This window comes from Anomaloglossus baeobatrachus, chromosome 6, assembly GCF_048569485.1.
Source record: "Anomaloglossus baeobatrachus isolate aAnoBae1 chromosome 6, aAnoBae1.hap1, whole genome shotgun sequence".
NCBI lineage: Eukaryota > Metazoa > Chordata > Amphibia > Anura > Aromobatidae > Anomaloglossus > Anomaloglossus baeobatrachus.
In genome coordinates this window covers 169,706,329-169,778,417 of record NC_134358.1, presented here as the reverse complement: position 1 = coordinate 169,778,417, position 72,089 = coordinate 169,706,329, and positions in this window count along the sequence as shown.

Below are 72,089 nucleotides of genomic sequence, written 5' to 3'. Positions count from 1 at the left end.
CACCACTCAACTGTCTTCGGCTCACTCTTCCCTCCTCTCCTGTTCTTGCCTACGTCACCTAGCAACCAGGCTCTCTACCACACCCCTCGAGTGGAGATGGAGGCTTCGCCCCCTCCTGGGATCCCCAGGGGTCCTCTCAAAGGTAAATGTGTGAGACCTGATCACTATGCGCCTGTGTAGTCACACCTCGGTCAGCCTTCTGGATTACCTGTTTTGTACTGTCCCCAGCATGGGTGCAGTACTCAGTGGTGCCTGACCAGGTCAGGGGCGCCACATTCCCCCTTAGTTATCACCAGCACGTCCTCGGGCTGCAAGACAACATTTTAAAATGCGTAAAACAGTAAAACATGGTAAAACGTTTTAAAACCATCAGGTACCATACATCACCACCCTCCACCCACAAGTCCGTTAACCCACCCTAAACCCTCTCAGGCGGCAGGTCACCGGTTTCTTTTGGTAACCAGGTCTGGGCCATCAGCTTCCCCAGACCTTTCTTCCCATCTGCCTCTCCCGTTGGCCGCGCCTTCAGCCACTTCTGGCAGGATGTAGAGGCGGCTTTCATGGTCTGGTGGTTTCAGGGTATACCTGGCCTGGTGGAGCCGCGCCTTCAGCCTCTTCTGGCAGGATGTAGAGGCGGCTTTCATGGTCTGGTGGTTTCAGTGTATACCTGGCCTGGTGGAGCCGCGCCTTCAGCCTCTTCTGGCAGGATGTAGAGGCGGCCTCCACAGTTGGTGCTAACCAGGTACCCTCTTTGTGGTGGAGAGTCAGGCCCCATAAACAGGCGTGCTCCCTGGTAGTGGTTGTACCTCTGGGGTAACTATAAACACTGCGAGAGTTTGTGGCTATAGCCAGTTCATAGCCTTAAGGTTCATGGGTTAAAGTGTAAAAGGGTTTCTCACATAAGTTCATGTGGGCACATGCTTGAACTTGTAAACGTTGCAAAACTGTACTTTAACTTGCTGTACTTCTTACTTTACTTTACATGGACTTTGCTCCTTCTTCCTCCTCACCAGGGCTTGGGCCTGTAGGGCTGTGGCACCTGTCGTCATCATCTGTAGTGGTTTCATCAATGAGTTCTTTGTATTTTCTTTCCTCTTCTTCTGTGTCTGTTTCTTTTTCTCTTTCTTTATCTTGTAGTGTTGAGATAGCAGGTTTACTGCAGGGATTTCTGGGACATGGTGTAACATCTAGTGCGTACCATCCGCGTTCTCCTTGGTGCTTTGTTAATTCTACTGAGTCTCCTATCTGTAGGTTTCTTCCTGGATGTCCTCTAGGTAAATGTGCTCTCACATCTCTTCTGTTCACAAAGATGCCCTCTTTTACACCAGGTGCTACTATAAAGCCATATCCAGACCTTAGATTGAAGTCTTCTACAACTCCTCGACAAAGTGGGCCTCTGACCTGCGATTTGGCCCTTCTCAAGTACCGCTTTTCCTCTAAGTCTCTGGCCGTGACCTCGTCCTTCTCCTCGGGAGACTGCTGTGCAGGTGGATCCCTTATCCTGCTGCGGCGCCGTGTCCTGCGGGCTGGGTCCTGCCTGGCTGCTATCTCACCGCTCAGGCTCCCAGGTGAGGTATCTGGACAAATCTTCCTCAGCGGAGGATGTCGGGCTCTCTTCATCCCAGCGGGAGTACGGCAGCATCTCTGGCTCTTGGACTGGTGCTGCATCCACTGCTGATGGCTCTGGGGTCAGCTTCTCAGCTTCCTGGCCTCCCCTCCCCCTTAGTTCTTCTGGGCACTTCTCTTGTGGCAGCGCTAGGGATGGATTTTCATCAGCAGGCCAGGGCGGGGGACCCTTTGACATGAATGTTGTAGGAGTTTTCCTGTGAGTATGCGGAGGGAGCAGATACCGGTCCACCATCTCCTTTGGGAAGTGTGCCTCTAGATCAGCCTTCAGCTTCCAGTATTCGGGGTCCTCCCCCAGCAGGGACTTCCTAGCAGGGACTTCCTTGGGCTGGGGAGCGGTGTCTGCTCTGGCCTTGCAGGCCGGGGTAAATAATTGTACAGTCTTGTCTTGGCGGGCCGAGCCTGGCGTGGCAGCGGCCTGGACTTGGCGGGCTGGGCTGGGCGTCGCTGCGGCGGCCTGGACTTGGCGGGCCGAGCAGGGCATCGCTGCGGCGGCCTGGACTTGGCGGGCCGAGCAGGGCATCGCTGCGGCGGCCTGGATTGGCGTCGCAGCTGCGATGGGATCTGTGCGGGCCGGGCTGGGCGCTTCTGCGGCCTGGATTGGCGTCGCAGCTGCGATGGGATCTGTGCGGGCCGGGCTGGGCGCTTCTGCGGCCTGGATTGGCGTCGCAGCTGCAGCCGGTCCTTGGCGGGCCGCACCTGCGGCGTGGAGGAGGGTCGCAGTGGCAGCCGGATCTTTGCGGGCCGGGCTGGGCATCGTTGCGGCGGCCTGGGCTCGGCGGGCCGTGCCTGGCGTGGCGGCGGCCTGGGTTGGAGTCGCTGCAGGGACCGGATCTTGGCGGGCCGGGCAGGGCATCGCTGCGGCGGCCTGAATTTGTGTCGCAGCTGCGATGGGATCGGTGCAGGCCGGGCTGGGCATCGCCCCTGCGGCCTGGATTGGCGTCGCAGCTGCAGCCGGTCCTTGGCGGGCCGCACCTGCGGCGTGGAGGAGGGTCGCGGTGGCAGCCGGATCTTTGCGGGCCGGGCTGGGCATCGTTGCGGCGGCCTGGGCTCGGCGGGCCGTACCTGGCGTGGCTGCGGCCTGATTCAGCGTCGCCGTGCCGGGCATCTCTCCAGGGACCGCGGGCATGGCAGCAGGGGTCGGGGCACTCGCGCTGACAGGGGCAACACAGGACTCACCCATCGGTAACATCATCGGGGTCTGAGTCGTCGCCGCTCGGTCTGGCACTCGTCGTGCGGTTCCCCTCTCATAGGCCTGAACCGCTGCAGCCATCTCCAGAAGCTCCGTGCGTCCCTCGCTGATCTGCCATACGACCCTGGCCTCCAGTTGGTCGCAAAACTGGGCAAGTTCCCGATACCACCAGGCAGCGGAGCCTGGCTCTGGGTCTCTGCGTTCAGACGCCATTTCCTCTGCGTCTCCTTCTTCTAGTAGCAGGCTTCTGGCTCCCTTTCTGTCCCGACGTCTCTGAACGCCTCCGCTCTCATCACTTGCGAGGCCAGGACCCTTCAGGGGATCTCTGGGTAGCCACACCTCTTCGTGGGCGGTAACTTCTCCCAGCGCGGGCTGCTGTTGTTTTTCAGCGCGCTTTTCATGGTGGCAATATGGCGGCGCTTCCAATTTTCCAAGCGGACCGCCCAGGCACATGGTCACCTGTCTGAACAGGTCTAGTCCTTATCCTGTTCGTGACGCCAGATGTGTGGGGCCCCGAGGTTCGGTGTCGGTGCAGCGGTGCATTACCTTCAGGGACTCCACGCGGCTGGATCTTGTCACAGGTAGGAAATCCTCTATTTTGATTGTCGTGACGCCACTCTCAGAATTGCGGTCAGTGGAGACCGCCACTGCAGGTTAGGGGTGCCTGGGGCTGATAGTAGGTGCAGTCAGTTGTAATAGCCTCCTGAGAGTGAGGCATGCCCCAGGGTCCCGTGTAGGTGTGTGGAACTACAAGTCGCAGAATGACTCACACGCACAAGCAGGATGTCTTTCAGGGATTTTACTCACTGATGGTGGCAGGGTGAGTAACCCGGGCGTAACTGGGATGAACCAGGCTGGAACCAGGTGTCCTTCAGGCTGACTTATGAGGGTGGCTACCAACTCGCCTTCCTTAGCCCGTTGTGTTTTGGGGTAACCCCTGCTTGAAGCCCTGCTGGGGTCGCCCAGGGAAGTTGCTGGTGCCTCTCTCCCCTTCTTTTTGGCCCGTTTGCTTGTAGCCTGGACCAGGTCACTCCGGCTGCTTGCCTCCTGTGAGCTATGGGCCCTCACTTTGGCTACGTGGCTGCGGACTCTGTGGTGTTGTCTTGGGGGTGTAAAGTGCCCCCTCATGCAGGTTTGGCAAAGGACAGGTGGATCTATCCCTGCACTGGGACCTGTTACCCGTTTGGGCCTGGTATCTCCCTGACAGTCTCCTTACTTTCCACTCCGTTGCTCTCTCTTTAGCCGTGTGTGGATTTCGGGCAGCACTACCAGGTGACCATTCTCCCCCGTCGGTAGTCACTGCGCGTACGTTGTCAGAATTGTGTAGAGCTACAGGGTCTGCTTCTGCCCTCCCTGAACTTCACCACTCAACTGTCTTCGGCTCACTCTTCCCTCCTCTCCTGTTCTTGCCTACGTCACCTAGCAACCAGGCTCTCTACCACACCCCTCGAGTGGAGATGGAGGCTTCGCCCCCTCCTGGGATCCCCAGGGGTCCTCTCAAAGGTAAATGTGTGAGACCTGATCACTATGCGCCTGTGTAGTCACACCTCGGTCAGCCTTCTGGATTACCTGTTTTGTACTGTCCCCAGCATGGGTGCAGTACTCAGTGGTGCCTGACCAGGTCAGGGGCGCCACATATAGAATTATGAGAATTGAATACAAAATGGAGGTCGCATCCTTTATTGTTCTCATTAAAACTGGAAGTCATGATACTTCTATTAATAAAATCTAAATAGATAAGCGTCAAGGTTTAAAGGGGTTCAGTCGTTCTCATACTCACATTTCAGGCAAAAAAAATTAAATGAACATTATTTTTAACTTCCGTGCGATTTTAAAATATATAACTATTTTAGAGGATGGAAATTCGTATTCGCTGTTGTCTGGCATCCCAGTAAGCTATCCCAATCATGTTTCAAGCAGTCTGTACTGTCATCAGTAATTTATGTATTGCTGTTTCCTTATGTATTGCTGCAATTTTAAATCCATTTAGTTTGTATTCGCAAAAGTGAGGAATGGTCTTCCGAAGTTTTCCAGCAGCAATTACTAAATTCCTCAAGTTTACCCTATATTGTGATATACAGTGGTACCTCGCTTATCGAGTAACCCACTTAACGAGAATTTCGCTTAACAAGCAAAGCTTTCTATAAATTTGTTACCCGCTTTATGAGAAAGCTTTTCTGTACGAGCGAAATCCTCACCGCCACACACTTTCGATTCCATACATCCACCGTGCTCTAACCCGCACTTGTAGTCCACACAAACACACACATGTATGCACATACACACACAAACACACACGCACGCGCATACATACAGTATTATGCTCACCTTACCTTCCGTTCCACCGCCGGCCTCATGGTTCTTGTGGTTCCCGGGTACATCGTGACGTCCTCGTGGCGAACTACAAGATCCAGGAGGCCGGCGATGTAACGGAAGGTAAGGTGAGCATATAATATGTGTACCTTCCGTTTCATCGCCGGTCTCTTGGGTTCTGTAGTGCGCCGCGCCGTGCCGCTCCGCTCCACTCCACTCCACTCCAGGCATCCAGGCATCAGCATCCATAGCGACGAAGCAGGAACTTCTTGGTTCCTGTCACCGCTACTCAAAGGCAGCGCGCTGGCCAATCAGAGGCAAGTGGCTCTGCCTTTGACGTCAGCGCTCTGGCAGGAAGTTCCGCCCTCGTCGTTATGGTTACCCGATACACGGCCCGCACCGGAGAACAGCAAGTCCCAGGAGACCGGCGATGGAACGTAAGGTAAGATGAGCATATAATATGTGCGTGTGCATGTGTGTTTGTGTGTGTTTGTGTGTGTTTGTACATGTTTGTGTGCGTTTGTGCATGTGTGGAATGATAGAATGGGGGACCAGGATGGGACATTTAACACATTGTGGAACGAATTGTCAGCATTGCAATGATTTCCTATGGGAAATCTTGCTCTGCTGAACGTGTACCTTGATTAACAAGCACACTCCCAGAATAGATTGTTCTTGTTAAGCAAGGTTCCACTGTATAGCTATTAAGTGTTTAGACGGCTCTGTTCAAACAAGGAGAAAAAGGTGTCCATATTGCTATGAAAAGAAAACATTTTTTGTAGATATATTTAAAACAGGATTGTATTTCAGAAAACGAAAACTGGTAGCGATAAGCAGACCGATAGAAGTTTGGATTTGCTGGACTTTTTTTAAAAGTTTGGTTTGGGACACAGACTTGACACGAACATCACCTAGACCCCGAATTCCATGTAAGTCAATTGGGACACAAACCTTTTGTCCATAAAATGGCTTTAAAGTGTCCATAGTAAGGGCTATGGGCGGTAGGGTGACCGCAAAAAATCGATGTCTGAATTTTGTCCATCCGGACCCCACAAAATGATTCCCCTTTCCAGATATTGAGATAGCCAAAATTTGAGCTCGATCAAACGACGTTAACCCGTGCCGCTCGTCGCTCAAGGTTTGAAAAAATCCAAATTTGTGGCCCAAAAGCTGACATATGGAGCCATAACTCCAGAACGGTAAATAATAAAAACATGCTTAATATCTCAAAAGAAAGCTAATGTTGTTCTTCAAAATTTATATTTGATACATAATTGTTGTTATTTTAAGTCAAACTGAGTTACAACAGCTTTTAGCCCCAAGAACGTGACCTGGTACCACTAGGAACATACTTCGTATATTTTGTTATTAAGTGCTCTCAGATGGTCCTTGATCTTCTGCAGCTTCTTCATGGATGTCCATTTCCTCCAAGCTCTCAAGTTCCTGGTAGATGCTGTCCTCTTCAGTATCTTCTTCTTTTCCTTCTTCGAGCTTGTCTTCATCATCCGTCTCTAAGAAGCAACAAAAGAAAGAAAAAAAACAAGACTATAAAAATTTGTCGTTTTAGCAGAATAGTAATAATACACAGGTACTAAATTACCTACTTCTAGTTATCAATAGGTATTATTTTAAGAATATAAACTCAATCATAAAGATGCCAAATGATGCTCTCATGTACAATTTTCTTTCAATTATAATGAAACTATTTACTTATTTGTTTATCTACTTTTTAGAATATTAATAATAAAATAAACTCACCAATATCAAAAGTTTCTTCTTGGATTTGTCGGTTCATTTTTGCAAGTTCCTTTTGCGCCTTGATTTCTTCAGCTCGAGACAACTTGAGATCCACTCCAGCCATGGAACCTGGGCGGCCCTTCTGCCTCTGTTTCACGAGAAACGCCTTATCTTCTTCCGATTTCATCAGAGCCAAGGCATCTTGTTGAGCAATATCAAAGAGATCATTCAACTTTTCAACAAAATGTTTAAATTTGTTCTTGGCCGTTTCCGATATTTTCTTCCGGTCTTTTTGAAGACTTCTCCACTTGGCGTCAAGTTTTTCCAGCTTAGTAATTGCATCTTGTTCATGTTTAGTCGGGATTCGAGCTTTCCCCCAAAAAATGAACACTTCTCGTATGGTCAGTTTTGCTGATTCTCTTACAGTTAATTTCACAGTACGTAAATTATAACATAAAGCACATAAGACTTGACGATTTGAGGGTAGTTTACAACCGTTGATCTGGTGAATGGGATAGCCCACAAGAAATATTTTATCCTTGTTCCGGCTTTGTACACCTGATGTGAATGCCATTTCAGAGTCCAATAGGTAAATAACAGTTAACTAGAAAAACGAAACAAAATATATTACAAACTTTAATTTCAATAAAATATTTTCAAATATCTTTTAAAATAATGCTATAATAGCTATAAAAACAATAACACACACACTTGGAAAATTTAAAAAAAAAAAACGTTAAAATATCTTCACTGGATAATTGTTCGATCTAACCAGCTCAAAGGCACTTTAGAAACTAAACTAAATAAATAAAAGGTCAGTTGTACACTGAAGTAAAATCACCATCCCTAAAATAGAAATTATATGCACCCTGTGTGTAACATATAAATTTTGAAGAACAACATTAGCTTTCTTTTGAGATATTAAGCATGTTTTTATTATTTACCGTTCTGGAGTTATGGCTCCATATGTCAGCTTTTTGGCCAAAAAATTGGATTTTTTCAAACTTTGAGCAACGAGCGGCACAGGTTAACGTCGTTTGATCGAACTCAAATTTTGGCTATCTCAATATATGGAAAGGGGAATCGTTTTGTGGGGTCCAGACGAACAAGATTCCGAAATCCCCCCCCATGAGATCCGGTCACCCTACTATGGGGCTTTAAAAGGAGTAAAATGGTGGTAAGAGAAGGACATTTTCCCTGAAAACAAATATGGATAGGGAATATTTTTTTTTAAAAAATGACGTAGGGTCCCCCTTTTTTTGGTAAGCAGCACAGATAAAGCAGACATCTGGGAGCTTGCATTATCCGTCTGGGAGGGTCCTGGGTTATTTGGCCCTTCCAATCCTAGAAATAGCAGCCTGCAGCCAACCCAGAAGTGGCACATCCATTATAGGGGCCTATTCTGGGACTTTGCCCAGCTCTTCCCGAATACCCTGGTGTGATGTCAGTCAGGGTAATACTTTTGGGGTTGATAACAGTTTTGGAGTCTAAAAATAGTTTAAAAAAATGGCATTGGGTCCCCTTTATTTTTCATAACCAGCCAACATAAAGCAGATAGCTGAGATCTGCAGCACAAAGCTGTCTGCTTTACCTGCCTCATTATCAAAAATAGGGAGGACCCCAAGTCATTTTTGTTTATTTTGTATTCATTTTGTTGACAGTAGCGTACAGGCATCTTCACCATGCCGAAAAACATGTCAATTGGCTGCATTACTAAGTTATAACTTACAGCAAGATGGAATTGCAGCTGTATAATTCTCAGGCTAAAAGACTACTACTACTCCAGCAGAATACAGCTAAACCCCCACTAGGTGGAGGCATCACAGGTGCAGGAGGGGCCAATCACACTCACTTCCAAATATGGAGGAGGTGATGGCTGGATGGTAAAACTGCACACTAATGGCTTGCATAGAGCACTGTTCACACTAGCAGACGCACAGTCACAAACCCGCAGCCTATTAGGTGATGCCCATACTATTAGATCAGGCGGACTGCCAAGCCGTACCCCCACTGCGCTCTACATAGGGACAGAAACTCTAATAGCAAGGCCTAACAAAAAGGGGCCTGGCTGTATCCTGTACAAAAAAAATATGAGCTTTTTTGTTAGCGTTATGGCCATAAGACGTAAGCCTACAACCCTCGTCACGGGAACCTCATGCTTGTAGGTCCCTACACTATATATAATATAAAAAAGCAAAAAAGAATATCATTACTTGTAGGGACCTACAAGCATGAGGTTCCCGAGTTTCTGTCCCTATGTAGAGCGCAGTGGGGATACAGCTTGGCAGCCCGCCTGATCTAATAGTATGGGCGTCACTTAATAGGCTGCGGGTTTGTGACTGTGCGTCTGCTAGTGTGAACAGTGCTCTATGCAAGCCATTAGTGTGCAGTTTTACCATCCAGCCATCACCTCCTCCATATTTGGAAGTGAGTGTGATTGGCTCCTCCTGCACCTGTGATGCCTCCACCTAGTGGGGGTTTAGCTGTATCCTGCTGGAGTAGCAGTAGTCTTTTGGCCTGAGCATTATACAGCTGCAATTCCATTTTGCTGTAAGTAATGATATTCTTTTATGCTTTTTTATATTCCTAAGTTGTAGTATACTTTAACTCTTGAGTTATCATAGTTCTTGTCCTGAAGAAGAATTTTTATACTTTGAAATGCATAGACTCAATAAACTACTTGGATTATACCTACCTGGCTTGTCCTGTTAACATCCTGTGCATCTTGTCTATCAGCAGCTCGGAAAATCCATGCTTCTTTTCCTGACATAAACTAAAAGTATTCTTTGACTTATACCCAGAATATTCTAAACCAAGAATTCCCAATGGTAGTAATAACCTCCCCTGTCTTATATAAATAGTAAATTTTGCATTTTGTTTACATGAGTTTCCAGCACATAGATTTTAATCTAGTTTTAGTCTAGTTTTAGCAAAAGTATGTTTAAAAATGAAAAATAATTCAAATAAAAAGTCAGATACACAGTTTAATGAGTTTATTAGTAATTCTAAATTATGCTATGTCTTAAAATGTACCCAATGAAGCTGATAATGCAATATTCTATAAAAATATACAACAACAACAAACACTGGAGCCTGAAATCTTGAGAGAATTGTTTAAATACTTCCATTAAGAACCACAAAATTAGCTGTAATTATGAGTCTTAGCTTCTGCTGAATCTCAAATGTGCCAAGAGCTAAATAATGAGCCACAATACGTAAACATGTTGTTCTGATGCATAGAAAGCAGAAAAGACGTGTAAAACAGTGCTAGATAGTAATTGTCATGACAATGAAAACATGGCGTTCTTGGCATTAAAAGTCCAGTTGGTTTATTAAATATGGTAAAATAACAGAAACCTTCCTTTGGCTTCACAGATTTGAAGACAATATCACATTTTGTTTTCCTTGCAGTTTGGATACAACTTCTCGACAGAAGTATCCCACAGGAAGTATCTTAGTCTCAACTCACTGACCCCAGTCAGAAGAAGTAAACCCTCTCTTCCCTCAGAGGACACCTTCCACAGGCATCACAGAGTCCCCACACTGACCATGTGTCAAACAGACACCATTTTAAAAACATGAGACACACCTATGAGCAGGGCTACATGGATATCCAGAACCATCCATCCCTCCAGTTAAGCCTAAACCTGTCCATGTAACACCCTAATAAAACTCGTAGCATTACAGGTACCAGAGCAGACATCGAGATTTAGACCACCTCCGTGATACATACCTGCCGCTATATTACATACCTCCCCTTTCTGCCTTAAGTCTTTTCTGTCACCTTTTAGCGTCCACTCCTGAGACACAGTCATAAAACCTTTTTGGTAAGCGATACACTCTTTGGGTAAACACTTTTCTCAGTCCCCCCCCTGTTTCCATCTCCTTTGGTTAGTGTTCTAGTGAGATTCACTTACACTTGAATATACTGTCTGGCCTGACTCTGGATTGTGAAGAACTCTACAGGTGCTTCAATCTGCTTCATTCAGCATTGTCATTTCTAGATCCTTTGCATCTCCTCTTTGCAGATCTACCATGACCTCTGCTTCCTGGGCATCTTTGGTTTTCTATTTGTCAGTGAATTTCTTTATCATGATCAGCAGCTTAAAGGTACCATCGCACTAAGTGACGCTCCAGCGATCCCACCAGCAACCTGACCTGGCAGGGATCGCTGGAGCGTCGCTACACGGGTTGCTGGTGAGCTGTCACACAGGCAGATCTCACCAGCAACCAGTGACCAGCCTCCAGCCAGCAGTGACGCGTGGAAGCGATGCTGCGCTTGGTAACTAAGGTAAATATCGGGTAACCAACCAGATATTTACCTTGGTTACCAGCGCACACCACTTAGCGCATGGCTCCCTGCACTCCTAGCCAGAGTACACATCGGGTTAATTACCCGATGTGTAGTCTGGCTATGTGTGCAGGGAGCATGGAGCTAGCACTCGCCGCGTGAGAGCGGCGGACGCTGGTAATGAAGGTAAATATCGGGTATCAAAGGAGAGGGCTCCTTGGTTACCCGATATTTACATTGGTTACCAGCGTCCGCAGAAGCTGGCTCCCTGCTCACTGCACATTCAGTTGTTTCTCTCTCGCTGTCACACACAGCGATGTGTGCTTCACAGCGGGAGAGCATCAACTAAAAAATGGTGCAGGACATTCAGCAACAACCAGTGACCTCACAGCAGGGGCCAGGTTGCTGCTGGATGTCACACACAACAACATCGCTAGCAACATCGCTGTTACGTCACAAAAGTCGTGCCTCAGCAGTGATGTTGCTGGCGATGTTGCTTAGTGTGATGGTACCTTAAGACCAGCCACTCAATTCACCTTACCCTTTGGGCTCAATTTCAGAGGGCTTGGATGGCTCAGTGTTTGTACCGAAGTCCAATGTTTAATTGGATTGTCTATGCCCTTGACTCCTTCCACTGTAGGGCCTGCTTCATTTGCAATATATTGATCAGGTAAATCGCATTCCTCCTTCTCTGGGACACAGCCTAAAAATGGTTGCCACCTCATATCAATTTGGCGAAGTTGTTCCTTAATCTTCTGTCCTTCCAGTTTTAACTGCTTCACTTTTTCTAGTTATGCAAGGGGATAATCGAAAAGAACCCATACATTTCCAATACTATCCTTCATTCCTGCAATGACACATGAAAGCATATGAACTTTACATGGTGTATTTATCTCACACAGAGTTTTACGCAAAACTTTCCAACTGTCATATTGGCATCAGACACTGTTCACATTGTAGATAATGACACTCCACTCAATTTTTTTCACTGGTGTATTTGATCTACACAAGCAGACTTGGGTGTCGAACAGTTGTGTGCTCATTCATAGATAGGGTAGCTAAAGTTAACCTCTGCTAGCCTAATTGTTAGGCTTCAGGGATCAGATGTAGTAAGAATGCCTATCACATCTGCTCCTCTCATACTTAGGTTGGAGGAGATCTTCCACCCATGCTGACTACAGTTTCTGTTGTGTTGGTCTCCATGCTATGGTGTTCCAGATTTGCCGATGAGAGAGCAACCTGTGTTGTTGTGGCATTTACCTATCTCCTTGTTTTTTCCATTATGCTCTTGTTTTCCTTCTAATCTCTTATTGTCTTATACCTCTGTGTGTGCATGCTGTGGGACAGAGTTTTGGTTTGACCCGTTTGTCTATTTCTCTGGGTTAAATCACACTCTTGTCCTGGTCTCCCTGGGAGAGGAAGAGGGGGTATAAGATCAGGGCTGGTCAGGAGTACAGCCAGGAAGGAGACTCATACATTCCCACCATTAGGGGTATCTCTGAGAACAAGGATAGCACAGGGCCCCCTAGTCTGAGGGTCAGCTTAAGGGCCTCGTATTCCTGCTATCCCATGCTCGTCACTAATGGCAACCCATTGGCACCCTGTGATCACATCATGGGCATACTGATGGGTGCCTAGAATGAAATGTCTCCTACTGGCATGCATTAAATGCCACTGACCGAGATTGATATTAGCCCTTTATAGCTTAACAGCTAGAGGCAGGCTTTTGGAGGCAGATGACGGCTGAATAACAAAGCCATCAGCTGCCAAGAAAATGCGGGCTCAGCATACAAGCCTTTATCAAAGTCATGGACTTGACATTTGACTTACCAGAACGTAATATTTTGGCAAGGAGTTAAAAGTCTAATCTATGAAAATATTAAATGAATTAACCTGTCAGGTAATCGCTGTAAAGAGGAAAAAAAATGAAAACACCAGAATTGCTGTTTTTTGGTCCTAGTTATACTGCACAAAATTGTAATAAGAAGCAATAAAAATTTATTTATTCCAAAATAGTTAAAATAAAAAAACAGTTTGGCACACAAAAATCAAACCATCATACAGCTTCATTGTCAGAATAATAAAAAAAAGTTTGGCTGTCTGAATAAGGAAAAATAAAAATGAAAATGCAAAGATGAGAATTGTCTAGGTTGATACAGTATATAATGAATTTCACAGCATCCTCTAGCACAGTTTTTAGGTATATTAATCTTTTGTTATTATTATGACACTGTTTTATGTAAAATGGAATATTATTGGTTTATTACCTTTGAAAAACTTGTTAACTGACTGTAATACAATTGGGTACTTTTATTTTAGCTAAAAATTAGAATATCTAATATTCCCTACTGATTTTATTTATTAAAAATTATATGACAAAACATTTCACTGTAAATAATTCTAAAATATCTAATTATTAAAATTAACTGATTGATTTTATTTTATTCACCAGCAAATCTTTGTTTGATCCCTGATCTCACATTTCTATAAATCAATTATTGTCCGAGAGCTTGGAATGTGATATTTTAAATAATTACAACTGGGAATTTCAGCAGCTCGGCAGATCTCAGAAGAATGCCTTTATAACTTCGGTAAACAATGCCTTAGACTTTAATAAACTTTGCTTCTGCAATTGATGCTACAAGTTTTTTTTTATTATATTTTGTATTGCACAGAAATTTGTTTAGATGCGTGAAAAGCATGTGTTACAAGGCTTTAGCTTTCAATTCAATAATGGCACTCAATAAAATACAAAATCACCAAAGGAAAAGAACACAGAAAAACAAATATATGATTACATTAGAAGCCATTCCAGCAATATTAAATATACAACCGCCTTAAATTGTCTAATTTAACCTTTTTTCATTTTTTTCCTTTATGTAATGGAAGTTAACAAATGTAAAATCCCACTTACCATTTACTGCATGATGATATTGTATAGTACCGAAATATGAATTCCTCTGGATTAGAGATGGGTAAATTTATTTGATTAGAATTGAGCTCAATTTGAATTTTATTTTCCAGAATACTATTTTTTTGTACTTCACTACTCATAAAGAAGGTGGACAAAGGGTTAAAAAAAATAAAAAAACCGAATACTTTACCTCCCACCACTCTGGCCACCTCTGCTGCTCACTATCCGCTGTATGATCTTCACATTTAGGGCTGCAATTGGTCAGGATAAATGATATTTTTAATGTGTGCAAATACAGACGACATTAAAGGTCATACAATACTATCTGAGAGACATCTGACTGGCCATGAATTTACTCTGCAGATGGAAAACAACCCCAAAAATACAGCCAATGTCATTAACAACTATCTTAAATAATGATTTAATTTACATGTCTCATTTGTTCATTTACCTTGTACTTAGTTAAAGGGAACCTGTCAGGTGCAATATGCACCCAGGACCCCGAGCAGTTCTGGGTGCATATTGCTAAACCCTGCCTAACCGTCTCTGTATACACTAGCATAGATAAAGGGATCTTTAGAAAAGTATTTGTAAAGATCTTTTATCGTACACTAATGAGCGAGGGGACTAGTCTCCTGGGCATTAGTTCCCATGGTTAGTTGGCTCCATTAGATAGTTAGTACACCACTGTGGGTGTGCTAACATGCTAATGAATCTGCAGCGTCAGAGGATGATCTCACTCACCTCTCCGCCACCATCACGTCCGACGCTGGATTTCGGCTCAGTGCGCATGACCCCGGAGTTTTGGTCATGCGCACTATGAAGCCGAGTGTATGCGTCACGGCTTCAGACTCATGTAGTGCGCATAAAGGGAAGTCCATGATCATGCGTACTGAGCCAAAATCCAGGAATCAGGCACGATGGCAGTGGAGAGGTGAGTGAGATTATCCTCTGACTCTGCACTTTAATTAGCATGTTAGCACACCCACAAAGCTCTCCTCTCATAGACAGCACTCTGCCGGCTGTAAGAGGAATTGACGCATGATAGCTACAGGATTCATCACATGACTCTGTGCTACCATGGCAACCCTTGGATCCATGTGATCACATCACGTGACTTCCTTTGGACCTGGGTAAGTGAATGCTTACAGTCGCCCACTGTTACATTGCGCTGTGACATTTTTACAGTGCGCTGTAATAGGTTAACAACCATGAGTAGGTAGCAAATCCCCTTGTGTCTGATAGCCGCACATGTCAGCTGTTAAAATCAGCGGACATGTGCTGCGATTGCTGCCGGCTGCCCACGGCAGCAGGCAGGGATTAACCTGTACCCAGTACATCATGTGTCGTGAAGGGGTTAATGAGGGAATAACCCATGTAGCCCATTAAAGGGCTTTTGAGATAATTGTTCAATTACTTTTGGTACCTTGAAAAGAAGGCAGCTACATACTAAAGATCTGCAATTAGGATATGAAAACCCTCAAATTAAAGCTGAATCTGTACTTTAGGCCTATAATAATTAGATAACTTCATCTTGAATATGTTTTCGTAAACAACTAAAATGACAAAAGTTGTGTCAACGTCTAAATATTTCTGGAACTGTATACAATTTTTCTGACCAAAATGTCAGGCCCTGGAGCCTATAAGCCTATATACAGTCATATGAAAAAGTTTGGGCACCCCTATTAATGTGAACCTTTTTTCTTTATAACAATTTGGGTTTTTGCAACAGGTATTTCAGTTTCATATATCTAATAACTGATGGACTGAGTAATATTTCTGGATTGAAATGAGGTTTATTGTACTAACCGAAAATATGCAATCCGCATTTAAACAAAATTTGGCCGGTGCAAAAGTATGGGCACCTCAACATAAAAGTAACATTAATATTTTGTAGATCCTCCTTTTGCAAAAATAACAGCCTCTAGTCGCTTCCTGTAGCTTTTAATGAGTTCCTGGATCCTGGATGAAGGTATATTTGACATTTGACCATTCCTGTTTACAAAACAATTCCAGTTCAGTTAAGTTTGATGATCGCCGAGCATGGACAGCACGCTTCAAATCATCCCACAGATTTTCAATGATATTCAGGTCTGGGGACTGGGATGGCCATTCCAGAACATTGTAATTGTTCCTCTGCATGAATGCCTGAGTAGATTTGGAGCAATGTTTTGGATCATTGTCTTGCTGAAATATCCATCCCCTGCGTAACTTCAACTTCGTCACTGATTCTTGCACATTATTGTCAAGAATCTGCTGATACTGAGTTGAATCCATGCGACCCTCAACTCTAACAAGATTCCCGATGCCGGCATTGGCCACACAGCCCCAAAGCATGATGGAACCTCCACCAAATTTTACTCTGGGTAGCAAGTGCTTTTCTTGGAATGCCGTGGTTTTTTGCCTCCATGCATAACGCCTTTTTGATTTTTGTATGACCAAACAACTCAATCTTTGTTTCATCAGTCCACAGGACCGTCTTCCAAAATGTAACTGGCTTGTCCAAATGAGCTTTTGCATACCTCAGGCGACTCTGTTTGTGGCATGCTTGCAGAAATGCCTTTTTTCGCATCACTCTCCCATACAGCTTCTCCTTGTGCAATGTGCGCTGTATTGTTGACCGATGCACATTGACACCATCTGCAGCAAGATGATGCTGCAGGTCTTTGGAGGTGGTCTGTGGATTGTCCTTGACTGTTATCACCATTCTTCTTCTCTGCCTTTCTGATATTTTTCTTGGCCTGCCATTTCTGGGCTTAACAAGAACTGTTTTTATCCAGGGACTACCTAAATTCCTATATATAAAAGCACATCTTTATTTCATATTCCTTTGAAAAACAAAGTCACAAACAATCCCACACTGTGAACACATAACCCGATAGGACCAGGACCACAAAGAGCGTTAGTCAAATATAGATACTTGAATAAAAATATTTCATTGGGATAATAAACCAATATTAATTAATAATAGATTCTAGGAGGACCCTCGCTAGTTCTCTCCGCTACCTAGCAATGGAGATATAACTGATGTTACACGCACCCTAAATGTGAATTGGTGCCCCCATTCCTCGGCGGCTGTCCCTCGGTGTCTATCCCTATATCTCCCTCCTTATTGATCAGGATACATAGGGTGATAAACAGAGATGAGCGAACCGGCCGTGGTTCGGCTCGAGTTCGGTTCACCGAACGGAGGTCTCGTTCAAGTTTGGTTCGGCGAACCGCTCGAACCGCATAGGAAACAATGGGAGGCAATCACAAACACATAAAAACACCTACAAAACACCCTCAAAGGTGTCCAAAAGGTGACAAACAACTCACAACACAACACAAATACATGGGAAAGTGACAAGAACAAACTCTCATGCGAAAACAAAACAGCATTACGATGAAAAAGAGGATGAGACACAGATATATGAGTATATGCAAGGGAACATCGATGCCATTACTGTGCAACTTGAGCCTTGCTCATTTTAGGCTTCCAATGTGGATAAATTGCCTGAGCTTGCCACGTATGCCTTGGGGATCTTTTCATGTATTGCAGCCAGCGTTCTCTCGGAACCTGTCTTCAGTGCTGCTGGGGGGTCTGCTGACAGATAAGCACACGCGTCTGTCCACTGACAACGTGGACATGGCTCTCCGAGGACTTTTCTTCCCCTGGGTCATCCAGGGGAGGCGAAAGGCAAGCGTATTTTTGAGCGTGATACATGCAAAGCATCTTTTTCATTTTGAAAAGGGGGGTCAACTGATGCCAGTCAAGTGGGGTGTGTGTGGCCCAATTAGTGGAAACGAGGGAGACTGTAGTTGGAGTCCCCTCGCTGTGTTTCTCAAAGAACCAAGATGAACAAGTCATGGCTCTCAGAGGACTTTTCTTCCCCTGGGTCAGCCAGGGGAGGCGAAAGGCAAGCGTATTTTTGAGCGTGCTTCATGCAAAGCACCTTTTTCATTTTGAAAAGGGGGGTCAACTGATGCCAGTCAAATGGGGTGTGTGTGGCCCAATTAGTGGAAATGAGGGAGACTGTGGTTGGAGTCCCCTCGCTTTTGAAAAAAGAACCAAGATGAACAAGTCATGGCTCTCAAAGGACTTCTCTTCCCCTGGCTCATCCAGGGGTGGCGAAAGGCACGCGTATTTTTGAGAGTGCTTCATGCAAAGCATCCTTTTCATCTTGAAATTGGGGGTCAACTGATGCCAGTCAAGTGGGGTGTGTGTGGCCCAATTAGTGGAAACGAGGGAGACTGTGGTTGGAGTCCCCTCGCTGTTTGTTACATGATTTTCGAAGTGCATGACATGCCTAAGAGGTTTAGTTTCAGCATCTTAAACTTGTTGGCTACAGAAAGGCTGCCTTTACACCCTTTTGTCACCGAGGATTTTCGAGACCTTATGCCCATTGCAGTGCCCCAAGAGCCGATGGCCATTTGCCACTCCTTCTCCAAGAAAGGGGTGCCCGCGCTACCACTGCAGGTCGCACACAACATCACCGATTCCTTGAGAAACTCTGTATGTGACAGGGTGCATTTCACCACAGATACTTGGACCAGTAAGCATGGACAGGGGAGTTACATGTTGCTAATTGGGCAATGGGTAACTATGGTGAGAGATGGAGAAGGGTCTGCTGTACAAGTCTTTCCATCGTACAATCCAAAGGTCATGTTGTAGGTAGTGCAGCACGATTCTCACCTCTCCGCCACCTACACACCAAGGACTTGGTCCTCCTGGATGCTCAAGACACATGAGCGCCTTTTTGCTGCACTACCTACAACATGACCCTCGGATTGTACGAATTCCAAGTCATGCTGACTACTGGGTTGCCACACTGTTAGATCCCTGGTACTACACAAAATTTTGTGAAATAACTCCTGCCATAGAAAGGGACGAACGTATGCAGGAGTATCAGCAGAAGGTGGTACGCAATCTTACATCTGCTTTTCCACTAAACACCAGTGGTGCACAGAGTGAACCTCAACACTTTTTCATCGATAGAAGGAAATGGTCTTACTTGTCCACATCTGAGGGACCGAGGGCTGGCTGCTGTGCTGAGTCGGCGTTGAGTACGGTGTCTCGGCAGAGTTGCATTTTTGGTCATATACAAACTGAGTTGAAAAAGGACAGATGCTGGTGGAAAGGGGAACAGGTGTGTTGGAAAGGTTAAAAAAGTTTGTGTCCGTGGGTTTGGTGGTTAAGCAACAGTAGCATTTGCTGAAGAAACAACATCTGTTATGGTGGGACTGGCAGATTTGGATAAGGTGGTATATACTATGTTACCGCTTAATAAAAAATATTAAGAAGAAAAGAAAGAGAAAGGTAGATATCCCAATCACCATTCGGTGTCAACCATGCTCACAGATGTAAAAGGAGAGGTTGGCAACTGGAAGGTTAGGTGGAGGATACAGAGCAGGTTGACTCTGAAACAAATAGTGGCCTGAACCGACTTAGACACCACTCGGATGTGGAGACTTGGAGCCCTGTTAGCGTGACAGGGTCCACACGACCACCCAGCCCCAGAACTCCCTGTTAACAACACAGGGGCCATTGGTTACGCTGTCCGTGTGCATAGGGGACACACCTGTGTACAGCAGGCGCATCAGCAGCAGCAGGCCTGTTTATGCCACTGGGCTGCACTAGCAGGACTGGTAGGACAGGAGCTGTTCTTAAACGTTCTGCGTTACCAACTGTGGTGGCGGCCTGCATCGATGACCTATCCCTGCCTACCTCTGGCCTAAAGCCGCAATGGGTTCAACACATGGAGGTGTGCTCTTTCGGAGCATAATAGAAGACTGGGCACCTTCTTGTTGGCTCCAGCCCCTTTTATAAGCTGGGTCCGCCCCAAACCAGGGTGGACCACAATGCACCTCCTGGAGACAAAAGCAGAGTGACACGTCATGAGTGGCATAACTAGCATCCTATTTTGAACCGCCACTTGATTGATGACCTCATGGCTGCCACAACCAAAACACCTCAACAGTCATCGTCTGACCAACAACAATGAGGTGACAAGTCATAGGGGCGGCCCTCTGCAAGCCTGTTGGGAGTGGCCTGGCCAAATTGTCAGGACACCTGATGCCCTATGGTCTATATGGGCTTCCCACATCAGGGGCAGGGCCAAATAGTTCATTACCTGACCTAGCCTCTGATGCAGTAAGTGCCTGAGCATCCTCAGTAGCATGAAAAACGGTTTCTGAAAAAAAGACTATCCACTTCAGCATGCTGTCTAGGCACAACACAGGACTTAGACCCGGCACGGAGGGCAAGTACCTGTGCAAAGAGGTTTTTCTCAGTCAGTGTGAAGCCCCACAGGTGTTGTGTTGGTGCATTACCTTCAGGGACTCCACGTGGAGGAAGAGTCTGGTCACACTTAGGTTGCTTCTTCATATGTATTTTCGGGACGCCACTCTCGGTATTGCGGTCAGTGGGGACCGCCACTGCAGTGTAAGGGGACACCTGGGGCTGATGTTGGGTGCAGTTAGTTTTAGTGGCCTCCCGAGAGTGAGTCAAGCACCAGAACCCTGTGTAAGTGTGTTGAGCCGCAGGTCGCAGAATGACTCAGGCACAGTCCAAACGAGCATGTGCTGTAGCCCAAAATTAAGACTTTGCCTCAGGAATGACACAGTCAGTCAGAGCATACTCAGTTGGCGAAACACTGGAGTTAGGCTGCGGCTGGGGTAAATCGGCACACAGGAAGGAGAAACCGCAGAAACACTTCATTCAATTGTGAGGGGAGTCATTTTGGAGTTTGGTGAGGAGTACCGTAACGCCAGTGAGCAGCATCCTGTGCCACAGACCAACATTGTTCCGGTGCTGTCTATACTGTTAACTGTGATAGGAGCGTAAAGTCTGTATTTATGGCAACTGGACATCACATTACCCGGGTACGGTAGGTTGTGCCCAGACAGTAATGTGTGCACGCAACACTTTGTTTTATTATGAAAACACATATCTGTTCTGGGTAGGACGACTATATAGACAATCACACTTGCTGCCTCTGCACTGTCAAATTGTCACGTACAGTTTAAATCATAGAGGGACAGCGACACATGTTTGCATTGACTGTTGCTTTTCAAGATTTACATGACTGTGTTGCAGAGCTGTGTGGTTTGCATTCACACTGTTATCATCTGCCTTATCTGTGAGGCTTCAGCTAACAAGGGTATTCGGGGTGGGTGATGTGTTTTGTCTATGTTTAGGTAGATAACTGGGAAGCTCTTGTGATGCGCCACTAGTAAGTTGTCTTCGCACACACACACACACACACACAAACACACACACAAACACAATTACTGCTGCTACGCAGAGAGCTTAGCAAGCAGTAGGCCACTGAATAGATTGTTCTATTATTTCAATTTAATGCATGGTTCTTCTTGTTTGTTTTGGGAAAGTGAAAGAATCATTTATGAACCCAACTGCAAACAGTGCTTTTCATGTTGCGTGGTTTTGATGCATACTGTGGATCCCACCAAATACAAGACTTAAAATGAAGCATAAGTCGCAAAGGGAATTTCACTGTGCTATAATGCGGCCTAGCGGGGCTGTGCAATCACTGCCTGCTCCATCAAGTGCATCTGCATGCTCTTCATCTTCTGTGACTGTGGGGACAGCAGTCACACATGCTTTTTCACGATGAACTTCGACCCCTTTACCCGTAAGCGGGAGTGTGATTGGCAGGTCGTCACTTGTTTTGGAAGTGTGAACAGTAGAGATGAGCGAACCGGTCCCGGTTCGGCTCGAGGTCGGCTCGCCGAACGGGGGTCCCGTTCGAGTTCGGTTCGTCGAACGTTCGACGAACCAAACTCGAACGTATAGGCTAGAATGGGAGGCAATCACAAACACTTAAAAATGCATGATAAATGTACACAAACAGTTAATAAACATTGCCATAACACTTACCGGTCCTCGCGATCCCTTCTGCACTCTGTCTCCTGCCGCTATTCCATCCGATGATCGCTGAATCCTCCCGGTGACGGCACTGCCAGCAGAGATGCAGGACCTATCGTGACGTCAAAATAGCCATGTGACCAGTCACGTGGCTATTATCTCATTGGCTACAGACTGGTCACATGACTATGACACGTCATGTAGGACCTGCGAGTGCATCTCTCCGGTACACGGTGCACATATGTGTATCGCCGTGTACCGGCGACATGCTCTAGCACACGGTCGACTCCCCGTTCCGTTAGGGACCGGCTGACACAGCCGGTCATTAACAGAGATCACCGTTGCCATAGCAACGCAGTTAGCGGTGATGTCACCGCTAATAGCGGCTCCGAGAGCACCGTTGCTATGGTAACGCGTCTGTCAGCGTTACCGCTAGCAGCCAGCACTGATCACTCACTGATCACTCACGAGTGAAGGCTGCACGCTGGTTCACGATTGTAGTGAGGATTGTAGTGAGGATGAGGTTCCCCAGCCCCAAGTGATGAGCTGGTGAATCTCATCCTTCCTCACTACAATCGTCACTACTACTACACTAGTGAGGATTGTAGTGAGGATGAGATGCCCCAGCCCATGATGGGCTGGTGAACCTCATCCTCACTACAATCGTCACTACTACTACACTAGAAAGAAAGAAGACAGAAGAGCAGGATCGTGGAGGGCTGACAGGGGGTAATAAAGATGGAGTCTCTAATGTGTCTGTGTATTTATTTCTATTAAAGTATTTTTTCTCTGTGTGGTGTTTTTTTTAACCCTTTATTGGAGATTCTTAATGGCCGGGTCAAACGTGCCTGACATTAAGAATCTCTGGCTTAATACTGGCTAGTAAAACAAAGCCAGTATTAACTCATGATTACTCAACAAGCCACCCGGCTCCAGGGCTGTTGGAAGAGTTGGATACAGTGCCAGATGATGGCGCTTCTATGAGAGCGCCATTTTCTGGGACGGCTGCGGACTGAAATCCGCAGCAGAGGCGCCCAGAAACCTCGGGCTAACCTGTGCTGCGGATTCCAATCCCCAGCTGCCTAGTTGTACCCGGCTGGACACAAAAATGGGGCGAAGCCCACGTCATTTGTTTTTTAATTATTTCATGAAATAAGTGAAATAATTAAAAAAAAACGGGCTTCCCTATATTTTTGGTTCCCAGCCGGGTACAAATAGGCAACTGGGGGTTGGAGGCAGCCCGTGGCTGCCTGCTGTACCTGGCTAGCATACAAAAATATGGCGAAGCTCACGTCCTTTCTTTTGTAGTTTTTTGGCAAAAAAAATAAAAAATACTTCCCTGGATTTTCCATTGTCAGTGAAGGTAACACCAAGCAGTGGGGGTTAGCAGCCAGTAGCTACTTGGATTACCCTTAGCTAGCAATACAAAAAATGCAGCGGGAGCCCATATATATTTTTTTTAATTGTTTATTTAAATAACTAAAAATAAAATGGGCTTCCCTGTATTTTGATTGCTGGACATCACAGTGCTGTAAAAATAAATCTTTAAAAAAATGACGTAGCGCTCCGCGGTATTTTTGATTCTCAGCGCAGATAAAGCAGACAGCTATGGGTTGCCACCCCCATCTGCCTGCCGTTACCTTGGTTGGCAATCAAAATACAGGGAAGCCCATTAATTTTTTCTATTTAAAAAATAGTTAAAAAAAAAAATGACGTTGGGTCCCCCCATTTTTGATAGCCAGCTAGGGTAAAGCAGACGGCTGTAGCCTGAAAACCACAGCTGGCAGCTTTACCGTGGTTGGGGATCCAATGTGGAGGTCCCCTCAGGCTCTTTTTTATAATTATTTTATAAATATGAATAATTACACAATAAAAGTAGGGTCCCCCCCAAATTGGATCACCAGCCAAGGTAAAGTGGACAGCTGTGGTCTGGTATTCTCAGGGTGGAAAGGTCCATAGTTATTGGGCCTTCACAGCCTAAAAATAGCAGGCTGCAGGCACCCCAGACGTGGCGCATCCACTAGATGCGCCAATCCTGGCGCTTCACCCCAGCTCATCCCGTGCCCTGGTGCAGTGGCAAACGGGGTAATAAATCGGGTTGATACTAGCTGTAAAGTCACCTGAGATCAAGCCCAGCAGTTTGTGATGTCATGGCGTCTATTAGATACCCAACATCATAAACTGTCAGTACTAACAAAAACAAAAAATCGACAAAAGAAATTTATTTGAAAAAACAGTCCCCAAAACATTTCCTCTTTCACCAATTTATTGTAAGAAAAAAAATAAAGGGGTCCCACGACGACTCTGGACCGTCTAGAATATGGGGGGGAGACACTCAGGGAACGTATCCCCCATTTTCTAGGAGTGCGGACCCTTCATGTGAGGAGTGTGGGTGCAATGAATCTGCACTCACTCTCCCCGGGTCCACAGCAGCAGAGTCCATGTCGTAATGGTTGCTACCAAAGCTGCAATGCCCTGCTCATGAGGTAAAGGCATGCCTAATCAGGAGAACTACTGTAGAGGAAGCTCTGCTCACTGGTATATAGGTGCTCAGAGGTAATAATAGATAAAATTAGTGAGTAACCTCGGCACTCTAAATCTCCCAGACTAAGTCAGTAAGTCACAACGGATAGTAATGCAAAATCACTCTTTATTGGTCCGTATTAAGAAAAAAAATTTTTTCATAAGCATATATGTTTTTGTCCAAAACAAGTTACAAATGACGTTTCGGCCTGAGCCTTCGTCAGATTGGACTTATCTGCATGTAATAATGAAAAATGAAAATAATCAGTATCACATAAGAGTGAGAGAACAATAACATAAACTCGAACAATGTAGAGGTACAATTGGGATGCAGCAAAAAAATTGCAACACAGGAAGAAATGAAACACATGATACAAGTGTCATAATACAGTACAAGGACAATATAGTAATGACAAATATGGGGTCAGAGTAGACTTAGACAGCTCTGGTACGAAAGAGATGTCAATCATAAAGTAACATGTGCAGTAGGTGTAGAGCTACAGTATGCATGGCAGAGCTAATGGGTAGACCGACCATAGAAAAAGAACGGAGAAAAAGTGGAGAAAAAGTGGAGAAAAAGTGGAGAAAAAGTGGAGAAAAAAATGGAGAAAAAGTGGAGAAAAAGTGGAGAAAAAGTGGAGAAAAAGTGGAGAAAAAATGGAGAAAAAGTGGAGAAAAAGTGGAGAAAAAGTGGAGAAAAAGTGGAGAAAAAAATAGAGAAAAAGTGGAGAAAAAGTGGAGAAAAAGTGGAGAAAAAAATGGAGAAAAAGTGGAGAAAAAGTGTAGAAAAAGTGGAGAATAAGTGGAGAATAAGTGGATAAAAAGTGGAGAAAAAAATGGAGAAAAAGTGAAGAAAAAGTGGAGAAAAAGTGGAGAAAAAAATGGAGAATAAGTGGAGAAAAAGTGGAGAAAAAGAGGAGAAAAAAATGGAGAATAAGTGGAGAAAAAGTGGAGAAAAAGAGGAGAAAAAATGGAGAAAAAGAGGAGAAAAAGTGGAGAAAAAGTGGAGAAAAAGTGGAGAAAAAGTGGAGAAAAAAGTGGAGAAAAAAATGGAGAAAAAGTGGAGAAAAAGAGGAGAAAAAGTGGAGAAAAAGAGGAGAAAAAAATGGAGAAAAAGTGAAGAAAAAGTGGAGAAAAAAGTGGAGAAAAAAATGGAGAAAAAGTGGAGAAAAAAATGGAGTATAAGTGGAGAAAAAGTGGAGAAAAAGTGGAGAAAAAGTGGAGAAAAAGTGGAGAAAAAAGTGGAGAAAAAAATGGAGAAAAAGTGGAGAAAAAGAGGAGAAAAAGTGGAGAAAAAGAGGAGAAAAAAATGGAGAAAAAGTGAAGAAAAAGTGGAGAAAAAAGTGGAGAAAAAAATGGAGAAAAAGTGGAGAAAAAAATGGAGTATAAGTGGAGAAAAAGTGGAGAAAAAGAGGAGAAAAAAATGGAGAAAAGTGGAGAAAAAGTGGAAAAAAAGTGGAGAAAAAAATGGAGAAAAAGTGGAGAAAAAGTGGAGAAAAAGTAGAGAAAAAGTGGAGAAAAAAGTGGAGAAAAAATGGAGAAGAAGTGGAGAAAAAGTGGAGAAAAAGTGGAGAAAAAGTGGAGAAAAAAATGGAGAAAAAGTGGAGAAAAAGTGGAGAAAAAGTGGAGAATAAGTGGAGGAAAAGTGGAGTAAAAGTGGAGAAAAAAATGGAGAAAAAGTGGAGAAAAAGTGGAGAAAAAGTGGAGAAAAAAATGGAGAAAAAGTGGAGAAAAAGTGGAGAAAAAGTGGAGAAAAAGTGGAGAATAAGTGGAGAATAAGTGGAGAAAAAGTGGAGAAAAAGTGGAGAAAAAAAATGGAGAAAAAGTGGAGAAAAAGTGGAGAAAAAGTGGAAAAAAAGTGGAAAAAAATGGAGAAAAAGTGGAGAAAAAGTGGAGAAAAAGGGGAGAAAAAGTGGAGAAAAAAGTGGAGAAAAAAATGGAGAAAAAGTGGAGAAAAAAATGGAGAATAAGTGGAGAAAAATTGGAGAAAAAGAGGAGAAAAAAATGGAGAAAAATTGGAGAAAAAGTGGAGAAAAAGAGGAGAAAAAATGGAGAAAAAGAGAAGAAAAAGTGGAGAAAAAGTGGAGAAAAAGTGGAGAAAAAGTGGAGAAAAAAATGGAGAAAAAGTGGAGAAAAAGTGGAGAAAAAGTGGAGAAAAAGTGGAGAAAAAAGTGGAGAAAAAGTGGAGAAAAAGTGGAGAAAAAGTGGAGAAAAAGTGGAAAAAAAGTGGAAAAAAATGGAGAAAAAGTGGAGAAAAAGTGGAGAAAAAATGGAGAATAAGTGGAGCACCCTTTGGTACCTTTCATGTGGCACTAAGGGGTGCTTAGCTTTGTATTTAGCCAAAAAAATGAAAAAAAAAATGACGTAGGGTTCCCCCTAGTTTTGTAGCCAGCTAGGGTAAAGCAGACGGCTGCAGCTTGCAGACCACAGCTGGCAACCTCACCTTGGCTGGTAATCCAAAACTGAGGGCACCCCACGCTGTTATTTTAAATTAAATAAATAATTAAAAAAAAAAACACGTAGGGGTCCCCCAAAATTGGATCACCAGCCAAGGTAAAGCAGACAGCTGGGGCCTGATATTCTCAGACTAGGGAGGTCCATGGTTATTGGACTCTCTCCAGCCTAAAAATAGCAGGCCGCAGCCGCCCCAGAAGTGGCGCATCCATTAGATGCGCCAATCCTGGTGCTTCGCCCCAGCTCATCCCGCGCCCTGGTGCGGTGGCAAACGGGGTAATATATGGGGTTAATACCAGATGTGTAATGTCACCTGGCATCAAGCCCTGGGGTTGGTGAGGTCAGGCGTCTATCAGATACCCGACATCACCAACCCAGTCAGTAATAAAAAAAAATAGACGACAACCACATTTTTATTTGAAAAAACACTCCCCAAAACATTCCCTCTTTAACCAATTTATTAGAATGAAAAACAAATCCAGGTCTGCTGTAATCCAAGGGGTTGCCATGACGATCCACACTGTCCCAGTCAATGAAGAGCAGGATGTTCCCCATTGGCTGGGAGAGCAATGCAGTGACCTGAGCTAACATCAATGGGTCAGCCCAGGTCACTGCAGGGCATGACAAGTGCTGCTGTCAGCGAGGTACATTACCTGCGCTGATCTCCAGCACACTGACAGCCCCTGTCACTGAGGTCAATGACCGGCGCCTTCACATCAAGTATCGCGAGAGGTCCGTGACGTCACCGCTAGTCATTCTCGGGTCGGAAGCGAGAGGTGATGTGACAAGCGGCGGCCATGGAGGACAATGACAGCGCTGAGGTCGGGATGGCGGGACTTCATCACCGCAGGTAACCTGAGCGGGACCATGTGTGTGTGTGTGTGTGTGTGTGTGTGTGTGTGTGTGTGTGTGTGTGTATGTATGTGTACATGCCGCGGGCAGGAGGGGGCGGAGTGAGCTGAGCGGGAAAGTGTGGGCTTCCTGCACGTAACTAAGATAAACATCGGGTTACTAACCAAAGCGTTTTGCTTGGATACCCGATGTTTATCTTGGTTACCAGCTTCTGGCAGGCTGCCAGCGATGGCTCCTGCACACTGTAGCTGTAAAAAGCCCTGCTTTTTGCTGCTAGAACCGTTCTCGAACGTATCTAGAACTATCGAGCTTTTGCAAAAAGCTCGAGTTCTAGTTCGATCTCGAACAGCCCCCAAAATCACTCGAGCTTAGAACTGGAGAACCTCGAACCACGAACCGCGCTCAACTCTAGTGAACAGATGATATTGTTGAGCTGTCAGACATTGAGAGAACCACCATTGGATGAAGGCAACATTATATCCACGCCTGCACCTTCGTAACAGATTGGGTGGACTACCTGCAGTTAATAATTGCGTTACAGAAATGGAAAGGAGTGTAGAATGCACATGTGTTGTACCTTGCTTGATAGCAAAGGAACACTAACTTAGTATTCCAGACAATTTTAGGATGGCAGAAAAAGTGTCAGCTCTTTGGGCAAATTAAATAGCGTGGCAAAAGTGGACAGGTGGGTACAGTGGCCGTGTTCTGTGTGTACTAGGACAGTAAAGGAAGCCTCACTTTCTATCCCTTCTAATGATGAAATGCAGCAAGGAATTCCCTGAGTTTGCTATAAAAATAGCATTGCAAAATGTGAATGAGGGTGTCATGCAGAGGTGCTAGAAATAGCTTGGCACCATTGGGGCACAAATGGAGTACAACAGCCACTTTTTGGATGCCACTAACTGGCAGCATTTTTTGCTATTAATATAGCTTATTAAAAACAGAGCAGGAGGTTGTCATGCAGAGGTGCTAGAAATAGCTTGGCACCAGTGGGGCACAAATGGAGTACAACAGCCACTTTTTTGGATGCCACTAACTGGCAGCATTTTTTGCTATTATCATAGCTTATTAAAAACAGAGCAGGAGGGTGTCATGCAGAGGTGCTAGAAATAGCTTGGCACCAGTGGGGCACAAATGGAGTACAACAGCCACTTTTTTGGATGCCACTTGCTGGCAGCATTTTTTGCTATTATCATAGCTTATTAAAAACAGAGCAGGAGGGTGTCATGCAGAGGTGCTAGAAATAGCTTGGCACCAGTGGGGCACAAATGGAGCACAGCAGCCGCTTTTTGGATGCCACTAAGTTTCCTCAGTGTTTGCTAGTATAATGGCTTAGCAAAAATGAGCTTGAGTGTGCAATGCAGAGGTGCTGCAAATAGATTTGCACTAGTGGGACACTAATAGAAGTCCAACAGCCACTTTTAGGATGTCACTTAATTTACTCAGTGTTTGCTAGTATAATAGCTTAGTAAAAATGAGTTTGAGTGTGCAATGCAGAGGTGCTGCAAATATCTTTGCACCAGTGGGACAGTAATGAAGTCCAACAGCCACTTTTAGGATGCCACTAAGTTTCCTCAGTGTTTGCTAGTATAATAGCTTAGTAAAAATGAGTTTGAGTGTGCAATGCAGAGGTGCTGCAAATATCTTTGCACTAGTGGGACAGTAATGAAGTCCAACAGCCACTTTTAGGATGCCACTAAGTTTCCTCAGTGTTTGCTAGTATAATAGCTTAGTAAAAATGAGTTTGAGTGTGCAATGCAGAGGTGCCGCAAATATCTTTGCACCAGTGGGACAATAATGAAGTCCAACAGCTACTTTTAGGATGCCACTAAGGCGGGTTTTGCACGTTGCGACATCGCAAGCCGATGCTGCGATGTCGCACGCGATAGTCCCCGCCCCCGTCGCAGGTACAATATCTTGTGATAGCTGGCGTAGCGAAAATTATCGCTACGCCAGCTTCACATGCACTCACCTGCCCTGCGACCGTCGCTCTGGCTGGCAACCCGTCTCCTTCCTAAGGGGGCGGGTCATGCGGCGTCATAGCAACATCATACGGCAGACGGCCAATAGCGGCGGAGGGGCGGAGATGAGCAGGATGTAAACATCCCGCCCACCTCCTTCCTTCCGCATAGACGCCGCCAGCAGGTAAGCTGATGTTCCTCGCTCCTGCGGCATTATACACAGCGATGTGTGCAGCCGCAGGAGCGAGGAACTACATCGTACCTGTCGCTGCAGCATAATTATGAAAAAGTCGGAGCCTGCAACGATGATACGATAACGACGCTTTTGCGCTCGTTAATCGTATCATCTAGCATTTACACACTACGATCTCGAAAGTGACGCCGGAAGTGCGTCACTTTCGATTTGACCCCACCGACATCGCATGTGCGATGTTGCAACGTGCAAAGCCGCCCTAAGTTTGCTCAGTGTTTGCTAGTATAATAGCTTAGTAAAAATGAGTTTGAGTGTGCAATGCAGTGGTGCTGCAAATAGCTTTGCACCAGTGGGACAATAATGAAGTCCAACAGACACTTTTAGGATGCCACTAAGTTTCCTCAGTGTTTGCTAGTATAATGGCTTAGTAACAATGAGCTTGAGTGTGCAAAGGGCAGGAGGGTACAGTGGCAGGGTTGTGGGTCTGTGTAGAGGAAAGGAAGCCTCACTTTATATCCCTCCTAATGGGGAAATGCAGCGAGGAACTCCCTGAGCTTAGCTACACAAACGCTGTTATCTTCTGTAGTTGTTAAAATCTGTTTCCACGGACCTGACTGTCACCTATGGCTCTCAGCCTGCTGTTATTAGCCCTTACAAGAGCTAAAAGAAACTTCTATCCCTATTCTGTATAGCGCTGTGTGTAGAGTGGACACAACAGTATCGGAGACAAGAGCTACGCCAGCGGTGACTGACACCCAGACACAGAAGGCAGATAATGGCGTCCTGACAGGCAGATACCCGTTTTTACAATGCAGGGACATGTGACATGGACATCCTATCACACATGCCGTTGCTTCTCTGGCTAAAAGTCCACTTAGCTATGTGTGTGTCTGGGATTGGCTGACATGCTGGCCCGCCCCACTACACGTGCACGCATAGGGAAGGAAGACAAGGAAAAAAAAAAAAATTATCCCAGCAGCAGTGATCTGAATGCGCTGTTCCCGCACACTATACGCTGAAATTTCATAATAGTGTGAGTCACAGAGTGACTTACACTATTACAGCGGAAAGCCAGCTAGTAATTAGCTTGGCTTTTTGCTGCTAGAACCGTTCTTGAACGTAATTAGAACTATCGAGCTTTAGCAAAAAGCTCGAGTTCTAGTTCGATCTAGAACAGCCCCCAAAATCACTCGAACCGCGAACTGGAGAACCACGAACCACGAACCGCGCTCAACTCTAGTGATAATTATGATACCTTAAAAAAAAAATGTACTTATCTCAGACGTTTTCAAGAGAACACCTCCATTCTACTTACTCTCTCCAATATTCAAAAATTCCCACACTCGCCTTAGTTCTTATCCAAATCAGTAATATATATCAAAGTCTCAGTCTTGACGCGTTTCTCCCTACTTATATATAGGGTTCATGAGGAGACAGCTACAGCTCAATCGCCACAACAAAATTTGAGCTGCACACGCCTCTCTGGGACGATGCCTATGATAAACCAGGTAACCTTCGATTCTTAGCGGTGAGCGCCACCAGTGGTTTTTATATATCTGTGTATCCATAAATATGTGATACAAACAGAATATATTGAAGGAAAAAAGGTATATGTGTATAAATATATGTATAGTAAAAACATATTCTATAGAAAAATAAATGGTAATACATAGTGAATGAAAAAATAATAAATAAATAAATTACTGTGATATATTGAATAAAAAATTTTTTTTAAAAAGAAACTTTTTTTGCCCAGGAAAAAAAATATAAAAAAGTAACATATGTATAAATAAAAATTAAATTAAAATGCAATGTGTATCTTTAATATTTGTTTGTGTGTTAAAAAAAACACTCCCAAAACTGTTCAGATGAGGAGGACACGTTTGTGCTGCTTATTCCTGGAGAGGATCACAGCAACAGAGGCTCTAGGTTATTAACGGGCATAAGCGTGGGAAAAGTATATCTGCGCATGCTCTTGACCCTGCCATGAGGACACATAGAGCAGCGGTACGGAGTAGTTGCCAGAACTGAAACCGTGGGAACAAAACTAAAGCACCTGCGCCAGGGGTAAACCTGGTTCAAGGAGCCATGTGTGCAGTTTTTAAACTAAGAAGAGAGATATGGACAGATGACAGATTAGTACATCAGTACATACAAAACAGTAATATAGAAAACATTTCCTTAAAAGCTATCAAACATATATAAAAATATATAAAATATATATAAAAGGGATAATGAGGATATGATAAAAAGAGGCAGGATGGACCTTTCCACGGAGGTATATCACATCAGTAAAACCGTTCTGTTACTTCTTTAAGTCCTATCGGTTTTAATGTATTCAATCTATAAATCCAAAAAGTCTCTTTTTTATTTAAAACCTCTATTCTATTGGGAGTATCAATAGGGATTTGTTCAATTGGTGTTATAGTGATGTCTTCCTTTTTCCATGTATTAAAGTGCAATGTCGGGACAAACCATGGAAAAGGAACCCTTTCTTGATATTATGTCTATGGGAATTTAATCTGTTATGTAGGGGCTGTCTAGTCCTTCCTACATATTTTTTACCGCATATACAATCAATGAGATAGACAACAAAATCAGAATGGCATGTGAGATGTCCCTTAATAGTATATTTTTCTGGTTCTTCGGCTGGACCAAATGTCTTTCTTTTATGCGCAATGGATGTGCAGCATAGACAGTTCTTGCTAAAGCACTTTGAGACCCCGATTGAGCATTCCTTTTTGTTAAAATTGATAGGGAGTCTCAACCTACTGGGTGCCACAATATTTCTAATGGTAGGTGCTCTCCTGAAGGTGATGCCTGGATGGGGTGGAAGGATGTTTTTAAGCACAGGGTCACCCAAAAGGATCTCCCAGTGTTTATTAAGGGTCTTTTTAATTACAGCATTATCATGGTTAAAAGTGGTGATAAAATTAGAGCTAAAATCATAAGGACAGCTATGCGAGAACATCTTTTTAGAGGTTAAAATCAGATCATCCTGTCTCATATTCTTTGTTTCTTTAAAAGCTCGAGTTAAAAGTTTTTTAGGGTAAGTCTTTTCATTAAAACGGTCATATAAAATTCCAGCTTGTATCTTAAAATCATCATCTAGTGTACAATTTTTTCTAATTCTTCGGTATTAATTAATAGGAATATTTAAGAGCCATTTATTGTTGTGGCCACTATTAAAATGTATATAGCCGTTTGTATCTACTTTTTTAAAAAAGGTCTTTGTAATAATCTTGTTTTCTTTATGTGAAATTGTAAGGTTTAAACTCTATGTACATGTAGTGTTGATTTACTGGTCCTGAAGAAGAGGTCATAGACCTTGAAACGCGTAGACCCATGGAATAAAAGATTGTTTTATTTATCAACATCTCCTCTGTATTACTGGCGGATTGCGCGGGTTTAACCCCTTCTCCCTCTCCACTTTGAAGTCTGAAACACGTGGGGCCGCGGCAGCCGCCATTATCTCATGCTATCTGTGGTGGTTGTGACCTCTGACAACCTAAATCGGTGAGTGCATTCATTATATGCTTAACCGTGTGTTTAATCTGGTAAAACCCTATCAGCGCTTCTCTTTTCTAGCTTTTATACTGATTCAACGGATTTGGCATTGATCATCTCCCTGGGATTATTGGAGCTGCGGAGGATTCTTTACCAGGATGGAATATTTCAACCAAAGACTTACTTCAAGGGAAACACTTATACTCCAAACTGTTGGAGCACAGGATCATGTGAACCACGATCTGGACATTTCCATTCCTTTTACTGAGGAAGAGACAGACAATATGAGGAAACTCTTTTTTCGCCTGGAAGAACTTCTTAAAGAAGAGCTACATTACGGACTTGACGCAAGGTTTCTGTCCATTTATATGGATGAGAAGCTTTGTCCACGAGGACTAAGGATAAAACATCTATCCCCGTTTCCGAAAGAATCTGGACTTTACAAAAGAATGGGAGGATGTCCTACATACGTGCATGCAAGGTATGCTTCAATGTCTATACAAAAGAAGATCAGCAATTGCTCAGGAGGCTACGGCCTCTATTTCAGAGGCTTATAGCAATCTTTCTTGTTATAACTCACACCCTGAATATAGGCGTATAAATTCAGATATTAATACAAAACTACTGCAACTTGAACATGATACGGTTATAAGAAAGTAAAAAAAATTACAAAGAGATCGTAAGAATAAAATTAATGAAACAAGATGGTGTTGCTAATATTGAGAGAGAGTCAAGAACACCAGAAAGAAAAAACTATAAGAGGAAAAATAGTATGAGCAGAAACTTTTTTAACAGCAGATACCATAAATCTAATATTATGACAAACAAATCTAGGACAAGCACTAGTCAGCCCTCTAAGAAAGAGACGGTTTCTGCACCCTCCACCAACACTGAAACAGGTAACATTACCAAGACACCTAATTTAGAGTCTGTGTTTTTTTGTGATAAAAATGATAAAAATGATAAAAACACAGAAAAAAACTGACAGAGGTAATAATGGCAATAACACTACTGATAAACTGAGGCCAAAAAATAACATAGAAGAGACCAAAAGGCAACTAGCTCAGATTAAAAGCCAAATTGATAAGATCCGTAAAAAAAGATCAATGATTGCTCCATCTAACCTTGAATCACCTTCAGTATTTGATGAACCTGATGATGATAGGGATTTTATAGATCTACTTGATTTGACTATACATGAGGAAAGCTATTTACAACTCCCCCAATCCCAACTAGATACGGATGGTGTTGTAATAAATAAAGTAAGCCCTAACAATAAAACCACACAAGAAACTAATACAGTTGTTATAGATAACACAAATAAAAATACTTCCCTGGTACCTTTTTTACCACCAGCCCTAAATTCAAACAGAGCGGCTTTAATGGATATTTTAACGCCAAAGGCAACAAAAAGAAAAAACTTACTAGAGGAACCCGGACAGGAGTTAAATTCAAACAAAAAAGGAAAGAGAACATGAAAAAGGACACTAATAATATTTTTAATCTCTCCAAATACGTACTTACAAAGGAGGAAACTGCAGTCCTAAATAAAGGTTTATCTTTTTGTCCTACTTTTCATTCTAAAGATTTTGACCTATACCTGGATTTTCAAAATTTTATGAGGAAATTGACATTAAAGAGGCATTTTGCCATTGAGAAAAAGGATCCCAACAAAATTAAGAGCAATCTACTTGCTGACGGTCTCCCTACCAATACAAATAGTCCCTTGATAGACAACAACACCACCGTACATACAGATGTTTTTCTGCACACGAATGTGAGAGAAAAATCAAAATTTTATCCTGTAGCCAGCAAAGGGCACCATATAAAAACTTTCTGCGATATGGTTCTAGAAGATTTTAAACATCTTGATCTTGGTAATACTAGGATATTGTCCAATCTTAGTAAGGGTGAAAAAATAGCTTTAAAAGCCCTGAAAATGAATATGAATATAGTTATACCATCTGCTGATAAAGGAGGTGGTGTGGTCATACAGGACAGGGTTGACTATATAAAAGAAGCCCATAATATCCTGTCAAATACTACACAATACTGTAAGACAAGTAAAATGAATTATGATACTGCCGTCCTAGCATATAATGATTTCATCACTAGAGCAATTGAAAATAACGTTCTAAACAGCACTGAAAAGAAAATTCTAATGATAAAAGATCCTAAAATGGCCTTTCTATACCACCTCCCCAAGATTCATGAAAATCTTGAAAACCCTCCGGGACGACCGATTATTTCGGGAATTGACTCCTTAACATCAAACCTGGCCACATATCTTGATGAAATCATGCATGTACATGTATTGGAATTGAACAGCTATCTAAGGGATTCATCTAACTTAAAAACCATGATAAAGGAGATTGATTGGAAAGATACGTATTACTTTCTTACAATGGATGTGTCTGCCCTCTATTCAAATATAGACCATGATTTGGGATTACATTGTTTCTCACAGTTTGTGGAAAAAGATACTAGATTACACCCTTTGCAAAAAAATTTTGTACTTGAAGGGATGTGTTTTATATTGGAAAATAATTATTTCACTTTGCTAGATGTACTGTACCAGCAGATCCTTGGGACTGTGATGGGCAGTAAAATCGCACTAACTTATGCAAATTTGTTCATGGGTATGTTTGAATCTGTTTTTATCGAACAATCTGAATATCAGAGTAACATTGTACTTTACAAGAGATACATAGATGACTTATTTGTAATTTGGGATAATAAGGATGATAACATCGGATTTTATTTCACATATAGAAAAGAATAATTGGGGTCTATCCTTCTCCTCTGTTATTAAAAAGGATACAATAGATTTTCTTGACCTTACAATTTCCCATAAAGAAAACAAGATTATTACAAAGACCTTTTTTAAAAAAGTAGATACAAACAGCTATATACATTTTAATAGTGGCTACTACAATAAATGGCTCTTAAATATTCCTATTAATCAATACCGAAGAATCAGAAAAAATTGTACACTAGATGATGATTTTAAGATACAAGCTGGAATTTTATATGACCGTTTTAATGAAAAGACTTACCCTAAAAAACTTTTAACTCGAGCTTTTAAAGAAACAAAGAATATGAGACAGGATGATCTGATTTTAACCTCTAAAAAGATGTTCCCGCATAGTGGTCCTTCTGATTTTAGCTCTAATTTTATCACCACTTTTAGCCATGATAATGCTGTAATTAAAAAGACACTTAATAAACACTGGGAGATCCTTTTGGGGGACCCTGTGCTTAAAACCATCCTTCCACCCCATCCAGGCATCACCTTCAGGAGAGCCCCTACCATTAGGAATATTGTGGCACCCAGTAGGTTGAGACTCCCTATCAATTTTAACAAAAAGGAATGCTCAATCGGGGTCTCAAAGTGCTTTAGCAAGAACTGTCTATGCTGCACATCCATTGCACATAAAAGAAAGACATTTTGTCCAGCTGAAGAACCAGAAAAATATACTATTAAGGGACATCTCACATGCCATTCTGATTTTGTTGTCTATCTCATTGATTGTATATGTGGTAAAAAATATGTAGGAAGGACTAGACAGCCCATACATAATAGATTAAATTCTCATAGACATAATATCAAGAAAGGGTTCGTTTTGCATGGTTTGTCCCGACATTGCACTTTAATACATGGAAAAAGGCAGACATCACTATAACACCAATTGAACAAATCCCTATTGATACTCCCAATAGAATAGAGGTTTTAAATAAAAAAGAGACTTTTTGGATTTATAGATTGAATACATTAAAACCGATAGGACTTAATGAAGTAACAGACCTGTTTTACTGATGTGATATACCTCCGTGGAGAGGTCCATCCTGCCTCTTTTTATCGTATCCTCATTATCCCTTTTATATATATTTTATATATTTTTATATATGTTTGATAGCTTTTAAGGAAATGTTTTCTATATTACTGTTTTGTATGTTCTGGTGTACTAATCTGTCATCTGTCCATATCTCTCTTCTTAGTTTAAAAACTGCACACATGGCTACTTGAACCAGGCTTACCCCTAACGCAGGCGCTTTAGTTTTGTTCCCACGGTCTCAGTTCTGGCAACTACTCCGTACCGCTGCTCTATGTGTCCTCATGGCAGGGTCAAGAGCATGCGCAGATATACTTTTCCCACGCTTATGCCCGTTAATAACCTAGAGCCTCTGTTGCTGTGATCCTCTCCAGGAATAAGCAGCACAAACGTGTCTTCCTCATCTGAACAGTTTTGGGAGTGGTTTTTTTAACACACAAATAAATAATAAAGATACACATTGCATTTTAATTTAATTTTTATTTATACATATGTTACTTTTTTATATTTTTATTCCTGGGCAAAAAAAGTTTCTTTTTAAAAAAATTTTTTTATTCAATATATCACAGTAATTTATTTATTTATTATTTTTTCATTCACTATGTATTACCATTTATTTTTCTATAGAATATGTTTTTACTATACATATATTTATACACATATACCTTCTTTCCTTCAATATATTCTGTTTGTATCACATATTTATGGATACACAGATATATAAAAACCACTGGTGGTGCTCACCACTAAGAATCGAAGGTTAACTTACAATTATGGGCAGCTATTTTGGAGTTCTTGCCCCGAATTTTGACATTTTCATGCTTTTCTTTCTTTCTTTTTCTTTTTTTCCTTTTTTTATGATTTTTCATCTTATGATTGTTTATTCTTCATGAAAATTGTTATGATGACCAGTATATGAACATTTTACAAATTATGTTATGTCTGTGAAAAGTGCTGCATCATGCATGCAGATGTTTTTTTCTTTACTTTTTGACTTTTTTCAAAGTGCCGGGAGGCGGTACTTTGTAGATACCACATGTATAAAAGGTTTCATCTCTATGTACATGTAGTGTTGATTTACTGGTCCTGAAGAAGAGGTCATAGACCTTGAAACGCGTAGACCCATGGAATAAAAGATTGTTTTATTTATCAACATCTCCTCTGTATTACTGGCGGATTGCGCGGGTTTAACCCCTTCTCCCTCTCCACTTTGAAGTCTGAAACACGTGGGGCCGCGGCAGCCGCCATTATCTCATGCTATCTGTGGTGGTTGTGAACTCTGACAACCTAAATCGGTGAGTGCATTCATTATATGCTTAACCGTGTGTTTAATCTGGTAAAACCCTATCAGCACTTCTCTTTTCTAGCTTTCATACTGATTAAACGGATTTGGCATTGATCATCTCCCTGGGATTATTGGAGCTGCGGAGGATTCTTTACCAGGATGGAATATTTCAACCAAAGACTTACTTCAAGGGAAACACATACTCCAAACTGTTGGAGCACAGGATCATGTGAACCACGATCTGGACATTTCCATTCCTTTTACTGAGGAAGAGACAGACAATATGAGGAAACTCTTTTTTCGCCTGGAAGAACTTCTTAAAGAAGAGCTACATTACGGACTTGACGCAAGGTTTCTGTCCATTTATATGGATGAGAAGCTTTGTCCACGAGGACTAAGGATAAAACATCTATCCCCATTTCCGAAAGATCTGGACTTTACAAAAGAATGGGAGGATGTCCTACATATGTGCATGCAAGGTATGCTTCAATGTCTATACAAAAAAAGATCAGCAATTGCTCAGGAGGCTACGGCCTCTATTTCAGAGGCTTATAGCAATCTTTCTTGTTATAACTCACACCCTGAATATTGGCGTGTAAATTCAGATATTAATATTCAGATATTAATGAAACACGTGGGGCCGCGGCAGCCGCCATTATCTCATGCTATCTGTGGTGGTTGTGACCTCTCACAACCTAAATCGGTGGGTGCATTCATTATATGCTTAACCGTGTGTTTAATCTGGTAAAACCCTATCAGTGCTTCTCTTTTCTAGCTTTCACAGTGGAAACTGACAGTTTAAATCTGTGATACAATTTTTTTGTATCCTTCCCCTGAACAACTATGTATAATCTTTGTTTTCAGATCATTTGAGAGTTGTTTTGAGGAGCTCATGATGCCACTCTTCATAGTAGATTCAAATAGGAGAACAATTTGCAAGTGGCCACCTTAAATACCTTTTTTCATGATTGGATACACATGCCTATGAAGTTCAAAGTTCAATGAGGTTACAAAACCAATTTAGTGCTTTAGTAAGTCAGTAAAAAGTAGTTAGGAGTGTTCAAATCAAGAAATTGATAAGGGTGCCCATAATTTTGCACCGGTCAAATTTTGTTGATATGCGGATTGCACATTTTCTTTTAGTACAATAAACCTCATTTCAATTCATAAATATTACTCAGTCCATCAGTTAATAGATATATGAAACTGAAATAGCTGTTGCAAAAACCCAAATTGTTATAAAGAAAAAAGGTGAACATCAATAGCGGTGCCCAAACTTTTTCATATGACTGTAGCAGTATGCAAAAAAGTTTCACCTGACCTTCTCAGTCACCCATTGGGAAATGCTTTTTTTCTTTTTTTGTGATAAAAAATATGGCTGTCTTAGACCATGTAAAAAATTATTTAAAAGAACTGAAGTCCTCAGTGGTTGATACCTTTTAATGGCTAACTGAAAAACTGGTAATAATAGCAAGCTTTCGAGACTCTCAGGTCTTTTCTTCAGGCTCAGTATCTAATGATACTGAGCCTGAAGAAAAGACCTGAGAGTCTCGAAAGCTTGCTATTATTACCATCTTTTCAGTTAGCCATTAAAAGGTATCAACCACTGAGGACTTCAGTTCTTTTAAATAATTTTTTATCTCTACTGGATAACACGGTACAAAGATATATTTTACCTTAGACCATGTATTCATTACATAAAATTTAACAAATTCACAAAGAAAACTAATAGCCTTTAACTCATCCCCGATGTCTATAACCAGTTGTTGGGTGCTCGCTGTTTCATCAAGTTTGATCTTGAGGGGTTGAAATCTCAATAGAATTAGAAAAGGAGATGAATGGAAGAGAGCATTTAAAACACCTGAGAGATATTATGAATTTCTTTTGACTAAAACGCTGGCTTTAAAAGTTTTATTAATAACATATTCAGTGATATAAGTAGTCTATATGTGATTATCTTTCTTGATGAAATCTTGTTTTTTCACTTGCAGTCACACATCTGACATATATGCAATATTTAGAGACAAGTAGAGGCAATTATTATTAAAGACTTATGGCGTGGTTACACGAGAGCGATTGCACCCGCCCCCATCGTTTTTGCGTCACAGGCAATTCATTGCCCGTGTCTCACAAAGTCGTTAAACCTCCGTCACATGTACTTACCTCCCTAACGACGTTGCTGTTGCCAGCGAACATCCTCTTCTTGAAGGGGGAGGGACGTTCGGCGTCACAGCGACGTCACACAGCAGAAGAAGCGGAGGGGCGGAGATGAGCGGGACATAACATCCCTCCCACCTCCTTCCTTCCTCATTGCCGTCGGGACGCAGGTAAGCTGTGTTCGTCGTTCCCGGGGTGTCACACATAGCGATGTGTGCTGCCATGGGAATGACGAACAACCGGCGTGCAGAAGGTGGAACGACATTATGAAAATGAATGACATGTCAACGAGCAACGATAAGGTGAGTATATTTGCTCGTTAACAGTCGTTCGGACGTGTCACACGGTACGACATCTCTAATGATGCCGGATGTGCGTCATGAATTCCGTGACCCCAGCGATATATCACACGATATATCATACCATATAATGCCGCCCTTAGAGATAAATATTAGAGATGGGCAAATAGTCAAATATTTGGGTTTGAATTCTTCGTGCCGAATAATTTTTATTATTTGTGTATTTGTACCAAGTAGCAAAGCTAATACAAGTCAATGAGAAATATGAATAATTATCTGGAGGACCTTGGAAGTAGGTCTGCGAGGACTGTAAAATGCTGCAATGGATCGAAGAGTGCTGAAACTGAATGGGAACAACCTTGGGAACATGTCTGGATGCATTTATGACTCACAGCTGGTTTCTGGGAATAATGGAATAATGGTGTCAAAGTTTTACTGGGATTAAAGCAGTAGAATTACACTTAACGAGTTTCCTGAGACTGTCACAATACTTCCTGGCCCGATCCTTAAAGTTCATGATTATGCACTACTTCCCCTTTCCACTCTCTGTAAAAGTGTTTGTGATTAGCTGCAGTGCTATTTCCCCCACCCACCCTCTGTGACAGCATCTCTGATTGTTTGCAAACAGATTTTCAGGGTACCGGTGTCTGGGATTTCAGTCACACTAGCTGTCTGGGTCCCCAAAGTGGAGTGTATAAAATAAATAAATCATTTAAAAAAATGCTCTAGGGTCTCCCGTATTTTGATAACCAGCGTAGATAAAGTAGACGGCTTGAGGCTGCAACCCCTAGCTGTGAGCATTATCTTGGAAGTGTATCAAAATACGAGGGACCCATGCTTTTTTTTTTATTATTTAAGTCAATAATTTTAAAAAACATGTGAGGTCCCCCCAATTTGGATACCCAGCCAAGATAAAGCGGACAGCTAGGTGCTGGTATTCTGAGACTGGGGAGGAACATGGTTATTGGGCCCTTCCAAGTCTAAAAATAGCAGCCCACAGCCACCGCACAATTGGTGTATGCATTAGATGAGCCAATTCTGGTGCATACCCGGGCAATTCCAATTGCTCTTGAGCAGTTGTAATCGGGGTAATATAAGGGGCTATAAACATCTGAGACTTGTAAAAAAACACAGCTGTCATCAAGTCTGTGGTTAGTAATGGGAAGGAATCTATGAGACCTCCATTACTAATCCTGTAATTCACGTGAACAAATTGCACTCAATAACCTCCCCTCAGATGAACTCATTGAAGAGAATGCCAGATTACTGGATTAGAAGATGAGCACATTTTGAGTATTTGGTTGCAGACATTTCTTCACTAAATCTGCCTCTTCTGGCAGAAAACCGCACTGAAACTTCATCAAAAACCCTTTTTAAAAAGCTGGTGACCAGGTTCTGGCCAATAATTAAACAGGATCCCATTGTGGGTGAATTTTTAGCACATTACTCAAAATTTGTGCTCAGAAGAGCACGCAATTTGTGCTTATGTTTTGCCCTTTCTGTGAAAAACATCAATATTAGTTTGACCAATTTGGGTTCCACTACTGACTGGAAAGTAAACAGACAACAATATAATTTGCAATCAGTTTCGGGATTGGTAACATTGTCTAAAGATTCTTACAAAGGTTCTTTCGAGGCAATACTTGCTATGGTTGCAAAGCAAAGTCCAATAGTCCTAAAAATACATTTTCAGTAAGAAAACCTATGTTGAAGATACTATTTACCTGTAGGATTTTATGTCATGCCATGCATCAAGGGTAATATACACCCTTATTTGTCCTTGCAGGTCAATTTATGTAGGCTGTGTGAGCCAAAAGTTTTCCCCTAGAAGCAGGGAACACTTTTAAAAGCTAAAATAAGGGAATTAAAAATCATCCTCTAACACTTTCTGATGAGACACAATAAATGGAACAATTTTCATGGGTCCAGAAATTATTAAGAGAAGCTGGCGGGGCAACACAACAATTTTTAGAAAAAATGTTGGGCGCTGACTCCAAATGGATATTTGAACTGGCCTCCATGATCCCGACTGACTTAAATCATGAATTAGAGCTTTTTTAATTTAATTAGGTAGACTTTCTTTTGCTTTTCATCGTCTTTTTTTTATCCCCCCTTTTTTTTTAACCTTAACTGCTAGGATATTATCTACACAAATACATTTGTATATTTTTAATGAGGGAACTTGTAACTTTTACATGGTATTTTAGTATTATTTATATATAAAATGTCAACATTTGAATGTTATCTATATATATAATTGCCTTAAGGCCGCTTTACACACTGCGATATCGGTACCGATATCGCCATCGTGCGTCCCCCCCCATTGGTTGTTCGACACGGGCAAATCTCTGCCCGTGTCGCACAACATCACCCGGACCCGTCACACTATTACCTTCCCTGCGATGTCGCTGTGACCGGCGAACTGCCTCCTTTCTAAGGGGGCGGTTCGTTCTGCGTCACAGCAACGTCACAGCAGCGTCACTGAACCGCCGCCAAATAGAAGCGGAGGGGCGGAGATGAGCGGGTTGAACATCCCGCCCACCTCCTTCGTTCCGCATTGTGGCCGGGAGGCAGGTAAGGAGAGGTTCCTCATTCCTGCGGTGTCACACGGAGCGATGTGTGCTGCCGCAGGAACGAGGAACAACTTTGTTACTGCTGCAGTAACGATATTTGAGAATGGACCCCCATGTTGCCGATGAGCGATTTTGCACGTTTTTGTGACGATGCAAAATCGCTCATAGGTGTCACACGCAACGGCATTGCTACAGCGGCCGGATGTGTGTCACAAAATCCGTGACCCCAACAAGATCGCTGTAGCGAACTCGAAGCGTCTAAAGCCCGCTTTATTCTGTCTGTATGTCTGCCTTGCTCCAAAATGACATCATTACAGTGACAACCGTCGCCACAGCGCGTGCACTAAAGAGCCTGCGACCAACAGCTCAGCTAAGGCTTCCTGCACACGGAACCAGTGTACACATCGGGTTACTAAGCAAAGTGCTTTGCTTAGTTACCTGATATTTACCCTGTCTACGTGTGCAAGGAGCTAGCGCTAAGCGGTGTACGCTGGTAACCAAGGTAAATATCGGGTAACCAAGCAAAGCGTTTTGCTTAGTAACCCGATATTTACCTTGGCTACGTGTGCAAGGAGCCTAACTGAACAGCCCGATCTACGGGCCGACAGGACAACGCCCGACACGGCTCCACTCGGCTCTGCCCCCTCCCGCACTCCACATGTACACACACACACACACAGACGCACACACGCACACACACACAGACGCACACATGAACACACAGACGCACGCACGCACACACTCACACACAGACACACATACGCAAACACGCACACACACACTCACCGGTCCCCAGCCAGGCAGTCCCCGGCACTGACATCCTCAGCGCCAAGGCCCCGCTCGGCTCTACCCACCCCACACTCCGCCCCCGCACACATTAGGCTGATTTCACACTTGCATTGTGAGGCATCCACCACAGTGCGTTGTGTGACGCATGTGACGGATGAGTTGCAAATAGTGAGCTAACAAAAGTAACGGATTCCTGTAAAAGAACGTTTTGCGTTTTTTTTGTTTTTTTTTTAATGTTTCGCCGGGAAAAGGAGATTTGCAGTCAGGAGGAGAGAGAGGTAACTGCAAATCCCCTGAGTGACTGCAGTGAGCCGCGTGATCTGCTGTGCCGTCACTCAGGTGATCCGCGGCCACAGCTACAGTCCTCCACCCAAGAGCTGTGTCCGCGGGTCACCTGAATGAGGGCACAGCTGATCGCGCGGCTCACTTCAGTTGCTGCGTGGAGCCGATAGAGAACGGTCGTGTTCTACTGCCGCTCCTATCAGCTTCATGTAGCAGAGCTGAAAGCTTTGTGGGACCTCTGTGGATTACGTCAGTCCTGGAGGGTATTTGGGGGTTTAATAAATTGGTGAAAGAGGGGTTTTTTTTGTCTTTTATTCCAAATAAAGGATTATTTCGGCTGTATGTATTTATTTTCTTTAACTTACAGGTTAATCATGGAAGGTATCTCGTGGAGACGCCTGCCATTATTAACTTAGGAATTAGTGGCAGCTATGGGCTGCTCCAATTAACTCCTTATTACCTCAATTGCCACCGCACCAGGGCAATTCGGGATGAGCCGGGTAGAGTCCCAGGACTGTTGCATCTAATGGATGCGGCAATTCCGGGCGGCTGCTGGCTGACATTGTTAGGCTAGGGGGCTCCCCATAACATGGGGCTCCCCTTCCTGAGAATACCAGCCTTCAGCCATGAGGCTTTATCTTGGCTGGAATCAAAATTGAGGGGGACCGCACATCGTTTTTTTAAAATTATTTATTTATTTTACAGCATGATATAGATCCGCCCACCAGCGGCTGTCATTGGTTGTAGTGAGGCAGTTGTCACTCAGCGTGGGGGTGGGTCTGACTGCAACCAATCATAGGCGCCGGTGGGCGGGGGAAGCAGGGGATATGAGATTGAATAATGAGCGGCCAGCATTTTCAAAAGAGGAAAAGCCGCCGGAGCTTTGTGGCAGCCGTGCAGCGCCGCACCCGTGATCGGTGAGTATGAGAGAGGGGGGTAGAGGGGGAAGAGAGACCAGGAGTGATTTTAAATGATTTAGATCTTTCAGCTGGACATGCTGAGCATGCTCAGTAGAACGTGATGGAATTTGTCAGCGGATTATGCCACTTAGCGCATAGCGGCAGAATCCGCCACCATAGACAATCATTAGACACCTTGGCGGATTCCAACGGAATCTGTCCATGTGCGTTATTTTAACGACCCAAAAAGCGCTACATATAGCATTCCCTCCGCCCGACACTGCATCAAAATAACGACTCAGCGTCATCCAGCGGATGCAACGCAGACGCTTGCATTACAGTACATTGTCAATACAAGTCTATGGAGAATAGCACAGTGCGTTAACGGACTGCGCTATTCTCCATAGTGGCGGATTGCGCTGAACGCAAGTATGAAAGCGCCCTTACCCTGCAGGATGGGGTCACATGTCAGGATGGTGGCTGCACTTTGATGGGGGTGTGACGCCCTGGCTTATCAGGTCATCACAAGGGTGCCATGCAATCTGCCCTTCTGCATGGTACCTGCTCCTCCTTGGTTACGGGTTCTGTCACTTTGGTGTTGCTACCAACAGGTGTACACAAATCCTGAGGAACACTCTGCACCACACCCAGCAAACACCCATTGGGCAGCCTGACAGGAATAGGGCAACCCAGATGGAGGGCTGGTAGAAGGAGGGCAGAAGTGTCAGTGCAGTGAGTGAGTTGTAGAGAGTGGAGGTGGAAGGAGAGACAGCGGTGACAGTCCAGGTCACACTGTGGAGCTGGGCTCCTGTTCCTGTCCCAGGTGCCAGATGTTGGCCTAGCCAGAAGGAGCTGGAACCCCGGTCGAAGGGGGTAGTGGCAGGGAGTATGGTGCTGCTACAGAGAGCAGGCTGGCTGCCTTGTGCTACAACCGGGCAGGGACCAGGGCATGATGGGGTACCCGGCCCCTAGGCTGGGAACTAACTTCATGCAGCCCAGTGATTCACCCGACAGGAACGGAATCTTCAGGAACCGTTCCCCACCCGCTCCAGAATCGGGGTACTAGTGCAATGAGGGGGATAGGACTTCCCACAACCATCCAGAAAATCCCAAGCGTGAACCCTGAGAGCAAGCTCACCCTGCTAGCCACGCAGGTGAGCGGGACCCAAAACTCTTCAAGTGTAAGGGATCCAAACATAGGACACACAGTGCCATGGGACAAGGCTTTAGGTCAACAAGCAGCACCAAGAGGACACGGACCCAGCGTGTCCATACAAGGACCACAGAGTGCTCAAGAGTTTGGTTTACCTGGTGTCAGCGTCAGTGACTTTGGACTGTGTGAGTACATGTTACCCCCCTTGCACCCGACGGGTTCCCCACGCCATCCATCACCATTCCCCTGCCCACGGAGGGGTTAACAACTTCAGCTGCCACGCACCAGCTTTCACGGCCTCCCCAAACCGTCAGCGGTGGTCCCTTACGTTACCACACACCGTGGGTGGCGTCACGAACACTATCCCAAAACTCAAAAACTCCCCCTTTTTATTTAGAAAGGCCACGCGACCCCGCCTCGGGTCCGGAGACCCCACGAGCCACTGCGGATCCGGCTCCGAGTAGCCAGTTGGCTGTCACGGGGGCGGCACACCATCGAAAAACTTGGCATCACGAACAGGATGTGAGCAGGACCCAGTAACCTGGATCTTGAAAAGTGAAAATCGCGATCCAAAATCCCTTTTTTCCACGACGCCAGCCATTTTTACGCTATTTTCGCGCCAAAAACACCATCTTCTTGCAAAAGGGCACAAAGCCGAAGCCCTGCCCTTCGTCTTCAGCCTGAAACAGGAACCGGAAGTTCCCAGAGGGCCACAGTGCATGAAAGAGTGCTGGGAGAAAACTGAGGGGGCGTGCCTGAATGTAGAAAAAGCGGAAGAGAAGCAGGGACGCCAGGACTCTGCCATACTGTTCCTGGACGACGCAGAGGCAAGATGGCGGAGCGGAGCTGGTCACCGGAATGTGCTGTTCCCGGGACCGCGGCCTGGATCGAAGAAGAGCCTGAGCAGCTGTGCAGGAGAATGCGGACGCAGTTCCTGTTCCTATTAAACCATTGGAGGGAAGAGATGAGGAGTCTGGCATTGGCGGATGCGAGCTCGTGAGATCGAAGTCCCACGTGAAGGAAGGGTGAGCGGTTACCCAGTCCCTATTGATTATGCTAATCCGGCCATGGGGACCGAGGGATCCGGTCCGCCCCCGCTTGTGGCAACCACTCCACAGTCACCTGCCTCATCCTCGGCGGACACCGAGCTGCCGTTATCAATCCCATCAGCGGAACCTGTAGTCTGTTTTTATGAAGCTTCAGCAACAGCTCCAAGGCCCATTACCATCCCGGTCATGTCAACGGCTCCCCGGAGCCCGGCCAGATCAGACCCGGCCACATCACCGGGCCCATCCCTAGAGGCAGAGCACCCGGACCCTGCTATCCCCGGCTGCAGAGCAGTCGGTTGTCTTCTCTGAAGCAGCGGAGGTGGGACCTCCCAGTCCACCGGTTCCACCACCGTGCAGTATCCCGATGGCTGTTGGGGCCGCACAAGTCCAGTTCAAGCCGGAGCCAGTGGGGGAGCTGCAGCCGGATGCCGATGCCTCCTACTGGGAGTGGCACAGCCAAGAGTTACAGCAGGAAATTGCTACCAGAAAACAGCGGCGGCAGGAGCTGGCCGCTCGTAACAGAGCAGAGAAAGAGCAGGTGAGGAGTGCTGCTTCACGTGTTAGAGCTCCACAGTGCCGCGGTCTGGTGGATCACTTTGACCCCAAGCAGGGATGGGGTTTCATTCGCAAAGCAAACCTCACAGCAGGGGTAATTTAGTCCCGGCGGGACGTATCCTCACGCCTTCCTTGGAAGCATCCTGGCCGCAACCTAGAGCCAGATGAAATGGTTACTAAAGCCTGCTTTACACGCTGCAATGTATCTTACAATGTGTCGGCGGGGTCACGTTGTAAGTGACACACATCCGGCATCGTAAGGTACATTGCAGTGTGTGAGAGGTACGTGCGATTGCGATTGAACGGTAAAACGTTCATCGCATACACATCGTACCTTTCTCTAGAATTGCACGTCGGATTGTTCATCGTACCCGGGGTAGCACACATCGCAGTGTGTGATACCCCGGGAACGATGAACAGATCTTACCTGCGTCCTGCGGCTCCTGGCCCACAATGTGGAAGGAAGGAGGTGGGCGGGATGTTTACGTCCTGCTCAGCTCTGCCCCTCCACTTCTATTGGCCGGCTGCCAGGTGATGTCGATGTGACGCCGAACATCCCTCCCACTCCAGGAAGTGGACAATCTCCGCCCACATCAAGGTCGTATGGAAGGTAAGTACGTGTGACGGGGGTTAATCGTTTGTGCGGCACGTTTAACAAATTGAACGTGCTACACATACGATGGGGGCGTTGCAAATCGCATATGATATCGTATGCAAAATTGCAACGTGTAAAGCAGGCTTTACACCCGACACTGTGGGGAGAGGGGCTGGTATGCCCTGGAAGTGACCAAACATGTCATGTTTGAAGAGGGGTACGTGTCCGCAGAAGTAGCACGCAGGCAAAAGGAGGCGTGGCTATGGGACCCGACCATATATTATTAGCAGAAAGGTATGGTACCATAAAAATGTTAGGTATCTGTGTTTTCCGATTGTTATTTTCCTCAGTTTTTTATTTTTCATATAGAAAATGTTAGCAAATGAGAGAACCAATGAAACACTAATTGCATGGGAAAGTAACCTGATTTTCTCTAAATTTGGAACAGTTGTACTACGGTACAGGACTTTTAGGTGTGGTTTTATAAGGACGTCTACATTTTATAATTGATTAAAAATAGACCACAGTCACAGGACTGGCCTGACCAACACAAACTTGTGTCTTGTAAAAAAACTGCACCGTTGTGCCATAGGAGTCGTCTGTCACACTCCGGGACCTTAACCCGACCCAAGGACCCATCTAGGTTTCCAGGGGAACCAGGTTGTTTGGGAGGGGGGTTATTGGGATCCGGTACGTTGGGACTGGACTGTCGCAGGGAGGGACCGCAACGTGGAAGGTTGGGTCCCCGCTTCCATCAAAACCGGTGGCGTCCCCTGTGGCAGACAAAATCTAGTTTAAAAATGTTTGAAACGGTTTAAGAATGCACCTCCCCTGTGTGGGATGAATCAGTTAAAAAAATAAAAATGTTAACCCTTTTTCCTTACTTAAAAAGAAATACTTGGTATTCTGTGGCTCGCGGACGAGCCACGTTTAACCAAGGGGGAATGTGACGCCCTGGCCTATCAGGTCGTCACAAGGGTGCCGTGCAATCTGCCCTTCTGCATGGTACCCGCTCCTCCTTGGTTACCGGTCCTGTCACTTTGGTGTTGCTACCAACAGGTGTACACAAATCCTGAGGAACACTCTGCACCACACCCACCAAACACCCATTGGGCAGCCTGACAGGAATAGGGCAACCCAGATGGAGGGCTGGTAGAAGGAGGACAGAAGTGTCAGTGCAGTGAGTGAGTTGTAGAGAGTGGAGGTGGAAGGAGAGACAGTGGTGACAGTCCAGGTCACACTGTGGAGCTGGGCTCCTGTTCCTGTCCCAGGTGCCAGACGTTGGCCTAGCCAGAAGGAGCTGGAACCCCGGTCGCAGGGGGTAGTGGCAGGGAGTATGGTGCTGCTACAGAGAGCAAGCTGGCTGCCTTGTGCTACAACCGGGCAAGGACCAGGGCACGACGGGGTACGCGGAACCTAGGCTGGGAAGTAGCTTCACGCAGCGCAGTAATTCACCCGATGGGAACGGAATCTTCAGGAACCGTTCCCCACTCACTCCAGAATCGGGGTACTACCTCAACGAGGGGGATAGGACTTCCCACAACCATCCAGAAAATCCCAAGCGTGCACCCTGAGAACAAGCTCACCCTGCTAGCCATGTAGGTGAGCGGGACCTGAAATGCTTCAAGTGTAAGGGATCCACACGTAGGAGACACAGTGCCAAGGGACAAGGCTTCAGGTCAACAAGCAGCACCAAGAGAACACGGACCCAGCGTGTCCGTACAAGGACCACAGAGAGCTCAAGCGTTTGGTTTACCTGGTGTCAGCATCGGTGACTTTGGACTGTGTGAGTACACATTACCTCCCTTGCACCCGACGGGTTCTCCACGCCATCCATCACCAGGCCCCGGGATACCATTCCCCTGCACACGGAGGGGTTAACAACTTCAGCTGCCACGCACCAGCATTCACGACCTCTCCAAACCATAAGCGGTGGTCCCTCACGTTACCACACACCGTGGGTGGCATCATGAAAACTATCCCAAAACACAAAAACTCACCCTTTTTATTTAAAGAGGCCGCGCGACCCCACCTCGGGTCCGGAGACCCCTCGAGCCACTGCGGATCCGGCTCCGAGCAGCCCATCGGCTGTCGCGGGGGCGGCACACCCTTGAAAAACTTGGATGCGAGCAGGACCCACTAACCTGGGTGACGTGTGCCTAGAAAAGTGAAAGTCGCGATCCAAAATCCCTTTTTTCCGCGACGCCAGTCATTTTTCCGCTATTTTCGCACCAAAAACCCCATCTTCTTGCAAAAGGGCGCGAAGCCGAAGCCCCGCCCTTTGTCTTCAGCCTGAAACAGGAACCGGAAGTTCCCAGAGGGCCACAGCACACGAAAGACTGCTGGGAGAAAACTGAGGAAGCGTGCCTGAATGTAGAAAAAGCGGAAGAGAAGCAGGGATGCCAGGACTCTGCCATACTGTTCCTGGACGACGCAGAGGCAAGATGGCGGAGCGGAGCTGGTCACCGGAATGGGTTGTTCCTGGGACCGCGGCCTGGATTGAAGAAGAGACTGAGCAGCTGTGCAGGAAAATGCGGACACAGTTCCTGTTCATATTGAACCACTGGAGGGAAGAGATGAGGAGTCTGACAGAGGCAGTGCAAGCCCGTGAGATTGAAGTCCCACGTGAAGGAAGGGTGAGCGGTTACCCAGTCCCTATTGATTATGCTAATCCGGCCATGGTGGCCGAGGGATCCGGTCCGCCCCTGCTTGTGGCATCCACTCCACAGTCACCTGCCCCGTCCTCAGCGGACGCCGAGCTGCTGCTATCCATCACGGCAGCGGAATTTTCATGAAGCTTCAGCAACAGCTCCAAGGCCCATTACCATCCCGGTCATGTCAACGGTTCCCCGGAGCCCAACCAAATCAGACGCAGCCGCATCACCGGGCCCATCCCAGTAATTCACCTGACGGGAATGGTATCTTCAGGAACCATTCCCCACCCTCTCCAGAATCAGGGTACTAGCGCAACGAGGGGGATAGGACTTCTCACAACCGTCCAGAAAACCCCAAGCGTGAACCCTAAGAGCAAGCTCACCCTGCTAGCCACGTAGGTGAGTGAGACCCAAAACGCTTCAAGTGTAAGTGATCCCGACGTAGGACACACAGTTCCAAGGGACAAGGCTTCAGGTCAACAAGCAGCACCAAGAGGACTCGGACCCAACGTGTCCATAGAAGGACCACAGAGTGCTCAAGAGTTTGGTTTACCTGGTGTCAGCGTCAGTGACTTTGGACTGTGTGAGTACACGTTACCCCCCTTGCACACGACGGGTTCCCCACGCCATCCATCACCGGGCCCCGTGACACCACTCCCCTGCCCATGGAGGGGTTAACAACTTCAGCTGCCACGCACCAGCATTCCTGGGCTCTCCAAACCGTCAGCGGTGGTCCCTCACGTTACCACACACCGTGGGTGGCGTCACGAACACTATCCCAAAAACAAAAAAACTCCCCCTTTTTATTTCGAGAGGCCGCGCAACCCCGCCTATGGTCCGGAGACCCCTCGAGCCACTGCGGATCCAGGTCCGAGCAGCCCATCGGCTGTCGCGGGGGCGGCACAGGGGCACATACAAGCATTGGGCCACATCACAGCATCAGCATATTTTTACTTAACTTTACACTGTTCATGGCCTTCTTTCATTACAAGCCATGGACATCATTAAACATTTGACTCATCTATTAAAACTGTTCCTTTTGTTGTTTGTCATTTTAAAACCAATAAACAATTATAAAAATACTAAATTAAACCTAACCCATCTAGTCCTTTCATTACCTTATTATTCAATCTGCTAATCTACTAACCTACATACATATTCTAGACTACCCGATACGTTAGAATCGGGTGACCTTCTAGTATATATATATATATATATATATATATATAGCATTATAACATCTCACAGGTTACTATAACCATAAGTTGTGTCCTGCTCTATATATAGATAGTGCTAGAGGACTTCACTGACGTAGGTGCCCGTGTGGCTCAGAAACATGTAACTTGGATTCTGAGGCTCCCGTACTCTGTTTGACGTCACTTTCAGCACTGCACCCTGCACTATACCGATCAGCTTGCAGCACTGACAGCTGAGGCGTCTTAGTCACGGCATCATGGGAGTAGCGGACATCTGTGCCTGGAGTAAAGAATGATAGACCTAAATGGCACTAAAACCTTACCTATGTCAATTTCATATGACACTTCCATGTTGGGTCCACGAGCTGTCTCTTTGTGCTGACAACTAGGGGCGAGCAGTGTTTTTTACTTTTACTTTTTACTTTCACAATTTAGTGTACTGTACTCTATGCTTCTCCATCACAAGTGCAGATGTTGTACTGATCACCTGCTTGGAATCCCGCTTCTTCACCATCTGCTCATTTAAGGGGGCTGAAAATGTGTGCCAACACTTAGGGGTACTTTGCACACTACGACATCGCAAGCCGATGCTTGCAATGCCGAGCGCAATAGACCCCACCCCCGTCGCACATACGATATTGTGTTATAGCTGCCATAGCGAACATTATCGCACGGACTTACCTGCCGTGCAACGTCGCTCTGGCCGGCGAACCGCCTCCTTACTAAGTGGGCGGGTCGAGCGGTGTCACAGTGACGTCACACAGCAGGTGTAGTGACCAGAAAAGCCACTACCAATGTGTGTTCTGTATTATCTATGTGATTGCATTTGTGACACCTATTACCCACCTTGGGAGGAGGTAAATTATTTAGCGTTGCGCTGCCCTCTACTGCCTTGCTTTGGTATTGCAATTGATTTGAAAGCAAGGAAGTGGCTGTTGGGGGCGGAGCTTTAGGAGGCAGTTAAAAAGAAAAACCGGTTAGATGCGGTTGAGTTGCTGTGATGCAGCAGAAAAAAAGAGAGACCTCCATTGAGATATGCGGGGAGTGTAATTATCACCCTATTCAGAGCGCCCCGTTTCTGCAACAACAGAGTACTGAAAAATGCAGTTAATCCAATTGATAGTGACATCCATCCTCCCAAGGCCGGGATAGGAAAAACGCTTGAACTAATCCACTGTGTAAGAGATCTCTTTATTTATTGCTATGAAATGACTGTCTATTAGAAATGGAAAAAACAACTTTGATTGACTAAAGGTTGGCTACAAGATTTAAGTAAAGTTCCTCATTTACGTTTTCACAGAATCCTCAGTGTCTGTCTTCCTTCAGCGGCCTTATACCTGGCAGATATCACCACAACTCAATCTCCTATCTCTGTTATTTTTCTCTTGTAATTTGCCGCACAGCCTTGTGAGAAGCCGGGCCTACTACCTCAGAGGATGTTCAGGTCACGGTGTCTCTGATGGCTCCAGCGCGGCAAATTACACAGGCGGTCAATAGAAGCGGAGAGGCGGAGATGAGTGGGACGTAAACATCCCGCCCACCTCCTTCCTTCCACATAGCCGGCGTGAGCCGCAGGACGCAGGTAGATGTTCCTCGCTCCTGCGACTTTACACACAGCGATGTGTGCTGCCGCAGGAACAAGGAACAACATCGTAACATCGGTCCTTCCGAGATTATGGAAATGACCGACACTACACCAATGATACGATTTTGACGCTTTTGCGCTCGTTAATCGTGTCAAAAACGATTTACACACTCCGATATTGTCAGCGACGCCGGATGTACGTCACTTTCGATTTGACCCCACCGACATCGCAGCTGCGATGTCGTAGTGTGCAAAGTACCCCTTAAGGTTTAACTGGCACCATCTTTATAGTCTATTATCCACATTTAGCTATATTTATTCGTGGACTGATATAATTTTGCATTCCATGATGGGTTACTGTAGCTTTCTATATATCTACTTATATTAAAAGGTAAACTGTGAACACAATCTTTATTTTATCCATTAATTGCACAAGTTGTAATGCAGCTAATCTTGTACTAGTGTAATTGAGCTATTGTTGAACAATACTGTTGCTTCCCACAGATAGCTGACTATTGTTATATCAAAACCACAGCACCTTTAGGTAAAGGCCCAATCACACACAACGACTTACCAGTGATCCTGAAAACGATGCGACCTGATAGGGATCGTAGGTAAGTCGCTGGGAGGTCGCAGGTGAGATGTCATACAGTCAGATCTTACCAGCGATGCAGGAACAATACAAGTCACAGTAGAGACCTGTATAACGATCTCAGCAGTCACTGTGACCCTGTCACACAGTGTCAAACACAGCGATGCGTCCTGCCCAGCAGGATATCGCCTTTGAAGAAAATGGCCTCGACCATTCTGCAACGACCGGCGACCTCACAGCAGGGGCCTGATCGCTGGTAGATGTCACACATAACAAGATTGCTAACGGGATCGCTACTGCGTCACGGAAACCGTGACTCAACTGCGATTTCGCTAGCGATCTCATTATGTGTGACAGTACCTTAAGAGAGCTATCCAGTAAGAGGCTTAAATACTCTTGTCTTGGTGTTTGAAACAAGCTGTCCCTTTCAGTGCCGGTATCAGGCAAACTGGGTATGCTATTGCCCTGCTATTTGTTCAGCTTATTTTCTATAGTTTTAGTATTTTTCCATCTAAGGCCTCCATCACACATCTATGTCTCCAGTACCTGTGATGTCCATTTTCACACATTCTGGAGACACAGACAAACGTAGACCTATTAAAATTAATGGGCTTGTGCATACATCCATGTTTTGACATGGACCATGTGTCCGTGTGGAGCACACGCATGTCTGTTTTCTGCCGGCAGCATGGATGTCACACAGACCACACACTATTATGATCCGTGTGACAGGTACTGGAGGAAACACGTCACTGAGAAATAAATGTATTTTTATACTTACCTGTGTCTGGCGCTGCTGTCACACTTGCTTCTGGGCCCAATCATTATGCTCATGAATATTCACTGCATTGACTGCAGACCCAGAAGCAAGTGTGACAGCAGTGCTGGAGACAAGTAAGTATACAAGTTTGTGCTGTCCGTGTGCTATTCAGATGTCAGACTATGTAAAACGTTAGTTTTTTGCATGGATGTGTAAAGGGGGCATAGCATAGACTGTTTCAATCACATTGGTGAAAAATTATCTACCAATTATCAGCCTGAAAGGACAACTTTACTTTTCTGACTCAATAATATCAATCATTGAACAGTGTTATTACGGGCTCTAGAAGTCTATTGTGTCAAGGGATAAGTGTATAAGCATTTCGTACATTATTTATACCACTGGTGTGATACATTTCCAATAGGGGTGGGTTTTTTGGCTTTTTTTGCTGCATTCCCTCTCACTGTAAGGTGCAACTTCTTAAAAGGGGCGTTTAGTGCATTTCTTCCCATGCTATATATATGAATTGGCAAACACAGATATATACACAAAGCATATACATAAACACATATGTATATACAAAGCACATATATACAAATACACATATTTATACAGAGATTACATACACACATATGTATATACAGAGCACACTTCAACTAGATTATTTTTAAAATAGTCAACACTATCATTTTTGAGTCTCCTACCATTTATGTAGTTATAAATATTTTTTTATCTTTTTATACTTTGTTTGGCAATATTTCTTGCCTTGATTTGCTTCTTACACAATTTATTTTTCCATTGATCATTATTTAATCCCTCATTATACCCTTTTGTTTTTGTTCTCTGGGATCTGCTAAACAGAGTGGCTAGCCCCAAATTTGTTTGCACTAGACTTTTAAATTTTATGACTTCTTACACATTTTTCATTTTCACTGCCTTTCAGGAAATTCTGGCATTCACTCAGCCTTGCTGGAAGATATGCATATGCTATTGGTGGCCGTTCTGTTCTATATTGAATTAAGAGAGAGTGTGATGCTTTCTGGACTTGTCATTGAGCTGGTAAGTGCACTGCACTGTTGAAAAGAAGAGCAGCAATTAGAGATAGGGACAATACATCTTCAAAGGATGACCCACCTCCTTCTACACCTCTTACACATTCTTCTCAAGAACATAACATCAATCTCAACATCAACAAGGCAGAACGTGGCCACTCTCCATACTCAGTGCTTCTATTGTCGCAAGCTTATCACTGCACATTTGCTTTTCAGCTTGAGCATTGGCTCAAAAAGCCAAATACAGGGCAAGTTGCTCATCAGCATCAAGCAGCAAATCTCATGCCAACTATAACTGGGCAAGGTGGTGGGTGACAGTCCCTGGTATATTCTGGCAGTGCTATGTTTTGGCAAGTAGCACATACTCCCTTCATGATGCACGTCCTAAATTTGACTGTGCAAATTTGACCAGCAGATTACAGCAATGGGGATACCAGTACTGTATATGTAACAGAGCATATAAATTTGTCCAGAAAAAAAAATCACACGTGAGTTTTTACAAAATTAATTGACAATCTAGTTGATTTGTAGTTTAGAAATTTCACCCACACTAATCTTGGATTACAGGAACCAATTTCATGAAGTTAAAAATTTTATAATAAAAAATGTACTTATTATGTCAGGATGATACAGTGGGTACGGAAAGTATTCAGACCCCTCTAAATTTTTCACTCTTTGTTTCATTGCAGCCATTTGGTAAATTCAAAAAAGTTCATTTTTTTCTCATTAATGTACACTCTGCATCCCATCTTAACAGAAAAAAAAAAAGAAAACTGATAATTATACAAAATTACCCTGGCTGGCAATCAAAATATAGGGAAGTCCATTATTTTATTTTTTTTAATTATTTAAAAAAATAATTAAAAAAAAACTGTGTGGGTTCCTGCCGTATTTTGATTGCCAGTGAAGTAAAACCAGGCAGCTGGGCGTTAAAAAAAGCAGCCCGCAGCCGCCCCTGGAAATGGCGCATTGTTTCTTAGCACCATTTCCAGGCGCTTTAACTGGCTCATCCAGTGGCAGTGGGACGCTAGGTAATAAAGGGGTTAATACCAGCTTTGTATTCTCAGCTGGTACTAAGCCCAAAATTCATGGTGTCACGCCAAATTAGTCATAGCCACCATGAATTTCTATTAAACAGTAAAAAAAAACACCACACATAGAAATTTTTTTTAGAAATAAAACAAAAACAATGTAGAGACTCCATCTTTATTATAAAAAAAATCCTTAGTCTGACGTAGTCCAGAAGTAGAGCATTGTCAGCCTTGCTTCATTGCTCTGTACAGACAAGTGTCTATACAGAGTGAGAAGCAGAGAGAGCATTGTCAGCTCTTCTTCATCACTCTGTACAGACAGCATCTATACAGAGTGAGAAGCAAAGAGAGCCATGTCAGGTCTGCTTCATAGCTCTGTAGAGAGGGAGAAGCAGACTGACAGTGAGAGTATGATTCCACTTGTGTCTCGCATTGCATCACCTCACATGGCCTGACACTATCAGGACAGGAGCGCCTTAGCTGCATGGAAATACATGCAGCTGACCCGCTCCTGTCGGGAGAGCGTGCACTGTGCCGGGTGATGTGATGTGACACTTGCACACTGACAGTAAAAGTTCAGTTAACAGGACCTTCGATGACGTCATAGCCATGTGACCAGTCTGTAAGCCAATGTCTGTACAACATTCACACTACACTGGTCACATGGCTATGACGTCATGGAAGGTCCTTTACTTAGTGGTGGTTACCCGGGGGCACAGCAATGATCGGACACGGAAGCAGAAGCGGCTGGGAAACAGAGTCTGAAGGACACGTCGCGGGACCTGTAAGTATAATCAGAATGTTTTTTAAAATATGCTTTTTTCACAGCCCCTGGACCCGAACTGGACCCAATCTGTAACACGAGCTTCTCAACACTATGTGCTCGGTACGAACCCCGTACTTTACAGTTTGGGTTCGCCCATCACTAATCAGCATCTGTGATTAGTTGCAGTCAGACGCTCCCCTACACTGAGTAACAGTGTGTCTGATGCTTCCAATCGCACACCCAGTTTACAGGTCTTTATCTTACAGCAAAAATAAATAAATAAATTGAAAGATTGGCTTAGGGTCCCCCATATTATGAAACTCAGCACAGATAAAGCATACGGAACAGTCTGCAGCCCCCAGCTGTGAGTTTATCTTGGCTGTGTATCAAAATAGGAGGAACCACATCCGTTTTTTTTAAATAAAATTAATTAAATAAATAATTTTAAAAAATGGCATGCGGTCCTCCCCAATTTTGATATCCAGCCATGATATAGCCCAACAGCTGGGGGCTGGTATTCTCAGGCTGGGGAGACCCATGGTTATTGCCCCCCCTGCTTAAAAATAGCCGCCTGCAGCCACCCAGAATTGTTGCATCCATTAGATACAACAATCCGGCTCTTCCTGATTGCCCTGGTGCACTGGCAATTGGTGTAATAAGGGTTTAATCACAGCTCACAGCTGCCACTAAGTCCTAGATTAATAATGGGGAGGTTCTATGAGACCCCCATTACTAATCTGTAAGTTAAAGTAAATAATTACAAACACCAAAAAAATCCTTTGTTTGGAATAAAATACAAAAAACACCATCTTTCACCTCTTTAATAGCCCAAGAACACCCCTGCAGGTCCGACATAATCCCCATGAGGTCCCACGACTATTCCATCTCTTCTACATCTGAAGTCAGAATGTGCGATCCATTAGACTCAGCAATCAGCGGTGATGTCACTCAAGTAAGTTGCAGGCACAGCTGGAAATTCTCACAATCAGGTGGGGTCGCTGAGTTTAATGAAGTACCCTGAGGTCAAGTTACCTTTGGTCACAGGTGGAGGTCCGTGGGAATCTCTTGCTGTGCCTACAACTTACTTGAGTAATGTCCCTGCTAATCACTGAGGCTCAGTCACTGCCTGAAGTCCACAACGGGTGATCATTTTCCATGATTGCGCGCTCTGACTTCAGCAGTAGCAGAGCTGGAATCATCGTGGGACCTCATGTGGATGATGTCAGACCTGGTTGTTTTGGGGGTTAATAAAAGGATGAAAGAGGGTGTTGTTTTGTAATTTATATAGGTAAGTACAGCCTGCTTGCTCTTATCCCCTTATCCCTTCTACGACCAATTTAATCACCAGATTTTTATCTCCATAGACATATATGGGGACCGGCGTACGGACAAATAATCGAGATCAATCCCGGGACGGAATCTGATTTTTTTTAAAATTCGGTTAGGTTCGCCGGTCCCTGTTCCCTCCTCTGGGATGTGTAAACACCCTTTCTATGCCATAGATTTTGAAAGAAGATGTGTTGCAATGATGCCTTGAAATGAAATGCTACGATGCTTGTGAAACTGCATAGTGTGAACTGCTGGACTCATAGACGCCTCCCATTACTAATCCAGTATTTGATGGCAGCTGTTATTTTTGACAAATCACAGCTGTCATTAACAGCTTATATTACCCCAATTCCCACCACATGAGGGCAATCAGGATGAGCCAGGTAAAGCATGAGGATTGGCACATGTGCCAACGTGGCGTCTGTGATTGGTTGCAGTCAGATGCACCCCCACACTGAGTGACAGCATGTCTGACACTTCCAATCACAGACTTGGTCTGTGGGTCTATTGTACAGTAAAAAGAAATAAATAAATACAAAATTTGGCTTAAGGCCGCATTACACGCTACGACATTGCTAAAGCGATCTTTTTGGGGTCACGGAATGTGTGACGCACATCCGGTCGCTTTAGCGATGTCTTTGCGTGTGACACCTATGAGCGATTTTGAATCGTCGCAAAAACGGTCAAAATCGCTCATCGGTGACATGGGGGTCCATTCTCGAATATCGTTGCTGCTGCAGTAACAATGTAGTTCGTCGTTCCTGCGGCAGCACACTTTGCTCCATGTGACACCGCAGGAACGAGGAACCTCTCCTTACCTGCATCCCGCCTGCAATGAGGAAGGAAAGAGGTGGGCGGGATGTTACGTCCCGCTCATCTCTGCCCCTCCACTTCTATTGGGCGGCCGCATAGTGACGTCGCTGTGACGCCGCATGGACCGCCCCCTTAGAAAGGAGGCGGTTCGCCGGTCACAGCGACGTCGCTATGCAGGTAAGTAGTGTGACGAGTCTGGGCGATGTTGTGCACCACGGTCAGCAATTTGCCCGTGTCGCACAACCGATGTGGGCGGGTATCCACGCTAGCGATATTGGTACCAATATCGCAGCATGTAATGTGCCCTTTAGGGTCCCCCCATATTATGATACTCAGCACAGGTAAAGCATATGGCAATAAATTACAGCCCCCAACCTATCTTGGCTGTGAATCAAAATAGAAGAAATCGCATGCAACTTTTTTTCTCAAATTATTTAAATAAATAATTTAAAAAAACGAGATGCGGTGTTACGGGAGTGCTGTCTGATATAATATAGATGTTAAATATTCAGACAGCCAGGGTCCACCGTGCTGTGATAGTAGACCGCTGCCAGCAATAAACAAAGCTAAAGTAGTTTCCATAAGTTCACAGAGATAAGTAAATTAGAATATATGTTAAATAAGGTAGTACACTATTAAACTTATAGTGACTACCAGACACGTGGGTATAAAAGGAAGTGAACCTCTTGTTACGTCACAAAGGACACCTATGTGTAATAAGAAAAGGACTCTGTTAACGGTCACGGAGGTCCTAACAATGCTGCCTCTGATGCCTCACAGAGGCAAAGTGCAAAGCATAGAACACTGTGTGTTTAAACACACACACAGTTTAAGGATGGATAAAAGCAGCACTAACCGTACCCGCTGTATCCTGGCTCAGTGTTAACCACACTGACCTGCGTGTACCAGGTGCTAACCACACCATATGGTGGTACTCTGACTACCTACACCTGCCTGACAGCCTGTGTGCAACCAACAACCAGACCCTACTCCCAGAGGAATGTGCCTAACTGGCTAATGCAGAGCTGGGGGAACAAAAGCTGCTGAAGCGGCAGTATTGAATCGCCAGTGTATAGGTAGCGATTCACTATGGTAGTTTATCAGGAGAGCACATACATGGGTGGCTACATCATGCATACACAAGAACGACTGAGTGCATGCTCCAGGGTCTTTTATTAACTAAGACCCACCTACAAGATGGTGAAGCCCAGGGCAAGACCGATCCTGGACCAATAGGATGGGAGAGCATCATCAGTGACATCACCACAACCAATCAGACGCCAGCGCGTAATCGGTGATGTCACACGGGACCAATCAGGCAATGCCATGTCACACAACGAGAAGCATGTGATCCCCGCATCATCTGGGATGTCACCCACAGCCAATGAACGGCTGCCACGTGGCAGACATGCTCAGAACGGATTAAACCACACTTAGTGCAAAACTCCATTACTTTACTTAATGCATGCGCAGTTGCCCTGTTCTTTGGACTTAGTCCCAAAACCACACAGAATTCATCCCAAAGACTGAGAAACAGACCGACGAGTGGCACGCCGCGACCAGGAAGCAGACAGAGAGGAATCCGGCCGAGGCGAGGCAGGATCTCGGCCCCTTAACATGCGGTCCCCCCAATTTTGATACCCAGCCAGGATAAAGCCCAACAGCTGGGGGCTGGTATTCTCAGGCTGGGGAGACCCATGGTTATTGAGCCACCCATCCTAAAAATAGCAGCCTGCAGCTGCCCAGGATTGCTGCATCCATTAGATGTGACAAACCTGGCACTGTACCTGACTCTTCCCGATTGCCCTGGTGGGGTGACAATCGGGGTAATAAGGGGTTGATCGCAGATCACAGCTGCCATTAAGCAGCAGATTAGTAATGGGCAGTATCTATGAGACCCCCTCTCATTACTAATCTGTAAGTGAAGGTAAATAAACACAAACACCGGAAAAATCCTTTCTTTGAAATAAAATCCAAAACAATACCCTCTTTCACCACTTTATTAACCCCCAAAACACCCCTGCAGGTCCAGCTTAGTCCACACGAGGTCCCTCAGCAATCCCAGCTCTGCTACACCTGAATTCACAGCAAGTGCCATAGAACATAACTGGCTGCTGTGAGCCTCACGCAGAGACTGAGTGAGCTGTGGGATCATTGTTGACATCACTCAGGTAAGTTGCGGTCACAGCTGGAGCTTTCCATGGCCCTCCACCTGTTTGTGCAGGTAACCTTACTTCAGGTGACCTCAGTAAAGTCAGTGACCTCACCTGAGGTGAAGTCACTGAGTTTAATGAAGTACCCTAAGGTCAGGTTACCTGCGGACACAGGTGCAGGGCTGTAGTAACCTCCAACTATGCACACAACCTAACATAAGTGACATCACTTCTGATCGCGCAGTTCACTCAGTCTCTGCTTTAAGCTCCCAGCGGGCAGTCATAGTTTAGTTGTATTCTAAGATACCTTTAGAGAATCTTTCATTTTGGACAACTTTTTCACACTATGCAAAGTCAATTTTACATGAAAACAGCAATTGATCCAGCATTCAGCGGTTAAATGTTATTTGGCCTGATTCATTAAGAATACGTTTTCTGTGCTAGTCTTAATAAAGGGAGCGTTTGAACGAGATGTGCCAAATTATTTAAGTAGTGTGTTTATCTTTAATGAATTTGATGCATATTTTAACTGCCTTTTACGAACACCAGAAATGTATGTTAGCCAGGAGATGCCGTATATTTTGTGGTTTAAGCCATTTTTTGGTTGACATTTTGATGAATTTGTCAGATGCAATTGGCCATGACCCTTTACACCTGAATAGAGATGAGCGAACCTGGAGTTCAGTGTTTGTACCAACCACAGACTTTACAAAAAAAAGAGAGTTCAGGTTTGGAGTTTGGGTGCTTTATGTATTCAAGCCACTATATTCTGGTACAATCGGTGCTCAGCCCAGTGAGAGCCGCTTGCAGTGTTTGAATGGTGTGCACTGGGGGCAACAACACTATGATCGAATATAGTGTGCACCAAATAAAAAAAAAAAATAGAAAAATCCCACTGCCCTGCCCCCCAAAGTGATATGTTTATGGCCGGCTGCATGTGGGCAGGGACCTGAACTGCCCAATTAATGACTTCCATTGGGGTTCAGGTCAAGTCCGGCTCAAAAAACAAACTTTATGTAAAGTCCGGCTGAATCTGCTGAGCTGAATTTTCACAGGTTCACACCTCTATATCTGAGGTCTACCCAATTTTCAATAAGTAAAATTATCAAAAGTTATGTTTTTGTGAAATTTTGAGTTGTGCAAAAATTTGGTAACATATCAAGCAGTTTTACGCCAGAATATGACAAAATTTGCACATGAGAAAAGGCACATTCTGTACATAGATATAGTAGTAAAATCATTAAAAGGAAACTGATTTGTCCAAGAGATCGGCCCATGAGGCTCTCCTCTTTAACTTAATCTGTTAGCAGCTTTTTGATATGCAATTTGAGGACAGCACGAGGTTGTGGCTGATATCAGCACTGTGTCACTTATTTGGCTGTGTGCTGTTGTTTACTTACAATGATTGTTTTATTTCCAGGACAATATCACTGCCCTGACTACAGTAGACATGCCTATTAGACCGATCACACCCTCTCCTCTAATAGGCAGCTCGCTGTCAATATAGAATGTACACAGAAAGCTTTGGTGTGGGTGGGGCTTGCTTGCTAAGCTGTGCTCGATATTAGATCCAAAAACTCTGATTATGTCACAATTGCTGCACCCAATAAACGATACATCATTGGAATCAGGGTCTCTTTCTACATTATACTGCTCTTAGATGAAATAGCAAAAAACTGGTGTCAGATTCAATTTAAGTGACATGTCTTTCCATACATCCATGTGTATGTGTAGAAAGAGATCTGCTGCAAAAGGGTAGTGGAGTGGGGATAAGCCTCTTGGACTATTGGCATGATTCGTGGACAGCTTTAATCCCTAAAGGCTCAATGATTGATATATATGTCAGAGTGTCAGGGTGTTTGTAGTGGGGACAGAAAGCAAAAAGGCTGTGGGGAAAAAAAGCGCAAATAGGGTCTTACCCGATATAACAATGTGGGGTGAATGTAAAAAGGAACACTCACCTGGTGTGGTTGTGACAGTCACAACCCCTTTGTCAGCATGAAAGTGACGTGGAAGGCAGCAGTCCCGCAAAATGGAGTAAATTTCAGGCAGCAGGAGAAAAGCAGGTTTAATACCGCGCCAAACCACAGGAATGCAGATGAAATTAATAGATCTCTTTTCTTTATTTTCACAGGTCTACGCGTTTCAAGGACATATCCGTCCTCTTCCTCAGGACAAATGCAGAGAATCCTATGTCATGCTTTTTACGTTGATCTTTCATTTTATATATATTTTTTTCCTATTGTGCATTTTTTTACATATGCGATTTTGGGAAGTTACTTATCAATTTCAAAAGATAGTAATAATCATCATATCACACTTTTGTTCATTTATTAAAATCATCGCATATATTTTTCTCAAGGCATGTACATATGATTTTTGTGGATCCGTAGGTTTCCACACACTTGTTCAACGTTAATTGAGTCCCAATCACTACATTTTATTCATCCATTTATTCATTTCATTTTTCCACACTTTTTCTTCATCTTCTTTCTCTTCTTTTGCTTTCATCCTCCCTTTTTTTCTCTTTTTTCTCCTTTTTTTCTTTTTTTCTGTTTTATCAACACTTTGAACTTTATTCACTCCTCCACGTGTCTATGAGTCATGAGGAGGTTGATGACGCAATTAATGCATACGTGGCCTTTTTCTAACACATATATGAGAGCCTGTAGCCTCTGTTTCGCCATAGTATTCTCTGCATTTGTCCTGAGGAAGAGGACGGATATGTCCTTGAAACGCGTAGACCTGTGAAAATAAAGAAAAGAGATCTATTAATTTCATCTGCATTCCTGTGGTTTGGCGCGGTATTAAACCTGCTTTTCTCCTGCTGCCTGAAATGTAGTGGGGACAGGGCAGATGTCTTCTATATTACACAGCTTGCCTGTGCTTTTACCAGCAGTGGCAAGCGATACTACCTATCGCTGCTTAAATGCTATTGTCAATTACTGATAGCAGCATTTAAATGCCATGATCTGGACTTTTAAAGGGTCCTTCTACCTACAGCTTCAGGGTACGGCGATGGGGGCATCGTTTGCCCCCGCGTATGCCAATTTATTCCTGGGGCTGTGGGAGAGGGACCTTCCCCTGTCAGATCGGGAGTCGTTGATGGACCGCGTCCTCTTGTGGGCGCGGTACATCGACGACATTTTCCTTATCTGGCAGGGTTCTTTGGTTGAGTTACATCAATTTATGTCGGTTTTGAACTCCAGTGGACGCAACATCCTCATCACATATCAGTGGTCGCATGAGCAGGTGGAATTCCTGGATGTCCTCGTTAGAAAGGACGCTGAGTTTGTTCTACAAACGGATCTATATCGTAAACCGACCTCCACGAATACTCTACTTCATGCGTCCTCTGCACACCCTCAGTACATGATCAGGTCGGTTCCTACTGGTCAATTTCTTCGATTACGTAGAATCTGCTCTACCAACGCAGATTTTGAGAGACAGTCTTTGGACCTTATGGAGCGTTTCAGGGAGAGGGGATACAGCAGACGCATGATAAAGAGAGCATATCATCGTGCTAAACATTCATGTAGGGATAATCTGCTGTACTCCGACTCTGTACCTGGACCCTCCAATCAGGTCCGATTTATAACAAATTATAGCTCCGGCTTTGATTTGGTAAGGTGCAGTTTGGAAAATGCGTGGCCTATATTGATGGCTGATCCAACATTGAAAAAGGTCCTACCCAGTAAACCTCAAATTACTATCAGGAGAAGTAAGAACTTTCGGGATTTATTGGTGCATAGCCATTATGCTGTGACCAATAAAGATAGGACCTTCTTGGGTAGTATGGGACATACCAATCGAAGTGGCTGCTCTCCTTGTGGCGGATGTGTCGCCTGCCCCAACATATGCCGCGGAAATACCTTCTCTGACTCCTCAGGTAATAGAAGTTTCTATATTAAGAAATCTATTACCTGTACATCTCGGGCTGTTATCTATTATGCAACATGTCCTTGCCCGAAGATATATGTAGGGTTGACTACTCGTCAGTTGAAGGTTAGAGTACGCGAGCATGTGTTGGGGATTGAGGCGGCACCAAGCCAAGTTGATAAGACTACGTTGAAGACTATACCTAAGCATTTTCTGATACATCATGGTTCTGATAGTACCCAGTTTAGGGTATTGGGAATTGACCAGATCGACCTTGGCATCAGGGGTGGTGAAGTAAGTAGGAGGCTGGCTCAGTTGGAGGCCAGATGGATATACAGGTTGAATACTGTGTGTCCCTCTGGCCTCAACGAGAATCTTAGCTTTGCGTCGTTTTTATGATTAGGTCCACCTATAATGTACACTTCTACCCTGTGCAGTTTGCGTGATTTTATATTTTTAATTGTGTGGTTTACATGTTTTTTAATTGTCTTAATCTGTTTTCTTTCACAGTAGCATTGGGCCTTTTGTCGGGTTTTGTGTTTTGAAATCCTGGACCTCTCATATATTCTCGATGGATCATCTGTCAACTCGTGGTGTTTGCACGACCAGCTTTATGCTTCGTATTAAAGTTCTGTCCCCTTTTTTTTATTTTTTTGCCACCTTCTTGATTTTTTCATCCTCCCTTTTCGGCCCCTCCTGAAATGTGGTGGATGTAATATGTATGGTGTATTTGATGTGATATTTAATAATATTGTGTATAATCAATAAATAATTTCATATATTGTTGTCCACCTCTCTTAATAATTCATATTAGTTTTAATGCATAGGTTTCTCTATATGGATTATACTATTGGAGTGACTTATGCATGTGATGTGATATAACATATTATACATTCTAGTTGTGGGTAAATTTGGGAGTCAATATATGTAACTATGTATCTGGATTGTGGTTGTTATGATATATTATGTATGTCTGTCATATATATTTGAATTTTCTGGGATTTCCTCTTAGAGATAGATATATATATATATAGGTGTTATTTATAATGGTTGGAAATTCCAGAGGCTTAATGGGGATGTATATTTATACAATGTATCTTGGTATATTGTGTCTTTATAGGTGTACCCACGGGTTGTAATTACGTTATGAGGCCGGGATTTGATCCCATAGATACGGCTGTTCTGAGTAGTGGGGGTGGTGTTCTGGCCGCTGAGCTAACCTTATTGGTGATGTCACGGTCAGATCCGTTCCTCTATTTGTCTCAGTCCTTGCATGCGCCGGCACGCATGCGTGGTGCGGCGGTCCGCTGTCTGGCCGATAGCCGTGTCTGCTCTGAGCTAGTGGTCACGTGTGTTTACACTCGTGGCCACGTGTTCGGTGACGCGGCGGTTGGTGCAGGGCGGAATGACACGCAGCACTACGGTATGCATCATAGAGGCGCCTGCATTTGATTGGATAGTTAGATAGTTAAATACCCCACATCTGTGCCCATGTAACCACGCCCCCTGACGAAGGCAACCTTGAGTTGCGGAAACGGCCGTCGGGTGGGTCGCGGCTCCCCCTCCTGCATCCAGAGGATTGACCTGCCAGCTTATTGTATAGGTAAATCAATTGCTATGAATTTGTGCCTTTTTCTATATGCGGCTTTGATGGATACATAATAGGCTCTGTCGCAATTGTGTCCCCCTTATGACATCTAGTGGACACAGGTGATATATTGCTGATGTTGGGTCAGCTCTCCTCCTTGGATGCATGGTATTTATTATATATGGGATCTGTGATCTGTTTGGGGCTTCCTTTAAGTCCTGCACTCTATTTGTCACAATTGTTCCACCTTTTTCATGTGCTCACCTAATAATAAAATATATTTATAATTTCATATAACAATGGGCGTTTGATCGTTTTTTCTCTCTTTTTGTGTCCATAATTTCAGCGATTAGCCCTCTTATGGTCCTTTCTACACAGTGGTGTTTTTATGCCCTATAGACATATGTTCAGATGTATCATGGGCTAAATCATTTTGTATTAACCATGTGTAGATGCATGTTGCTAATTACATGTTCAGGCATTTGTTCCAAGCCAATTGACAAGCAAAAAAATAAAAACAAGTTTCATAGCTCTATGTTGATAAAAAAAATTGTTATATTTGAAAGAAAACTAAAATTGACTTGTATTTGTATAGTAAAATAATTACCGTATTTTCTGTTTTAAAAGATGCACAGGATTATAAGATGCATACCACATTCAGAGGAAAAAAAAGGTAAAAAAAAAATATGGGGTCTGTTTTATAACCCGGTGGTGTCTTACCGCTGTGCTGGGGCTGTAGGCGCTGCTCTGTCCTGGCTCTGCTCTGTGCGGCTCTGGTCTGTGAGGTGGGCAGTGAGGCACGGGCTATTTTGAAGATGTTGGTGGTGAGGGCTTCAAAGAAATGGCACCCGGAAGTGGCGCATGCGCAGATGAGATCTTGAGCAGAGATTTCTATCTGAGAGCACACGGACTTTGGGTGCCATTATTTGCAGTCCTCACCACCGACATCGTCAGAAGGGTCCATACCTCTCAGCCGGGTGCTGTACTGAGCAACGCCACCGGGCGACCGGTCACTGCACAGAGCAGCTGCCAGCCAGCCGACGTTTAGAGTTGCACAAAGCAACTGCCGGCAACATTACAGAGCAGCCACTGTACAGAACAGCGCTGGTGGTGACCACACAGAGCAGCCGCCAGCCGCCATACAGAGTAGCCACTGTACCGAGCAGCGCTGCCCACTGTACAGAGCTGCACAGAGCAGCACAGCATTGCCCCTGCCTCTTGTGACCTCTCTCCACCACCCCCGGTGAGCTACATTCGGATTTTAAGATGCACCCCTCATTTTCCTCCCAAATTTTTTGGAGGAAAAGTGGGTCTTATAATCCGAACAATACAGTACTTGAAAAATGCTACTGATGTGTAAAAGCAATGTAACTGTTTCCTTAGCTAGGATGTAATGGTGTACAGTTGTGCATATGAAATAAATGCTAGGAAACATCTATTCATTCTTTGTCATATTTAGGTACAGTCACATTTTGCCCAGTGTGTTGCTTAAAGGTGAGCTTTACCAACCCTACACTGCCATCTTTTTAGTAAGACCCAACAAATTTCAAACTGTTCAGCCCAATATTTTGCAATTAAACTTCATCAGACAAATAAGCAAAATATGTTTTTGGAAGGCCTATAAAATGACCAACTGATTGAAGCAGTTGAAGCTTCATTGCACCGTTAACCTTATTCCTTCATGGCTTTTAATCTTTTTCATGAAGAATTAGTAGCCAAACCAGTCTGGGAATGGTTTCAGTAAAAACAATTACAGACATTTGGAGCTATTTTCCAAGCTGAACTATCTAATTAAAAGTAAAGAACGACAAATCTAATTTAAATCATTCCAAAATCATATGCTCTCTAGTGAGTAATTACCATCTTCAGGGTAAGCCATCACACTGACATGCCAATGTCTATTAAAGATCCAGTCAAATATTGATGAGCCATCCTTAGGAATAGTCATCAGTATCAGAATGCTGGGGGTCCAATTGTATCCCACACTTGTCAGCTGCTGGACCCTCTAACCACACTGAATGGAGCTGCATTTGCAGTTCTTATCAGTTTGTAGTCTCTGCTCCAAAACAGCCCCCATTCTTTAAAGTACCTGGCAATATCCACCACACAATGAATGGAGCTTTAGCCCACTTTACACGCTGCAATGTATCTTACAATGTGTTGGAGGGGTCACGTCGTAAGTGACGCACATCCGGCATCGTAAGGTACATTGCAGTGGGTGACAGGTACGTGCGATTGCGATTGAACGGTAAAACGTTCATCGCACGCACTTCGTTCATTTCTCTAGAATTGAACGTCAGATTGTTCATCGTACCCGGGGTAACACACATCGCAGTGTGTGACACCCCGGGAACGATGAACAGATCTTACCTGCGTCCTGCAGCTCCCGGCCAGCAATGCGGAAGGAAGGAGATGGGCGGGATGTTTACGTCCTGCTCAGCTCCGCCCCTCCGCTTCTATTGGCCGGCTGCTGCGTGACGTCGCTGTGACGCCGAACGTCCCTCCCACTCCAGGAAGTGGACGTTCGCCGCTCACAGCGAGGTCGCATGGACGGGTAAGTACGTGTGACGGGGGTTAATCGTTTGTGCAGCACATTCAACAAATTGAACGTGCCGCACATACGATGGGGGCGTTGCAAATCGCATACGATATCGTATGCGAAATTGCAACGTGTAAAGCAGGCTTTTGAATGTGGCTACATTCAATGTGTTAAGACTAGAGATGAGTGGACCTGTGGAAGTTCAGGTTCTGCAGCTTCAGCCGTACTTTGGATAAAGCTCTATTCTGGACCCAGTTTTAACCCAAACTTCATTGGAAGTGACTGATTGGCAGTCCGGCTCTCCATCCACATGCAGCCAGCCATAAACAGAACACTTCCGGGGGAATGGAGGGCGATGTGTTTTCTTTTTTTTTGTACATACTAAGTCGTATTTTGCCCTCAGTTGAAGCAAATCAAACACTGCAACCTCCTCTCACAGGTTTAACCACCAAGTGTACTGGAGCAGAGCAATGCTCGATAGATTGGTTAATATACAGAAAGCACCCAAACTCTGAATTCAAACAATGATTTTTTGTAAAGTCTGTGTTCAGTAAGAACATCGAACGTGTTAACGTCTGGGGTCGTCATTAGGGATGAGCAAATATATTCGCCACTATTCAGTATCTGGCGGATAATGGGGTATTCGAGGTATTCGGTATGCGGCGGCTAATATGGTATTCACTCTGATACTTTCATTTTCATTTCTAGACTTCCTGGTGCCTTTTTCCAGCCAATGAACACATCTGACGTTGCTTGCCCTCATAGTAACGCCACAGCCATCTTTGTTGTGGTGTTACTGTGATTGGCTTGGCATCACAGTGTCATGGGCTATATAAGGCTGCCGCTATTTTGTGGAATTAATTCCTGAGCTACCGGTTTAGCTAGACTGTACAATGTGCAGGACAGCGTTTCTCCAGCCAACTAATACTAGTCCTTTTAAGGGCTGAAGATATCTAGCATTAGCTGTTAGCGACTATGTAAATCATAGAAACAGGTATAGGGACAATTCAGTGCGTGCTATGAGATAGTGTTCCTGCTGCACAATCCAAAATAGTCCTTGTAAGGGCGGAAGACAGTGTCCACTGTGTGCTAGCAGCTGTTTAAATCATAGAACAAGGTATAGGGACAGTGTTAGTTACTGCATTGCTTAGTTAGGTGACAGCCATTCCTGATTTAAACCGGCCAAAAAAAAATCCTCTTATTAGTGATGCATACGGTCTGTTACTGCAGTGTGTGATATAGGGAGAGCTTAT